We start from the raw sequence: 70,557 nt of genomic DNA on the forward strand, positions 1-70,557 counted from the left end.
CCAGAAAGGGAAGGAAGTCACTGGCTGGCATGAAATCTGCAGGAAGAGCCCTGGTCATGTGCTCAGAGGTCAGCACCCTGGGGCCAACAGTCACATGGTGATGGACACTCAGAGAGGAAGTGGCCTTTCTCTGTCCTCAGACATATTGAGTGTGACAGTCTGGGGTCAGGTGCTCATCACCAGCCCTGCTAAGGTCTGTCTCTGCCATGTCTCCCACAGCACACCCTCCCCTGGGCAACTACAAAGGTAGCCATCCCTCTGCAGTGCTCAATCCATAGAAGGCCTTGTGGACACAAGAGTGAAGCCATCTAAGTCCTTTCCATCTCTTCTTGCTGTCCCTTGACCTTGTGCTCAGGAGCCTGGCTTTCTTCCTGGTCCAGAAGCCTGCTTGGATGCCCACACAGCATTGCCCTGGAATGAGGGATAACCACAGTAAAGCCCCTGCCCTACTGCAGACACTCCATCCTGGGAAGGGGTAGGCATTGACCTTGGATACACCGGTACAGAACCCCACCAAGAGGCTGCCTCCCATTGGATTCCAGGTTGTCCCAAGAACATCCCTGAGGAGAGGCCTGATGTGATGGGGCCACAGGGAACCCCACTATTCTCTTCCTGCAGAAGAAGCTATCTCACAAAGTATACTCCTGGAAACCCCATGCAGAAGAATGGGAGAGAGAGAGAGAGAAAAAGAGAGAGAGAGAGAGAGAGAGAGAGAGAGAGAGAGAGAGAGAGAGAGAGAGAGAGAGAGAGAGAGAGAGAAATACGGTGTCCAGGCTTTGACCACTAACGGACCCTGATTCCAGCACTACCAGCAACCTCTGACCTGCCTAGACTGGACACAGAGTCATACCCTTCTCTGCAGCATCCACAGCTCAATTTTTCTTTGCTGAGGCTTAGAACATAGTGCCTCACATGTTCTGAGTGGCATTTTGGTATGCCTGAGTATCATGGACTCAGGGAGTTTGGGGATCCCCTGTGACACCTTCCTGCCCTCTTGCCTCCCACCCGTGACCTCTCTCTCTTAGAGGCAGGCCATAGAAACCTGGAACCCTGCCCAGGTCCAGACATGAAATCTAACTATAGTTCAAGCTTTACATCCTCTTGTGACAACTAACCACAGAGTTCTTGTCCTGAGAGCTTGGTTCCAGAAGGTTTTGTCCCAGATCCCCCTGCAGGGAAGGTGTTGCTAGCCTAGGAGGCTACCTCCCTAGGTACACATGGATGGCTTTGAATTACTGATCCTACTTGCCTATACTTCCCAAGTACTGGGATTATAGGTGTGCACCACACCTGGCTTATGTGGTATTAGGGATGTGTCCAGGGCTTTGTGCATACTAGGCAAGTACCAATGGAGCTGCACCTCCATCCTTCAGGTTTTTGATTTCCGAAGGCTCCAGGCTAAGTACAGCTGAAGCTCACTGAATGCCTTGTTAGAGCTATAGTGTCCCTATGATATGAGGGAAGGGTTCAGCTACACACCTGCAGCCTCTCCCCTGTGTCCTGCTTGTGTTTCTTGATCTTAGCTGTGTGTGGAACTCACCCACTGGGCTCTAGCCTCTGGGCAACCTTCCCTCCTGGCTCTCAGGTTAGATCAGGATACTCCTGGGAGCCCTCTGGCCCTGTCTCTGGGACCCTACCTGATATTACATTTCTCTCATGCTCTATCTATCCCCTCTAGCCTTGGGAGACAAAGTCCCTCAGCTTTGTGCATGCATCCACACTGGGACAGAGTGGCTAGGTAACCCACCCTGCACTCATCAGAACCACAGAACCAGCAGAGCATGTAGAGATACTGAGGTCTGCAGAGGTGAAGGTTCCACCCACAGCCATGGGGTGATCTATTTTCACTGTTACAAGTGAAGCAGGAACTTGCTAAGGGCAGTCTTGTGTCACTGCCAGAATCGCTCTCCACAGTGAGAAGTGGAAGCTCTCAAATTTACCTCTGAGATGTACTGCCCCATCCTTCCAGCCAGCTTCACTGAGGCCATGGAGACCGGAAGAGCTGGGATGCTGTTCAGGAATGGAGGGGACACATGGCCCACCTACCACTCCCTTTCCTCCTGAGTCATTGCTCCAAGGAAGGGGGTGTTGTAACCCCAGACCCGTTTGTCCAGCTGTCTGGGAGGGGCAAGTGCCACAAGAAGCTGGCATCCCAAAGTCAGAAAGGTACTGACCGCCGCCACCGGCCTACCCTGGGGAACAGGCCTTGTGGCTATGGGTGGAGAGCAGACATTAAGGTCTTTTCCTGGAACCCCTGCAAAACAGGTTCCCTGGGCAGGACTGAAGGATGAACCCCTGCTCTGGCATCTCAGGATCCTGCTCTCTTCTCCCAGGCCCACCATGCATGTCAAGGTCATCCTAAGGTTGATGTGGCCCTGCCTCAGGTATAGGAGCTGGACCACAAACATAAAACAGAGAGGTTGGGCCATCTCCATCCTTTTACTCCGCAGCAGGGACACACTCTGTAGAGCAGAATGGCTTGTGTCCTTTCAGTGTTGGGAATTCAGAATCCGCCAAGGTCTAGCCTAGTGCAGCTGGTAATGGAGGTCAGACTGGCCTCTCTCCTAATGAAACATTGGTGGCCGTATCTGTAGTGATGTTGGTGGTGGCCATATCTGTAGTGATGTTGGTGGTGGCCATATCTGTAGTGATGTTGGTGGTGGCCATATCTGTAGTGATATTGGTGGTGGCCATATCTGTAGTGATGTTGACGGTGGTTATTATTTTCAGTGATATTGTTGGTTACCATATCTGCAGTGATGTTCATGTTGGGGGTTGAGAACTTGGGACAGAAAAGGTCCTTCAGCTGTGAGAAAACAAATAAACAAACCAGCAAACAAACCCACCCCTGAGTTCTGAAAGCGAAGGGATGGCAGCTGTAGAGCTCTCAGGCAATGCTCCAAGATACCTGATACACCCAACAAGGCCCCAAAGTGAACCCAGCCCAGGCCTGCTAAGTCACTGTGGTGATCATTATGATTATCCTAAATGCACAGTCCAGGCCACCAGCCAACCCTCAGAATCTGTCCCTTCTGTTCTTCCTGTTGGCCCATATCACCTAACTCTGACCCAAATGGCCCATGCCACCTAACCTCACCTCTCCTTCCCCATTGACCTCCCCTCATCATCAGGGTTCAGCCCTTCATAATCGTACTCTTCCTCCAGCCTTTGTTTTCAACCAATTATATCCTCATGCAAATTTCTCCAGCCTTTCTCCAACCTCACTTGCTGGTCCTGGGGACTCCAGTGGCAGATTCAACTCCCAGATCCCACATGCTCTCTACTCCAGACAGCCTTCTCCATTTCCACCAATCATAGTATGGTAGATGGAATAACACCCTATTCTGAGATGTCTCTTTCTGGATCCCTGGCAGCTGAGATGGAAGATGGGACCTCACAGTGCAAAAGATGGGTTCTTCCAGAGAAAGCAGAGGGCTGCTGGAGGTGTGAAGGGGGAAGTGGGGAGCAGAGTGAAATCTTTGGAGGTGCAGTGTAGGGTCTTAGCCTAGGATTTTAGGACCAGTAGACGCTGAGGAAGAAAGGGACAGACTCTCCTAGAGCCTTCCCTGAACCAGCCCAGTATGCCCACGAAACATCATGTAGTACAGAGCCGTTAAGTTTGGACTGCTGGACTCTGGAGTTGCAAGAGAATAAGCACGTGTTGTTCTAAGTCCCACGGTTTGTATTCCCTTATGACAGCAGTCACAGGACACAGACACAGGCAGGAAGCAGCGTGACTGCATCTCTGTGTCCCAGCAGCTATTGCTTTTGTCTCACTCTTCCTCCTCCCTGTCCCCCATCCTGCCTCCTTCCTTCTCCACCTCTTACAGTCCTGGGAGTGGAATCCAGGATTTCCTGCACTCCAAGCAAGCCCTCATCTGCTGTTGTGATCAAGCCTCTCCTCCTATCCTGGCTGCCTCAGTCTTAGTTCAAGCCTGTTCTCTTCTACCTCAAGATCAGCCCTCTAGCTTCTGGGCCTCTCAGCTGCTTCTGGCCCCTTGCTACTCCCCTCCCCACCATGGGAACTGTGTGGCAAGACTGCGTGGCTTCCGACTGTCCAGACACCTCCCGGGACTCCTTCCTCAAGCCTGTTTGTCTTCATCACAGTCCTCTAGAAGTCAAACACAGGGGATATGAGGAGGGAGGGAAGCTTATTTTAAACAACTTGCCTCAGTTGAGGAGCAGCTGCACCTCCAAGAAGGGGGCAGGGTTCCTTACTCCTGGGGAAGCATTTTTCTTGAAGGTCCTTCCCTGATTAGACATGGCCTGCCCACATCGTGTGCTTTTCTCATAACCTGCTGAGGATGAATTTAATTCCATTAGAAAATACCTTCACAGGAATATCAAGACAGGTGTCTACTAACAGCTAGGTACACACACACACACACACACACACACACACACACACACACACACACAAATGGCCATCACACCCGGAGCTGACAGGAAGGCATGGAGCATCTGCAAGCCCTCCGTCTACCCCCAGGTGATGGCGATGGAGCTTGTCCAGGCACTAAGTGGAGCAGGGTAAATTTGCCTTCTGCCTCCCCGACCCCAGCTTCATGCTCACACACACCATTCATGGCCGACTAGCTGGCCCTGTCGTCTCTAGGTTCCTCACAAGCCTTCCTCCACCTGCCAGGTTCCTGGAGACTTCTGCCCTCCAGGGTCTGTGTGTGTTGTCCCTCTCGACCACCAACCCCTCTCTTGGGCAGGTTCCTCTTTTTTCCTCTGTTTCTCCTGACCTTGTTTTCCAAAATGGCCAACTTGGAAGATACCAAGTCACCTACCTACCCAGCCATTGTGCAGTGGTCTATAAGGCACACATATCTGTGGGCTCCTGGGGTATCCACATGACTGACAGATGCCAACTCCCCCAGAACAACCAAGATGGAGGAAAACCGCAGCCCAGGGCTTGACCCTTAGGCTTAACCTCTCCAGAGGGCCTGTGGGTCAATGGAACCCTGGATTTCTCTTCATCAATTCCCTTCCTGTGTTCACTCTCAGCCCTACACCCTACATCTGCCAGTAATGAGTCCTAAGCCAGAAGCCCAACTCTGGATTGCCAACATGTCACCTATGGCCACTCACCCCAAAGAAGCAGTAAAATGAAGTTACGGTAAAGTGGCAAGAAGGGGTTTTCATCCCCAAAGCCACGTTGGGAAGATGCACTTCAGGGCACTGGAGAGAGCTTCGAGCTTAAACAGGAGGAACTGGGCAGGGTGGGAGGTGGGCTGGGTGAGTGGTTCTGGTCCAGCTATGGTCTGGCTGGCCAGGATCTCACTTCTGGCTCTGTAGGGAGATTTGAAGGTGATTACACTTGCTTGGGGGTGATGTCCTTGTGGGGTGACCTGTCTTCAGGGTTCTGCTGTTCCTGGAAACCAAGCTGGCCTCATGGTTAGGACAATCACTAGAGACCTTCAGGCACCCGGGGAGTCTTGAGCAGGGAGTCATGAAGGCTGAAGGTGATCCTCAGTTACCTTTGTATTAAGGGGAGCCCCCTGCCTTAACTATGCCAGCTGCCCCAACCCTGCTCTTCCCCCAACCAGCCAAGGTCCCTCCTTTCAGCTGAACTATAGCTCATTCTTTCAGATGGCCTTAGATGCCCCATGAAAAACTTGTAGGGAAACTTGTTGGGTGCCAGGGATCCACACCCCCTTCCTCCTAGGGCCTGAGTAGCTAGGCCTTGAGGGCTCGGATCAGTGATTCAGCCAAGAGGAGGAGGGGCAAGGAGGAGGAATGGGGTGACTCAGCACCTCATCACAAGGTTGGAGGTTGGGGTGAAACCATTTCCCACTTAGCATTGGGGCCACCCACAACCTTCTAGTCCATCTGCTCCTTCCACCCCTTCTCCTGCACAGCCCCTCTGCCCCTGCACTTAGAGAGTCTATGGGCATCTCGGCGCTTTGTGGGGGTCGAGGGGGTCTGGACATGGCTCCTCCTTGTGTTATTTAATGACAGCTAATGACACAGGGGTCTCAGGGGCTACATGCAAGGGTGGCAGGCCTGGAGGCTAACTCCAAGGAAGGCTTACACACACACACACACACACACACACACACACACACACACACACACACTGGAGTTTCTTCCCATGCTGATGTCCCCAGTTTATACCCAGTCCTCTGTAGAGAGTAAAATAGAGGCTGCACAGAAGACAGGGCCTGGGAGCCAGAAAGAGAGAGAGTGGGGAGGCTGGGGCTGGGGACTGTCGGGGTCACCTTACAGAAACAGCATGCAGGAAAGCTGTGTGACCCAAAGCCCAGCCAAAGCTGAGCTCTGCCTGACCATGCATCTTGGTAACGAGGAATAGAGGTTCTCTAGCAGAGCTTAGGCCAGCTGATGTGAGGCAGGAGTAGGAACCTCCAACCAGAACCCCTCACAGACATTTCCCAGCCTCCCAATGGAGCTGGGGAAATGAGAAAATGGGGTCTGGGAACTGGCTCAGAGGGACCACCGACAGGTACTCAGACAGCATGGGAGCCCTGCTCTACTCCTAGTCACCCTTAACTAAGAGCTCAAGGCACACAGGACCAGAGGCAGGCCTGGGCTGCTCCTTCAGCCTCTTGCATGTCACATTTCCACCATTCCTATTAGACAAGAGTGTTGCCGTCATGAAGAAGCCCTTGGATACATCTGTTTGCCTTCCTCTCCCACTCTTCTCCGGATTCACTTCACTGTCTCAATGCTTTTGCCTTTTCAGTTAGCAATGTGCATCTCTGGATCCTCATGTCATGACTCCATAGCTCAAGTCCTTGTCACCCCGAGTCCTATCTTACTTTGTGGACACATACCACACTTTAATCCAACCACTTCCTGAAAGACATCTGGGTTCCATCAGGTTGGGGCCATTGTGCACAAAGTCCCCACTATTCTGCATGTGTAAGGTTTTGTGAGAATGTAAGTTTTGTTTTGTTTTGTTTTCTGTTCTGTTTCTTGATAAAGGGTCTAGTGGCCCAGACTGCTCTCCAATTCTCCTACCCACCTCTTTCTCCTCACAGTCACAAGCCTTCATGCTTCACTTCAATCTTTAACTTCTCTGAGTAAATACCCAAGAGAACAATCACTGGATTGTATGACAAGAGAACATTTGGTTTTGAAAGAGAACACCACACTGTTTTCCAAAGTGGCTACGCCATTCTGCACCCTCACCACAATGAGTGGGACTGCCCACTACCTCCCTGCCCTACCTTAAACCAATGCCGTCACCCTTTTGGATCTGGGCTACCTAGTAGGTGTGCAGTGGTGTCTCATTGTTGTTTCAATCTGTAATTCCCTGGTGATGGCAGGTGCCAGGCATCTGTTCTGAATAATTGCCCTTGAGATTCTATCTTTGGTCATGTGGTTGTTCAGAGCAGTTGGCCATTTTTGTTTATTGTTTTTTTTTTTTTAAAGAAAGTGTCCCGCACAGACTGATCTGGAACTCACACTAATCCCCTTCCCACACTTGCTGATTCCCAAATCTGCTGATTCCCAAGTCACGAAGAAAGCCATCTGTGTGTGTTTGCTTCCCCTAAGTCTCCAGTGCCGCTGGGATTTATTGACTGTTCAGTATGATGTGAGAGAAGGATCATTAACTCTACTTCAACTGCAGTTTATTCAAGATTATCTTTTCTCCAATGCCCTTCCTATCACCTGGACAGATACACCAGTGACATTCTTCCTTCCCACTTCTCTGTCAACACCATCCTGTCTTGATTACTGAACATAATAGTCACCCCCTCTTCACTGAAATGACTGATGTCCAGCTCAGATTGCCAAAACCAGTGTGTCTCATGGTGGCTTCTGTCTTCCACCCCATGCCTCAGCAAAGGTGACTAACCTCGTGGCCACTCCTCCCATAAGACACTTTCTTCAGGGCTCCCAGGCACTCCTCTCTCTTGGCCTCGTCTCCAGATGACCACTGTTTGGTCTCCTTTGTTGTGTCCCCTCGATTTAGCCTCATAATGGTGGGAAGCCCGGGGCTCAATCTCTAAACCTCTTCTGTGCGCAGGCTTTGCAAACCTCGAATTTGGTTTCACCTAGTCTCATTGGGATGAAACCCTGGATGAGGATGATGCACTACTTCCACTTGGGTGGCCCTGTCTCCTGGACTCCCAACTCAGTCACTGCTACTCACCAGTACCTTAGGCATACCCTACAGGCACACAGTGGACTTGAACATGCAAAGCTGAGCTCCTACTCTCCTCCCTAGGATCCTTCATCCCACAGAACACCCTTCTTGTCCCATCAGATACCACTAGTCCAGCTGTTTCAGATAGCCATGTCTGCATTGTCTCTACTGATCTCCAATCTGTGGAGCCAATGAAGAAATCCTACAGAGCATAAGCTGACTTCTTTCCCCTGCCTCATGGTTCAGGCCCTACTGCTTCCTTTCACCTGGACAGCTGCTACATCTCTCAGCTGGCCTCCTCCCTCTCCTGAGCACCCAGTGTCCATGTCCACTCCTCCCCGTCTTTCTCCCCTCCTCCAACAGAACAAGACTTGAGCTGCCTTCTGGCCTCTTAATTTTCCAGTGTCCCTGGCTCTTGTCCATCTCTTAGAGCTGCTCAAATGAGGCCTCTGTGATTGCAAACCCCCTCCCCTACCCCATGACTTCCTGCACCAGCTTTCGAGGTCTTCATGAACTGCCTGGTTCCTGTTCTGTCTGTCCTCACCTGAAGTACAGACTCCAGGAAGGCAGGACTTTCTGTATTGTTCCCTTTTCCTACCACCCAGAGCAGAGCCTGGCGTGCAGTTGGTATTCAGTCGTCATGGGAACCGAAGATGAATGCACCCAGAGGGCCTGGCCCACGAGGCGTAGTGTGGCCCTTGGGGGGCTCTGAAGTGGAAGTCCAGGAGAGCAGCTTCTGTTCACATGAGCCTGGGCTATCTCACCTCAGGGCCAAGGCTGGGTGGGGATGGTCTCTAAGCAAGGATTGTCTCCACGAGGAGGAGGGTGTTAGACAGGTCTGCTTCCCTTCCTGCCCTTCCCTTGTTGCTGGACCCTTTGTGAAACGGACAGGAGAGGCTTGGGATGGGGGAAGATGCTAGGGAGCTCCCCAACCCGAGGGCCCAGCCTTTAGGGAGGACCCAGGGCCACTCCTCTTTCTGGAGGCAGCTCCATGTGCTGTAGCTGCACAGGATGGATATCTAGGCTGGCTTCCCCACCTGCCTCTTCATTCCCGTCAGACTAGGCACCAGATAAGACCTGTGTCCCTACTGAATGCAACTGCTCTGGCCTGGTGCACCCGGAGCCCCAAGAAATCCCTCTGCTCTGTTATAAGTCAAAAGGCCCGTCTAAATCCGCCAGGGTCAACGTATGGTAGAGTAGGCAAGGGTCATGGGCCCTGCTGAGTGCATCTCTGAACCAAAGGTGGATGCCTAAATACGGAACTGCAGGGCCTGATGAACACATTGACCCCCTTCCTTCACTGGCTGGAGAATGCCAGAGGCAAGCCTGGCGCAAAGAGGGTTTCAGTCAGCCTAGCAAGTGCAGAGGGTCTGGGGGCTTGAGACAAGCAGAGAGAAAGGGTATACTCCAGTATGGGGGTGGGTGGGAGGATCTCAGGAGTTCTAGAAGCTGTGGCCCACCCTTGAGCTCTGTAAGTTAAAAGGGGATCAGAAGACACACACCTCCACCTCCACCTCTGAGCCTGCCAGGTTCTAGGAGCTAGCAACTGCAGGGCTGGGCACATCCAGGTACTCACTCACACAGACTGTGGGACTCCTACACGTATCAGGTCCAGGAACACCCAGGGACAGGCAGCTAGTGTTCCTTGCAGAGAACAGACTGCAGAGGGTGTCTGAGGGTCCCTGTCAGCCCTTTACCCTATAGCTGCACAGGCTGGATATCTAGGCTGGCTTCCCCTACCTGCCTCCTCATTCCCCTCAGGCTATGCACCAGCTAAGGCCTGCATCCCTACTGAGTGCAGCTGCTCTGGCCTGGTTCTTGTGTCAGCCTCACACATGAGCACAGCTCACCGCTATGTCCTGTCTCTAGTCATGCTGACACACACTGTCCATTCACTTCAGCAGCCTAAGTCATTTCATAGATGCCTGTATTGGCACCTGAGCACCCTGCAACACTATCTATGGCAGGGCTAAGGGACCCAGCATAGTGTTGCAGAGGACACTTGACCTTGCCCATCCATGGTCCAGCAGTTATCTCTAGATAGCATCCCTAGAAAGCAAGTGACAACTCCAGGCCAGGTCCTGTCTGTTGGGCTACCAGAGGATAGTCTTAGACCCAGAGAAGTAGAGGGCAAGAGCTGGGGTTAGAACATCCAAGGTTAGGCAATGTGTGGAGTGCTGACTGTGGAGGCAGGGTGTGCTCACACACTTGTGGCCATAACGCTGACCCTGAGTGGGGAGCCTTGACAGGGGTCAAGTGCCCAGCTTGGTGCCGGAACAGATGAGAATTGCAGCCCTGGACCTGGGAACCGGAACAGTTCATATGTCCCTCTGCAAAGCACCTCAGTGTTCCTGTCCTTGCTTAGACATTACCTCTCAGAGAGGACATTCTCCTTAAATGCCTCTTCAGGCTGTGAACTCCTTGTGATTGAGAGATGAACCCTGACTCTCTCCAACAGCACCCAATTCAGTTGCTGACACCAAGCAGGCCATTAAGGAGTGAGTTAGTGAAGACCCAAAGGGCAATCACAATCCCGGCCTCTTCTCACGGTGCACTCCCCTCCCCCACCTTCCCGACAAGCTCACATAGATCCTGGACCCTTATGTCATTAGATACACGGTCCCAGGAGGGTGCTGCGTTATGAATATGCATGCTAGGTATTCTAGCCTGAAGAAAAGGGGCATCGCTCTGGGGGAGGCGAGTAGATAGTGGACCCTTAAAGAGAATGGAGTTTGCTGGTTCAAGAGTCCAGAGAGGCTCCAAGGAGGAAAAGGGCTGACAGGGAAGAAGCTTGGGTTTAAGCTGGTGTCCAGGAGAGGGTAAGGGCCCAACCAGACAATGATGACATCTAGGTAATAAGAACCCCAGTTCTGCAAGAAGACAGGTTGGGGAGGGACAGTGCCCAGGGCGGGGCTCGCCCCAGTGGATGCTTCCGGTACTAGGAGAGGCGCGGTCTTCTTTCCCCACGTGACCCTCATCCAGGAATTCTCTGGTCCCGGGAAAGTCAGCGGGCGCGTTCCCGTTCCCGATTCCCGAGCGGCAGTGCGCAAGCCTGGAGCAGCGCACGCCTGCGCCCGGGAGGTGTTGTAGGCGGTCCCCGGGTCGCCCCGCCCCGCGTCCGCGTCCCACGTGACCGGTCGGGGGGCAAACAAGCGATCAGCTGACTCCGCTGGACTGCGGCGTCATCCCGGCTATAAGCGCGCGACCTTTAGCATTCAGCTTCGCTCTCGCCGGGCCGCCGCTACCATGCAGATCCCCAGCGTCTTGCTGCTCGCCCTCGGCCTCCTGGCCGCATCCACCTCTGCGCTCATCAGGTGAGGACCCGGCCTGTATCCGGTGATGCGGGGCCGTCCTCCAGAGTCCGGCGTGCTCCAGCGGGTCCTGGAATGCACCTGTTCGCTCAACGAGGCCTTCCGCAGGGCCCTGCAGACTATGGGGCGAGAGACCCAGCATATAGGGGTCTCCTGGACCCCCCTCCACTCCTGTGGTCGGACGGAGGGGACAGTAGAGTGGAGGGGGGTCCATAAATGAGTTTGGCTCTAACCTCCCCCAGCGTGGGGGGGGGGCTTCCGAGGAGCAGAGCTGCTCCATGGGTGGGATTGTGGTGACTACCAACTCAGCTGTGGAAGTCGGAAGACCCAGTCGGCTCGTGTCCCCAAGAACCTGGGCAGGCCTTTCTTTTTAAGGGACCCTGTTTTAACAGCTGTGCCCTGGTGTTTACTGCACAGAAGTTTACTCAAAGATGTTCCCTCTGGTCTTGGGTGTGTGAATCACTCCCTCCTCCCTGAGTCGCACAAGTCCCAGAGAGAGGAGGTATGGAGTGGCCCAGTTCAAATACCTTGGGCCTGAGGTCTGCCCCACTGGTGACCAGGCTCTTCTCAGGCCTGTGGATTCAGCCTTTGTGCTAGATGGGGCCTTTGTGGTGGACTTTGTTTTCCCACTCTGTAGTGGAGTCCTGTTTGTGGCAGGTGGATGAAGCCATAGGCTGCTGGAGCAGAGCTGGCTCGGCCGGCTGGGCACCAGAGCTGGGTGGGAAGAAGTACAGCCTGTAGGCTGCTAGCTGGGAGTGGGTAGCCTCAGTGGAGCCATTGTAGGGAGTGGCCTAGGCTTGATCCTGCCCTGGCCTTGCCCTCCCTACCCTCAAGCTTCCCTTCTCTGCGAAGAGGTGGCATTGCAGTGGTGAAGGGAACTCCAAGCTCCCGGAGGACTGGGCACCAGAACCAAAGCCACTCTTACCATCCTTGGTACCTTCGGCTGTTGGCATGTTTCCTGACCCCTGCAGGCTGTGTGCCCCTCACCCACTCCCAGGCCAGAAGCCTGGCTCTTCCATCCCACCACTCTTAGGCAAGACTCCTATCTTTCAAGAGTACTCCCTCAGCGTGCCAGAAAAGGCCAGCTGTGACCTTGAATACAAATCCCTGGCCAGGGGAATTTGGTCAAGTGATTACAGACTCAGGCCAGCTCTCCTTGGGAGCAGGAGCAAACTGGGGGTGGAGAGGTGGCCTGGATGACAGGGCAGTGACTCCTTGCTCTGCTGTCTAATGGGAAAATTCCCTATTAGTGGGCTGCGTGGAGCATGTGTGGACCATGAGTCTTGTGTAGTGGTAGGACATGTAGGTGTACCTGGGTTAGAGTGCTGGGTTTTGTGAAGGGTGACAGGGCTGGCTAGCAAGCATCTGCATGGTTACAGGAAGAACCTTCAGGGAGGTCAGGGTGATGCTGTCACTGCAAGCCTGGGGTGGGGGGCACATCTTTGTAGAGTCCACGTGGCAACAGATGCGGCTAAGGGCCCCCAGGTTCGGTGGTTTAGTCCTGGAGTCCTGTGTGCGGTGCCTTCTCCTCCTGCAGGGTTGGGTTCCTCAGGACATAGGGCACAAGTGCCTGGCTACAGCCTAGTGCAACCCACTAGCCACTAACCCGGGCAAGACTAGAGTAGGCTGACAGAGAGGGCTGGGGACCAGTATGTGTTGTTGGTTTCGCCTCTGGAGTGAGGAGCACCTGACGGCGGTGTGGTTGGTGAAGGGAAGGGGTGGGCACACTAGCCTGCACTTGAATGTGAGGAGGGAGGCAGGCTGGAGCCTTCTGTGACTGACTGAACTGAGGAGTCTGGTGGTGATGGGGTGCCCTTAGCTGGTGTGGTGGGCCGCTAGGCCTATGGCTTTGGGGCAGGAGTTTATTACATGTTGTGGCCAGTTTGAGGTATACAGTGTCATCTGAGTGGACCTAGTTTTCAGAAGCACTGGGCACATGCTGGCTGGGAGTCCTTCTGTACTAAGAGGCCTGCCTTAGCCCGGCCTGGAGTATCCTCGGGTGGGAGGTGGGAGGACAGCGGTCAAAGCTGTGCCCTAACATACCTCTGTCCCATCTTGACAGAATCCCTCTGCACAAGTTCTCATCTATCCGCCGGACCATGACGGAGGTGGGCGGCTCTGTGGAGGACCTGATCCTTAAGGGTCCCATAACCAAGTACTCCATGCAGTCACCTGCTGGGACCAAGGAGCCAGTGTCAGAGATACTCAAAAACTACCTGGATGTGAGTGGGGTTGTATTGGGTGGGGGGGCTTGCTTTGAATGGTGAATGTGGGAGGGGCTAGCTCCCTGGGATCAGTAGCCAGTAGTTCTTCATGGGGCAAAAGTCAGTCGGGTGGGCTTCCAGGTTCAGCCACTTTCTTACTTAGCAGCTCCTCATTCCTGCCATCCTACAATCCTTGCTCCTCCTGCCTTGACAGGAGCCTGCTCAGGCTAAAGGATGGAGTAGGGTGGCCTTGCTTGGTACTTGCAGAAGGTTCTTCCTGGGTCTTGAGGATTTTCCTTTGTTTTGTTTGTGGTACTAGGACTGAGCCTGGGACCCCGTGCAGGATGGGCAAGTGCTTGATCACTGAGCACACCGCCAGTCATGCCCTTCCCAACCCCACATTAAGTCTTGGACACTGACTTCACAGTTCAGAGCTGGCTTGCTAGCTCAGAACTGCTGCTGGTGGTCCAGTCTCATTCTCAGGACTATCCCATGGTGTGTAGAGCAGCCTGGAATCAAACCCAGTCTGGCCTGAGCCTGCCCTAGGGCTGAGATGTGGGAGCCTGGGGGAGCAGTTCCTGGACCTATTTAGGTATAACTTGCTGGAGCCTCTGTGTGCGTGGTCCCATGCGAGGCTAGACTGATCCCCTGGGCCCAGTACCATCACTTTGTCCATGCCCCCCCAGGACCAACTGCCTCTTTGCTTTTTTAGGCCCCATCCCCTTTCTGGGGATTGAACTGATTAGGGCCTTGTGCATGGTAGGCAGTTGCCCTACCTCTGTGCTCTGTACCCACTTTCTACTTTTTATTTTGAGATAATTGCCCAAGCTAGCCTTGAACTTGGAATCCTCCTATCTTGACCTTGAGTAGTTGGGATTACAGGTCTAGCTCAGCAGCCCACCACTGTCTTTGAAGGGGAAACAGGCCCAGAGAGAAAACATTCTGGAAGTCACATAGTGAGCTGGTCCCAGCTCTGTGGAAGGTTCTAGGCTAGAGCCTGACATCTCTTGTGCCCCTGCCTCCAAGTCTTATAAGCCCAGGATGGCTGTAGAACCCTGGGCTTTGTGCCCACTGGGCTGAATTGGCAGTGCCCTCTGTCTTGTCTTACTCAAGCTGTGGCAGCGACAGGAAGCATGAGACGCAGGCTCATGACTGGCTGAAGAAGATGGAAGGTCTGCCTGTCTGAGTGCAGCTGGCTACTTCCTACACACACACACACACACACACACACACACACACACACACACACACACACAGAGTACAGTTTGCTGAGTAACGCTCTTTCCCCTCCCTAGTCATTTCTCTTGGATTCTCTGATGTCAGCTGGAGTTAAATGAGATTGGACCCCGGGTCTTGTATCCACCAGTGGCTCAGGCTCCTTCCTGGGTAGACTGAGTATGGGTGACCCATAGCCACTAGTTAACAACTAGGTTTCCCCTCAGAGGGATTTGGGAACCCGTGTGTCTGCCTAGCCCCTGGAGTTGGCCGCCCTGGTGGTCCCTGCTGTCTCTGTGAATAAATGGGAAACCAAGGCCAGCCTTCTCCGCTAGGAAGCAGTGGCCAAGTTGGGGGTAGTACCACTGCCTCCAGGGGTGGGCCATCTCATCACTGATTCCACAGGACAGTCTCCAGACTAAGGCCTGTGGAGCAGATACAGGGCAGGAACGAAGGCCCTCAGAGTCAGGTGTGATACTGTGATACAGGGGCCTTCCGGGCTGGCCTTCTCCATCACTGGGCTCGTGGAGGGCCAGGCCTGCCTGACCACTGGTGTCACCTTCCACTTGTCTAGTTCTTCCCCAGCCCCGTAGTACATTTGCTGAAGGGGCCCAGAGTCCTGGAGTGTTCAGTACTGGGGTCTCAGGCCCACCCTTCTAGAATCTAGTCTTTGGAAACCTCCCTACCCCTTCAGGGTTCAGTAGGTGGAGATAGATGTGCTAGCTGAGGCCTGGACCCCAGGGCGCTCCTTCCCTCAGCCTGGGCCCTTGAGGCTTGGTTTCCTAGACGGCCAGAAGCCCTCTCGGATACCTCCTCTCACCCTGATGAACGTCGTTCTTCTCCTAGGCCCAGTACTATGGTGAGATCGGCATCGGGACCCCCCCACAGTGTTTCACAGTCGTTTTTGACACCGGCTCCTCTAACCTGTGGGTCCCTTCCATTCACTGCAAGCTGCTGGACATAGCCTGCTGTGAGTCTCCCGCTGTCCTCTCTCCCAGCACCTCTGCCAAGGATCTAGAGGAGAGACAAGGGGCGCCACTTAAGGTGCCTGGCTCGGCTGTATTACACTCTCAGCCATGCTCAGTGGCCTTTGGAACAATCAGGGCGACAGAGGCCCTGTTGTGGGGGCCCCTGAACAACTGGTGTTGACGTCCCTCTCTCTGGAGAGCTGGGGCTCCAGCCTCATCTCTTGATCCGAAAGGTTGAAGTCCAACCTTTCTGGGAGGCTGTGGGAGGTGGGTTGGGCTTGAGATTTGTGGATACCCAGATTGAGACCACCTCCTGGACAAGGATTTCCCACATATCCATCCACATCCAACCGGCCCTGCTCTTCTGCTCTGCCCTGAGGTAACTTGTCAGCTGCAGCCTTTGTCATTGAGGCTGGGAATCTTGCTGGTCAAGGATGGAGCAATCTGAGGGCTGGGCCACATGTAAGGCCAAGATCAAGGCTTTGGGAATATGGTTCAAGGGGTCCTCAGTGTGTGGGCATAGGTCATGGCCAAAGGCCAACTTAGAGAAGTAGCCTGGGCTCCTCCCACAGCATCCCAGGGAGGCCCGAGACTATGGTGGTGGCAAGCAGACTAATGGCCCTGCTCTCCTGCAGGGATTCACCATAAGTACAACAGCGGCAAGTCCAGCACCTTTGTGAAGAACGGCACATCCTTTGACATCCACTACGGCTCAGGTAGCCTCTCTGGGTACCTGAGTCAGGACACTGTGTCGGTGAGTCCCTGCGGCCTGTCCTGGAGCTCAGAGGTTCATCTTGTGAGCACCTGCAGCTGAGGAGAGAGGGCAGGGTAGCTCCAGCTATCTGAGAGGGCTGCTGAATGAGATGGCTGTGTTGAGTGATAGAGAACAGAGACAGACCCGCTAGATTAGGATGCCACTTGAACAAGGCCCTGGGGCAGGAGAGCCCAGCATGCTTGATGCTAAGAAAGCAAATGGGAAGGACATGGGAGTGGGCAGCCTTATTGTGTGTGAACTGGAGGGACGGCCAGGATCTCCCAGGGTTGGCAGAGTGAGCGGAGAAGCAAAGCTGGGGTGTGCAGTGTTGACTAGTCGGGACTACCACCCTGAGCAGCTGCTGAAGCCATAGGCGGATCTGCTGCTTGCTGGCTGGTGTTGGGGACACTGGCTGAGGAGGGACTGTGCCGGATGCTTTAGATTTGAAGTGCCAGCTGGATGTCTTTTTGTTTTGGTTTTGTGTTTTGAGACAGGGTTTCTCTGTGTAGCCCGGGCTGTCCTAGAACTTGCTCTGTAGACCAGGCTGGCCTCAGATTCAGAGAGATCCACCTGCCTCTGCCTCCTGAGTTCTGGGATTAAAGGAGAACTTTAATCTACTAACACTGTCCATTCAACCATGCCCCTGCCTCTAGGAAGCCACTTTGCCCAGAGCTGAGCAAGGGACAAAAGTAGACAGGGAAAAGCAAAACTAGCCCAGCTACCACCAGAGTGTCTTAAGACCTTGAGGAATGCCAGGCGGTGGTGGCACACTCGGGAGGCAGAGGCAGGCGGATCTCTGTGAGTTCAAGGCCAGCCTGGTCTCCAAAGTGAGTTCCAGGAAAGGCACAAAGCTACACAGAGAAACCCTGTCTTGAAAAACAAATACAAAAAAAAAAAAAAAAAAAAAACCTTGAGGAAGGTCTGGGCCAAGGGGCCAGGCCTGGGGATAGAAAGGGTCCCTGAAGCTTTTTGAGGCTGAGATGGCATGGAAATCCCTGTCTATGCTGGCATGAATGCTGTAAAGGAACCAGGAGAGAGAGTGTGTTTGGGATGGGCTCTTTGTCTGTCTGTAGGGGGATCTTATAGGCTGAGCCTTCTTCCCCAAGGAGAGGCCATTCACCACCCCTGAGTTAGCATCAGGACAGCAGGGTTGTAGGGGTCAGAGGGCAGGAAGCTGCAAATCTCATCAACTGGGCCCTGTTGGTTGGGGCTGGGAGCAGCCAGCATCCTGTTCATCTGGTCTTTGTCTGGAGAGTGACACCTTGTACCTATGAGATCAGAGCTCTGCCTTTTCCTTGTCTGTGGAGGGCTCCTTGTGATATTTCTCAGGGGCCCCTCGGTACACAGGATGTTTTTAACTACCCACATTACATCCTTCTGACATGTCCTCCGCAGCAGCTCCTTCCACTTCCTGCTCTGGTTCTGTCTGCAGCTTCAGCTTGGTAGGCAGGCAGATGGTGGGCAGAGTGAGTGTGGCTTCAGGGTGGCAGTTGCTGTGGCTTACCCAGCTGCTCAGGCTGCAGGCTCAGTGGCTTGTCCCCATGTCCGAGGGCAAGAACAACACTGTCCTGGTTGATATAGATATGGAGGGGTATAGGTGATGGGAGCTAAAGCTGAAGCATCTCTCTCTGCTCCCTCTTCTCATCTCTGGTTAACACAGGGTCCTCATAAGTCCCTCAGAGAGGGACTTTTTTTTTGACACCATATCCTTGTTTCCAGCTGTGTGGCTATGTTCAGCACTTCTATCCACCCTCTCTGTTTTTTTGGTTGTCTTGAAAGGGAATGTCAGCTGTGACATATGTATTCTGGCCTGCAGGTGCCATGTAACTCCCCACAACCGGGAGGTATCAAGGTGGAGAAACAGATCTTTGGAGAAGCCACCAAGCAGCCTGGAATCACATTCATCGCAGCCAAGTTTGATGGCATCTTGGGCATGGCATACCCTCGTATCTCTGTCAACAATGTGATTCCAGTCTTTGACAACCTGATGCAACAGAAGCTGGTGGACAAGAACGTCTTCTCCTTCTACCTGAACAGGTGCAGCAGGAGAGGCGTGGCTCGCACCTTCCCCCGGGCTCAGCTCCAGGGGGAGGGATATGGCTGGGATGTCTGGCAGGCAGGAGTTACTAGTATCTGCCTGGGAAAGAAAGCCATATGCCAGGGGCTTCAGCTAGGAGGTCTTGGCTCTTGGGGTCTCCCTCCTGTGATCAGGGTGGTTAGGGTTCTGGGACTGGTGAGAGCAGATGTGGTCCCTGCTTGGACTGCTGGTGGCTAGGAGAGACATGGTATGAGTCCTAATCTGTGACATAACTCTGGAGCCTTCCATAGTCAGAAGTCACTGGCAGAGGGGGTGGGAGGTGGAGTGGAATGAGAGCCCTGGTTATACACTGAGAGTGGTAGACCTTCCTGTTCGCAGAGATCCTCCCCACCGTACAAATGACACCCACCTACGCACACACGTACACACATGACCTTGCAAGGAGCCGCCAGCATCAGTTTCTTGCCTCTTGCAGGCCTGTCCAACAGTAGCCTTCAAACAAGATGGACAGCTGAGTATATGGGGCTCCTCTCTTACTGGGTTCAGCTCCTGGGTGTGGGCTGGGTGTAAGTAGCTGGCCTCCTACTCTGAGCTGCTGCTGCTGCTGCTGACCACACCCTCCTTTCTGGGCTCACTTACTTGTATGCCTCAGCAAGGATAGCCTCCAAATGCCCATTCCATGCTGTTTCTAGGCCTGACCTCCCTAGCTCCTGACTGTGGGTCACTGGCCCTGTGCCAGCCCAGAATCTTCTAGTTTTGCTTTTCCCTGTCTACTTTTGTCCCTTGCTCAGCTCTGGGCAAAGTGGCTTCCTAGGGGCAGGGGCATGGTTGAATGGACAGTGTTGTTGACCCATGGGCTCTGCTTTCTAGAGCAGGAGGATGCCCAGAACTTGGCCAGGCTGGGCCTAGTGGCACATACCTTTAATCCCAACATTCAAGAGGCAGGGGCAGGAGGATCTCTGTGAGTTTGAGGACAGCCAGGACTGGACAGCCAGTACTACATAAAGAGACACTGTCTGAAAAAGTTGGCCAGGTTACAGACTGGAGACCTCTGTTTTACTTATCAATAGTAGTCTTTTCCCAGACCCATGGTGCGTTAGGGCCTAGTGGTCTTCAAATACCACCTGCCTGTAAGTCCCAAGGCTTGGTTCTAGGATCTCAAGATAACCTCTCTTGCCGGAATCTGTTTTCTAGGAGGAGTGCCCCTCCCACCCCCACCCCAGGCTCAGCAAGTAGGAAAGGATGTGGTAGCTACAGCTTAGGCCCCAGGACACTTACTCTGCCAGCCAGGTCTCAGGCTGATGACCCACAGGTGTGGCTGCTGAGCAAGCAGGTGTGAAACCAGCAAAGTGAGGGACTGTGGCTGTGTGACCAGGTGTGTGGGTGGGACTTGGGTGAGGAGGGAAGAGGCAGGGCCAGTACCCATCATCTTTCCATCTGGGCTTTCAGAGGTGATGACAAGCCAAAGCCAGGCAGGGTGGAGTCTGGGGTAGGAGAACAGGATGAGTCTCAGGGCTCCTGAATATAACACTGACCAGGAGGAAGGTGCGGAGCCCAGTTAGGAAGGCTTGGCAGGATGGCAGATCCTGAAATGAAAATGTTCTCTCAGGTTTAGGTGGTTGTGCCCCAGGATGATGCCTGGCCAGGCATGACATTCACATTCCCCTGTCCCTCAGGTTAGAGGTGGCAAGCTTAGACTTACTGTTTAAGAACATTCAGCCTTGTAGCTATATACCACACTCCCCTATCTGCTTGAGGATATTGTGGTAGGCATTCCCAGTGAGACTAGAGTTGGGAGAGTTGAGAGAAGGCTTTGGAGGAGAAGCTGAGAGTGGGTACAGAGCATTCCTAGATAGCAAGTGCTACAGCTGTGGATGGAGCCAGCTTAGCCTCTCAGGGCCGTGGCCCCGGCTTCCTCCTAGAAGCCTGCTGTGAGTTTTGCCAGGCAGAGAGCATCCCTGTCCTTCAGCTCCAGCCTGACTCTAGTCTTAGCTTTGGCTGAACCCCCCCCCCCCCCAGCAGCTTATGTGAGACTAGGTTGGAAGCCCCTCCCTGGGGTAAAAGGCTCTGCCTTTCCCTTTTCTCTGGGTCTTCCCATCCCTGTGGGATCAAGGCTGCTCAGCAGGGCAGCAGATCTAGAAATAGGAATTTTGCTTAGGATCTCAGCTTTAGGCTGGCTGTACTCTAGGCTTATCCCTGGCCAGGCAGGGCATCATGAATGTGTCATGTTGGAAATATAGATGGACATGTTTGTGTCCACAGTGTTAGAATTTATTGAATAACTATTAATTCACAAGCTAAATAAGTTTTATTGCAGTTTGCCAAGTAATCCCAATTTTGCTTGATGGCCAGCCACTGGCATCACAGGTTTTTACTTCAATGTTTTCATTGTTGTGTGTCTGTGTGGGAGTATGTGCACATGAGTGGAGGCCAGAAGAGGGTGTTGGGATTCCCAGGAGCTGGAGTTATAGCTGTTTGTGAACTTTCTGACTTGGGTGCTAGGAACTAAAATCAGCCCTTTGCGAGAGCAGCAAGCTCTCTTAACCACGGAGCCATCTCTCCAGCCACTTTGATTCAGATCTTAATTACAGACACTAACAGGCCACACGTTACCCCTCACACAATACTTCTATATGTTCACATTCCAAAATAGCTAAGAAAGTGTTGCAGAGGCTGCAGAGCCCGGGAGAGGCTGTAGATAGAGAGCTGATACAAATACCAGAAAGAATGTAGGGAACCACATAAGAAGTCTTCGGACTCAACATCAGTTGTAGGTTTTGGCGGCAGGCCCTTTTCAGGGTCACTTTGGAAGTACACTGAGTTCTGAGGCAAGAGAATCTGAGCCTACAGCCTGGGGATAGAATCAAGGGTCCTTTGCCATGATAGTATTCCTGGACCAGGCTCATGCTGAGTGACTGGTCAGTATGCCTGCTGCATTTCAGCCTTGGGTTGTCTTTTTGGAGTCCCAGGTAAGGGATTTTCATCTGGTGTGGCTGATAAGCTGGAGTCTGTTTGAGCTGGGATCTGATAGTTGCAGTTGTCATTTATCAGTTTGTTTCTCCTGGTGTGCTGACAGATGGTGGGGATTTGCTGGTGTCAATAAGATGTAGAGTCACTCCTGCTGCTTACACTCAGAGTGGAATAACTTGGGCTAAGGATGTTGCTTTATATGTGGATTAACTCAAGTCTAGGCGAAGTTGCCATTCTGGACAATATAGTGACCCAGAGCAGGTCCAGCTGTATTCAGCAGCTCCCCAGGTCCGTCCCCCAGGAAGGCCTCCCTGGTTGCCCCACGTAACTCCTTCCTTCTGATCTCTGGCCCTCTGATGACCCTCCTATGCTAGTGGGTGGAGTCTGACTACTTCCTCTCTTCCTAGGGACCCCAACAAGCAACCTGGAGGGGAGCTGATGCTTGGCGGCATTGACTCCAAGTACTACGAGGGGGAGCTGTCCTACCTGAATGTCACCCGCATGGCCTACTGGCAGGTGCACATGGACCAGTGAGTCATGGGTGTGGCTGGGGGTGGGGTGGGAGTGTTATGGAGGTGTGGCATGTGGGAAGCCTGGGGCCCTACCAGCCGTTTGTGACTACTTTGCCATTTGAGTCTTTTCATTTTGCAACCCTGGACCGTTCAGGGTTCTGTATGAGTTGATTGGTCCTGATGAAAAAGAGGTATGTGTCTCCAGGACCATATCTAGACAAGCTATGCCCCAGACTCACCTGTGACAGGGTGAGGTAATGGAGACACTCTTGCCCCATAGGTTGGATGTGGCCAATGGCCTGACCCTGTGCAAGGGAGGCTGTGAGGCTATTGTGGACACAGGGACGTCTCTTCTGGTGGGGCCTGTGGAAGAAGTGAAGGAGCTGCAGAAAGCCATTGGAGCGGTACCTCTTATCCAGGGCGAGGTAAGCCACAGGCCTGTGTGGGCTGGCCAGCAGGCAGAGGGGGTTCCGGAGGCCATACCCTCAATGCCATGTTCTCTTTGTGTCTCTCAGTACATGATCCCTTGTGAGAAGGTGTCCAGCCTGCCCTCTGTCACCCTGAAGCTAGGAGGCAAGAACTATGAACTATCCCCAGAAAAGTATATACTCAAGGTGAGTGGGTGCGGGCAGTGGCAGTGTGAATCTGGGACACCTTGGGTGAGATGGGAACCTTGTGATCATGTGACCATGTGATCATGTGACCGTTCTGGCCTTGCAGGTGTCGCAGGGTGGAAAGACAATCTGCCTGAGTGGCTTCATGGGGATGGACATACCCCCTCCCAGTGGGCCGCTCTGGATCCTGGGCGATGTCTTCATCGGCACCTACTACACTGTGTTTGACAGAGACAACAATAGGGTCGGCTTCGCCAAGGCTGCCACACTCTAGTTTGCCCCTTGCCCACCAGCAGGGAAATGGATCAGAGTCCAGTAGAGGAAGCCAGCCAGCCCCACCCCTCCACCTGCCCCACTCAACACACATTCACACTCGCCTGGCATTGCTGGGCCCTTGGGAGGCCTGGCTGGAGCTGGTCCAGCTGTTCTGTTCTGTGGTTCTGTCCCTGGGTTCAGATTGCTGCCCTCTGCCTGTCTGAAGGAGGCCAAGGACCACCCAGTACAAGGGCTGCCTTGAAAGGCCCCTACTGGTTTGGTAGCTTTCCTTGTCCTGCTGCCCTTTGCTGCGGGGGCAGCATTCCAAAGCAGGCCAATAGTTCTTGGGATCCCTCCTAGAAACCTTACCTAGGTCCCTCACCCAGCCTGGGGATGGCACCAGGCTCCACTGCCCCACTGTTTGTATCCTGGCCTGATAGAGGCCTGAAGATGAACCGGAAGGAAAGCCATGAACCTGGGGTGTCACCTGGGGCCTGACCTCACCCACCCGGGAAAGCAGGCCTTAGCCTGAGGCAGAGGCAGGATGGCTGACTGGTTTTGGCTGGCCTCTGCCGCCTTCGTCCTGGGCCATGTGGCTGGGAGCCAAAGCTGGTATACAATACAGTTGTTTTGGACCTCTTTCTCTGTGTCCGTGTGCTCCGTACTGCTTCCGAATTGGGGTCTGGGGATGTGCTTCTGAGGGCTCATTCGATTACTCAGGGTCAAGCTGGCTGGGGTGGGGTGGGGCTGGAGGCCAGGTTTGGCTTTCAGGGTCAGGCAAGCCCACAGAGAGGACTCTCAAGGCTCTGGCTTGCTGTCTGGCCTTGTGGGCAAGATGAGTCTGGGCTGGAACTGGCAGTTTCTGGGACCTCAGGCAGTAGTCAGCAGCCGGATGTGGCCTTGGCCGGAGACCGGTGCAGGCCTAGAATTCTGGGGTTGGGCCTGTGTTGAATCATTTTCAGAGGTGGCCAGGCCAACACCTGCTATACTTTGCCAGGAAACCACCCTGTCACCAGAGGAAATGGAATGAGCCCCATTGGGTATCCAGGCCTCCATACATTCCCTTCTCAACAGTCAGTCCTTCAGCTGTTGCTGGGCCTCTGCTTTTCGAGTCAAGCTAGTGCTGGAGTTTGCATGCCTGGGGTCTTAGGGTTCGTAGACCAGAACTCCTTGGTCATGAGCCACAGTCACTGTACAAGCATTGGTGTGAGGGGTGGGTCTCAGAGGAGAAAAGGGGTGAGCACAGGTTGAAATACGGCAGTGGAGGCAGCCAGCAGAGTTTCAGGTAGAGAGTAGGAATTCCCGAGTCCTTTCTGGTAGGGCGGGGATTCCTTTTGGAACCAGTAAGTCTGGCCTTGGAGCCCCTTCCCCACACCAGCAGGTGCAGGATACAGGTGATGTTGTCCCCCTTTGGGGTTTTCCTGGCACCCTACACCTGCTGGTCAGTGGCTGTCAATGTCTCAGGAGGAGGAGTTTGGGGGACTATGTCTCGGAGCTGAGCAGTTTACCAAAGGTTGCCAGAAGGCCAGTAAACATGTGCCCAGTGTTCTCTGAAATCCGAGCAGGAGTCCTGCAGGGCTTGGCAGGGCTTCTGGAGACTAATGTTATCAAAGGCTTGTGCACCAAAGCTGAAGACTGCTCCTCCCTCCCCTGCGGGCCTAAGGCTGAGCTGCCCTGCCAGGCCTGTGTGCTGCCGCCGCTGCTGCTGCTGCTGCTGCTGCTGTGGCCGCCACCACCGCCCAGGGATGCCCTGGAATCTAGTTCAAATCCAGTCTCTTCTAGCTGAATGACACCCTCACATCAGCCTCCAGTCCCTGGGAAGAAGCAGGACACTTGCTGCAGGCAGGGCTAGGGAGGCTGCCTGTAAAACCTTGAACCCTCTCTCTCACGGTGTTTCCCTCAAACCCCTGATCTGGGGGACAGTGAGACTTGACCATACCCAAGGCTAGCCCTTTCCTCACCAACTGAGAGTTGGAACACTGACTCCTGAGCCCTGGAGCTGACTTCTGGGAAGAAGGCCCCAATTTAGCCCTCACCTTGCCAGTGACCTTGAGCAGACCCTGCCCTGAGAGCCAAAGGACCCTACTGCTTCCTGAATTCTGAGTCTCACAGGCCAGATATGCCAAGGGCAGCACCTGACCCAGGTAGTATGGCAAGGAGAGAGTCAAGGGCAAAAATGAATGGAAATTAGTGGCATGGTACACAGCCACATCCAGGCTGGGAAGAACCTTCCTCAATTCAGACCTCAACAAGTCTGGTTGCCAGGCCCTTGGGATCCAAAGGAGTGGTGGAGTTGGGTGAGGGAGAGTTGGCTTTCTGCCACAGCCTGTTTGCCCCCAGGCTCATTGGACCAACAAGGCTAGGCTCCATTAGGGAGTGTCCAGAAGAAAGCCAAGAATACAAGGGAGGGGTCCCTGCTTGCTTGGAAATTCCACCCACTCAAAGACTTTTTTTTGTTTGTTTGTTTGGTAGGTTGGTTGGTGCTTTTTTTTTTTTTTTTTTAATCTACACTTAAGATCCTTCAAACTGAAAATTCCTGGCATGCAGAACTGAGCAGTGCCAGGGGTCAGCAGGGGTCGGAGGTGGGGTTTGGGCTGGGAAGGGAGGATCTTGGCATGGGGCAGGGCTTATCCAGGAGACAGGGCTTTGGAGAAGGACTCAGGGTTCAGACAGCCCAGGTTCCAGGAGACCAGACAGACTCAGGGCTCAGGCAGCCCTGGGTCACTCTGGAAAGGGTCCCAGAGAAGGAGCTAGGAAGAAGGGGGTTGGGAGTAATCCAGAGAAGAGGGCAGAAAACAGGGCTCTTGTGCAGAGTAGGGTGAAGTGGACCTACTGAGAACCCCCCCTCATGGTGAGGTAGGGGTTCTGAGGGAGAGAGGACTGTTGGGGGGGGTCTTCCAAGGTGAAGGGAGCCCATTGGGACTTATCTGGAGCTGGGATTTAGTTGGGGACAAGTGTCCAAGAGGGATTGAGCTGGGATTTAGTTGGGGACAAGTGTCCAAGAGGGATTGAGGATGAGGGAAGAGAGATGGAATAGAATCATAGAAGACAATATTGCTTAGGGCAAGTAATGTTTAGGGACATAATGTCAGGGCACTGGGGCCCAGAATGTGGGTTGGAGGGGCTATGAGCAGGTATATAGACTGAGCTCCAAGGAGATCAGTGTAGGGGTCTCTAAGAGGGACCAGGGTTTGGGGCTTTGGAGTAGCACACCTGACCCTGAGGGCAGAGAGGAGCTTGCTGTGTAGGGACAGGCCAGGATTAGCATGAATGAACCAGGCTTTGGTGGGGTCAGACTTGGGAGACAGGACCTCCAATTCAACAGGACTGGATTTGAGTCGGGAGGTATGGGGGGGGGCATTCTGAAGATTCTTGATGAAGGCCCTGGACTTGGTGGGCTCAGAAGGAAAAACTCTAGACATTGACCTTGGGGGACTTGAGAGACAGGATTGAACAAAGATGAGTATTCCACTGGGGTTTGGTGTGTTGCATCCCATTTGGGTAGGAACTGTGATGTGCAGTCAGGAGGCTTCAAGGGATCCAGAGACTCCAAAAGGAAGCCGGATTAGGGATGGGGACTGGACCCGCTCAGACAGGGGTTTAGCTATTAGTAAGGATGGAGTCCAGCTGTGCAGGCTCAAGGAAGAGGTGGGTAGGAGCTTGGGAAGCCGATATCAGGACAGGGCCTCATGGGGATAGTGCAAGGACTACCACGGAGACGAGGGTGGCAGGTGGGACTCAACAGGGCAAGGAGAAGAGGTTCGAGGTAAAGTGGTTCTGAAGGCACAGGTCTTGGAGCTAGTAAGGCTCAGTGGGAGAAATACAGGGAGAGAGAATCAGCCTTGGAAACAAGGTGGAGTACTCAGCAGACAGACTTGCCCGGGACCTGAGGACCCGCGAGAGAATATGAGGACAGGTGGGCTAGGGCAGCAGCTCCGTGGTCGGTGGATATGGGAGCCACGCAACTCTTGGTTTGCATGGGTCCCAGCTTCGTCCAGCTCTCCACTTCCCGGGGTCCTGGCTTCCGTGCTCGAGGGCATTCTCCCTCCCTAGGGAGGAGGCGGAGGTGTCTGCGACGCTGTGAGTCAGGCTCTGGCTGCTGCCGCGGCCGGCCTGGCGCTGCGGAGCGCGCGCGGGCAGCGGGGGAGGCAGCGGCGCCAGCCCCGCTCGCTCCCCGCCCCCAAGCTTGGGCCGCTGGTACACGATCAGCGGACAGACAGCGGCCCGGGACGGCGGAAGGACGAGAGCTCCTAGGCGCAGGGGTCTGGCCCAGTCGCTGCCGCGTCGCCAGTAGGTGAGCGGTCCTGGTGGCTGCTGCAACCCGGGGTCAGACCAGCGGCCACCCAGCTCGGCCGTTGCCCCCTGCTATTTCCTCACGGTTGCCAGGTGCGCCCTGTGGCGCAGGGCTCCGGCGCCAAGCTGTCCCTTGGAAGTGTCCATTTCGCTGAGTGTCATTGTGGGTCTGTTGGTGGCACGGGTGCAGGGGGGAGGTGAGTGGCTCCGTGTGACGGTGTGCGCTCTTAGGGTACCCGGTGCCGCTTTCTGCCTGGTTTGGGGAGGGGGGGGGGCGGCGATGTGCGCGAGTTTGGAGCCCTGCACCTGCACCTGCGTGTATCTTCGGGAGATATGTCTGAGCCTGTGGGGCGATGTGTGTAGTGCTGCGCTTCTTGGTGGGCAGTTGTTTACCTGGCGCGTCTGGACGCGCGGGTGTGCTGGGACTGGAGAGCTCGGCGGGTGATGATGTTTGTGGTGCGTCTCGGTGTGTATGTGCTTCAGCGAGAGCTGTTCACTCTGCCAGTCGGTGACTAGAGCAGTGTCACTGTAGGTCTGAATGCCCTGAGTGTGTGGGGATGCAGGGGAGGTCTGCTTATTCGCAACAGGGTGTCAGTCAGGGTGCTGAGGGGGTGCTGTTGTGTGTGTCAGTGGATGCAGATGGCAACGCGATGAAAAGCCCCGATGTGCTTGCCAAGGCTACTGCGAATGGCTTTGGTATTGGCCGTGGCCGGCTGGGTGGGGGAGGCAGGTGGCAGGCAGGCTGGCAGCTGGCAAGCTCGCGGGGATTTCCATCTCCCGAAGGCCATTTATAGGGCTGCAGGGGAGATGCTGTAAGGCTCCAAGGTGGGTGCTACTGGGCACTCAGGACCCAGCTCCTCCTCACTCTGTCCCTCCCTCCAGGCCCAGGGCCCCAGCCAGTCCCCAGCCCTGCTGGGAGCCCCGGCCAGCACCACGGACGGCACCCAGGAAGCCCGAGTCCCCCTGGACGGGGCCTTCTGGATTCCCAGGCCACCAGCAGGTTCACCCAAGGGCTGCTTCACCTGTGTGTCCAAGCCTCCCGCCCTGCAGGCTGCAGCGGCCCCAGCCCCTGAGCCCTCGGCCTCGCCCCCCATGGCGCCCACTCTGTTCCCCATGGAATCTAAAAGCAGCAAGACTGACAGCGTTCGGGCATCAGGTGTCCCCCCGGCCTGCAAGCACTTAGCTGAGAAGAAGACCATGACGAACCCCACAACGGTCATCGAGGTCTACCCCGACACCACGGAGGTGAACGACTACTATCTGTGGTCCATCTTCAACTTCGTCTACCTCAACTTCTGCTGCCTGGGCTTCATTGCTCTGGCCTACTCCCTCAAAGTGAGCCTGGGCAGGGGAGCAGGGCAGGGTTAACGGGGCTAGCAGGATGGAATGCCACTTAGTGGAGCCCAGGGCAGAGCATGCAAGCCCAGCCAGGAAATCTGTTATGGATTCAGAGAGGTAAGGTTGTTGGCCAGGTCTGGACTTGCAGCAAACGGCCACTTCCCTTTCCTAAACTGAGAAGGCTTGATTCAGCTTGGGGAGTGAGGTAGGGTTGTCTTCTCTGTCCAACTAACTTAGTTAAGTCGTTGGGAGCAGGCATTCAGAGCTCAAGGTCCTCTCCTCTATCGGGGACATGGGAGTCAACACAGCCAGTAGCCATACCTAGGGAAATGGGATGGAGACTGCATGGAGCCAAGGGACTTGAAATTCTGTGGCTGTGGAAAGTAGAGGGGTGGTCTCAGGGCCCTTGCAGAACCTCTTAAGTCAGCCCCTCCCTGGGGGATCTGTTGCCAGGCACGTATGCCTACCCAGCCAGGTGTGTGGTGGAAGGCCAGAGGCTGGCCCAGGGGAAAAGTTGGAAAACTCATCGTACCCCCCACCTATTCTGCACCCACAGTGGCTACAACTCCCCTTTGCCCCGGGGGTGGCTGGGAACAAACAGTGTAGCAAGGCTGTGGGGCCCCCTCAAACACTCCTACCCCTACCCCTACCCCTACCCCTTCCCACGGCAAAGTGAGAGAAATGAACGCAGCTGTGGGGCTGAGGGGAGCTGTGATAGGTAACTTCAGAGCGGCTCGGCCCTTGTGTCCCAGGTGAGGACTGAGCAACCTTGGTCTGTTGGAGCCCCACCAGCAGGGTGCGGGGATAGTGCCTGGCTGCCCTCCTCCCATCCTGCATCTCAGGAAGGAAGGGCTTGGCTCACAATTACGCAGCTCATCACTTCCTGAGCCCAGGCTTGAATGGGCCAAGCCAAATGCGGTCCAGAGATTGCAGCTGCCCAACAAGGAGGGGTGCCAGGGGCTGGGAGAGCAGCAGGGTGCTGCAGGGATTAAAAAGTGAGGACAAGACTGACCTAAGAGGGAGGCTGCCCAGGCAGCTCAGCCCACCATTCATCTGCAGACATGAGCCCCACCTTGCCCTATATCACATGCCTGGCCACCAGGCTCTCCCTTCCTCTTCCTGACTTATGTTCAGCATATCACACCATCTTCATGCCTTCATCTCCAGGTCTGGGTTCCTCACCTTGAGCTTTACCACATGAGAGTTGTGTACATGAGTGGGCATGTCTGTGAGAGCATGAGATTGCATGTGTGTACGTACACATGTGCTTACATATGTGTAATTTACCAAATGTGTGGAGAGTATGAGTGGGTGCATTTGAGTTTGTTGCATGGGTAGGTATATTTATATGGGTGTGGTGTGGACACTTGAGTATACGTCTGAGCGTTATTGTATGCATATAATCATGTGCATGCACATATGCATGTGTGTGAGCAAATGCAATTGTCTGTGAGTGTGCATGAACATAGGTAGAAATGTATGTCCCATTGCATGCGAGGGGTGCCAACATAATCACCTTTAGGTATATCGTGAGTGGACACATTTGAGTATAATATGTGTGCATGCAAATATTTGTGAGTCAAATATGTGTGTTTGCATACATGTGCACCACAGGTTTTTTTTTTTTGTGTGTGTGTGTGTGTGCATGCTTGTGCTGAGAGACAACACGAGAAGGGAACCTAGGGACTTGGGATGTCCTAAGATCATATCAGCTCTGTTCTCTGGGGCAGTGCCGGGCAGAGGGCACCATTGCCAGGTTGTTAGTGGAACATAGCCTCCCCTGGTGCCCTCTTTCCCTGCACTGTCTACAGCCTGAGGATTTGGGCACGACTGCCTGGGCTCTGGTCCGGGAGCTGTTCCCTCCTCCCCTGGCTCAGGCTGTGTCCGGCTGGCTGGACAGGGTAGCCCATCTGGTGTGGGTTGTAGGTAGGTCAGGCATTTCTGGATGGTTATGGGTTTGTACTGGGATGTGGGGTTGATACTTTGGGGAGGAGAGAGGGCTTAATCTCTCTCCCTTGTTTTGCTCCCTAAGATCTTCTCAGGGGACAGTGGTCAGGCCTCGGGGCTTCTTGGAGGGATGTGCAGAGTCAGCATAGACCAGGCTAACTCTGACCTGATGCCTGGAAATCAGTCCACCTGTGTATCTAGCTGCAGCCTCCTGACCAGCTGCACCTGCCACTCATGCAGCCCAACGCAAGCATGTCCAAGGACAGCAGGTGGACCAGGGGTCAGGAGGATTTGGCTGCTTTTCCAGCCATCTTTCCTTGCTGATCCCATCCCCTCATCTGCTCACAATAGAAACAACACTGTTCAAGCCATCATATGATCAGGTGGGGCTGGCAGGCTGGTGTGAGATGATGGCATTCTTGCCTGCCCTCTCTGTCCATATCCCATCAGGCCACCATCAACTCCTCCAACCACATGGGTCAGGTCAGCTCCATGCAGGCTGCTCTGTGTCTAGGGAAGAGCAAGATCCAGTAGATCAAGTCTCCATGCAGACTCCATACACTGCCTCATAACCACACAGCCTCACTGCTAGCTGCACAGTACCCAGGATCCAATTTTGGTATTCAAGTCCATTCACTGTTCGTCATTACCCTTTTTCTGGGGGAAATACTGAGCTATGTGCACACACTGGCTCACAGGTATTCTCTCTTGTGTATGAAGCCTGTGTCTCTCCTGCAGAACTTCTAGGACCTTCCTTCCCTGGTCATATTTGCTTGCCTCACCCTCAGGACCACCCTTCAGTACCCAAGGCATGGTGACCATCATGGGGGGGGGTCCTAAGGATATTATTATTTGGCTGGACAGAGGGTGTCATCAGATGGGATAGATAGTCTAGTGTCTTAGAAAGGGAAAACATCATACTGAGCTTGGAGCAAAGTAGGGATCAGGGTAAGGGCTTCTGGGAAGAGGCAGTATTTTCCATGGGCCTTGAAGGATGGGCGAGGAGAAAGTTATACCTAGAGAAAGGAGTCGACATCCTCTGTGAGTAGCAGAGGTGTGAAGGACAGGAAAGGGAGTGCAGTGCAGCCAGCATGTGGCAGATGCTTGATCTAAGCTCAGGAGGCCTGAGGACTTCCTGTGACAAGAAAGCCTTAAAGAATAGATTAGGAGGGTAGATTCTGGTTGGGTTTCTATGTATCTGTCCATCTCACCCTTTCTGAATATCAGTGTTATCATTCCATCTATTCACTTACCCATCCATCCACCCATCCACCTACCCATCTACCCATCCATACCATACCCGTTCACTCATCTACTTATCCATCCATCTATTCATGTACCTGTCCATCCACTAGTCCAGCTGTCCATCCTTCCACTTATTCATCCAATATATCTAGCCATCCATCTATCCACACCACACCCATCCATTTATGAGTTCATCTACCCACGTACCATTCATCTATCTACATCACACTCATTCACATCTAGCTATTCACTTACCTGTTTACCCAACCATCTGCCCATCCACTCACCTACCCGTTCACCCACTCATCCATCTACCCACCCACCCAGTCAGCATTTACCTGTCCATTCACCAATTTAACCCATCCACTCACCCTATCATTTATCCACCCCCTTCTATCCATCCACACACTCATCCATCCACCCACCTGTCGACCCATCCACTGACCCACCCATCCACTCATCTACCATCCATCTATCCACACTACACCCATCTTCCTACACACTCATCTGCACATCTCTCTATCCATCTACCCACTCTACTATTCATCCACTCACTCCTCTACACATTCACAACCCATCCCCCACCTTTCCATCTATTTACCCATCCACTCATCCATGTGTGTAGTCACCTAGCCATCCACCTACTGTTAGATAGTAGAGTGACATTTCAGGCAACAACAGGTCACATACACAAGACTTCATCACCTACTAGTGTCATAGTTGATTTGTGTATATACTCTGTGATGTTAACATATGATGAGGCCATCTGGAGTTTCTTAGATATCCCTCATTAAGTGATGCATGTCTATGTCAATTCATTCTCCACTCTCTTTACCACATCCAGACAGCATCAGCCTTCCACTCACCTGTCGACACACAGTCATTTGTACTTCTGACTCTCTCCTCTGCTGCCCCATTCCATCCTTACCAACCTTAACACCGATCCAGTAAAGTATTTTCTAAAGTCATTTTCTCAGGACAACCCCACTTCCCTCACCAGCACTGCCTTCCATCTGTTCATGCTTTGCCACAACCTCCTTTCCAGCACACCAAGTAGCCATGCATGCATTTTTTGGTCACTGGCCTTCCTCATTCACATTCTTCCCCTTTCAGTCCATCCATCCTTCTATCCTTTTTTCTTCTATTTTCTACCCATGCACCCATTTATCCACACTAATTTTCTCTCCTCTTTTGTAGTCTCCCCTTCAACTTCCCAGGCTGAACTCATCCATCCATCCATCCGTCCATCCATCCATCCATCCATCCATCCTCTCCTCATTCCAACCTTCCTACCCTCTGCTCCCCCTCCCGGGGTAGAATTTTACTCTTGCATCCCTCTATCAACATTCAGATCTATCAGCCTCAAATCTCTGTCCTTCCTCCAATTTTACGTGCACCCAAATATCTCCTCTCCTGTTTCTTCTTTACTCCTACCCCCCAACATCTCTGTCTGTCTCATCCAGTAATTTATCGGTCCCTGTGTGACTGTGAGCGTGCTTGCACACTCTCACTGCCTGACTGCACACTCATTTCAGCCGTGTGCTCATTTGCCCTCCCTTTGCTCCCTTATGTTCTGTCCTCTCTTGTTCTTAGACACCGACACACCCTAGATGGATCAGATATGGCGCTGCATACATAAAATCCTAACATTCGGGAGTCAGAGGCAGGAGGATTTAGAATTCAAGGCCAGCCTCAGTTACATAGTCTTTACAAAAGAGAAAAAAATGAAAAGAAAGGAAGAAAAGGGGAAAGAAAAAAGAAAAAACCCACAAGCATCAACACAAATCCTGCTAAAGGTTCACCCAGTAATCTACCGGCTTATCTTCCCACTTTCCCTTTCCACATTCTGTCTTTGATCCATGTCCTGCCCCAGTTGTTCTTCTGTCCTTCCTGCTCCCATGGTCACCCTGCCACTGCACACAGACCAGCTGCCTCTTCTACCCTTTGGTCACCCACACACCTACCATGTTCTTTCCTCCTCCTGTCTCCTCCTCACCCTCTTCTGTCCATGAACTTGCCCTGTGTCCACATGTTTATCCATCTCCCCTCACTTCTGTGTCTGTGTCGGGTGTGTGTGTGTGTGTGTGTGTGTGTGTGTGTGTGTGTATTCACGTTCATGTATGGGATGTGTGTGTGTGTGCAATGCACAAGCAAGCAAAAAAAATTACACAATTTTGTGTGTGCATGAATATACACTTGTGTGTATTGTGTGGAGTTTATTCTCTCCTTCCGCCAAGGGGATCCCAGGGATTGAACTCACGTTGTTCAGCTTGATAGTAGGTACCTTTATCCAACCAGCCATCTCCTCAGACCCCCACTTTGTCTTCTGGGACAAGGTCTCTCCCTGGGACCGGGGCTGCACCGGTTAAGTTAGACTGGCTAGCCATCAAACTCCAGAGATCTGCCTGTCTTGGCTTTCCCAGTGCTGAGTTATAGGCATGTGCTCCTGTGCCTGAAGTTTGAAAAATATGTTTTTAGATTTATTGATTTTATGTGCATGTGCATCTTGCCTGCATGTATGTATGTGCACCATGTGCATGCCTGGTGCCCAAGGAGGTCATAAGAGGCTGTCAGATGCCCTGGAACTGGAGTTACAGATGGTTGTGAACCACCCTTTAGGTGCTGGGAGCTGAACCTGGGTCCTCTGGAAGAGCAGCAAGTGTTGAGTCATTTCTCCAGCCCCTCCCTGGCTTTTTGTTCTTGATGTTAAACACAGGTTCCTCAGATCAAAGGCAGGTCTTCTTGCTTGCTTGGCAAACAGTTAACATGAATTGAGCCATCTCCCCAGCCCCCCATCTTTCATCACCTTGAAGCTTATGTCTACTCTCCCCTTTCTCTTCTTCTCTTTTGCCCACTCCTTTGATGTCACCATCATAGCCACTCATTAAACTGTCTAGCCCACCATGTAGTCACAGGTTCATGGGAATGCCCCAGCACTCTCCCACTGCCCTACTTCCCATGCAGCAGATAACTGCCCAGTGGATGAGGGGTGACTAGCCATGGCGCCCTTGACCATTGGAGCCTTCCCTTTAGCAGGAAACTCAGACCATCATAAAACTCACTGTGAAGAGGAAACTCACTGCCATCTGTGAAGACTGAGGAGAGAGGCTGGGATTGCTCATACATACAAGGTGGGCTCAGACAGAAGTCCATGTTGGTGTACTGAGTAAGCCCAAGGTGGTCCAGGCCATAGACATGTGTGTCTAAGAAAGTGTGTCACAGGATGAGGACTAGGCCTTGCAGAGAAGCCCAGGGACAAAGTTCCATAGCCTGTGTGGTTGAAACAGGAGAGGGGACCAGACATGCCTGAGGCACAGCCTTGTTTTCCACAGTGAGGGTTTTGTCATCTACTGTGAGTGGATTCATGTGATGAAATTTCCATGTGGGGACAGACTAGGGATGCAGAGAGAGAGGGGGCTGGGAGCCCAAATGGGAGGAGCTTCCCAGTGATACTGGGTTGCCCAGGGAGGTGGGTGTGGAAGGCTGCTGCCTAGCCTTTCCTTTAGTATTTAGTATTTATTCACACAGGGGATTGATTCCATAGACACCCAAGTTCATGGATGCCCAAGTCTTTATTTAAAACAGCCTGGTATTTGTTTGGATCCCACACACGTACTCAGCTGATCTCAACATCACCTCTAGGTGATATACAACCTTACTAAAAGGAAGAGCAATTGCTGTTCTTATTGTATCACTTAGGAAAAACAGCAAGGAAAAAACTCTACACATTCAGCACAGATTCCACTTTGTTTTGAATATTTTTTGATCTGTAGCTCAGTTTGAATCTACAGACAGGGAGCTTCCAAGTCTGGACCCCATAGTCAACAGACTGTCCTGATGGAGGTTCAGAGTGAGAGATCCAGAGGAGACTGGAGATGCTTGCAAGGACTGTTCTCACCCAAGCGGTCTAAAGCATACAGGTGCTAGCCACAGAGGTGAGAGGCATCATGGGAGGAGCAGCCTCCATCCCACAATGAATCTGCCAGTTCCCGCCCTTGCTTCCACCGTTCATGTCCCAATGAAGTCACCTGCCCAGCTGCTCCTTTCCTCCTGGCTCCCCTCAAAAGTATCAGCCCCACCTCGGTCTACTCACTCACATATTTAATTCCCAGTTCTGGTCACAGGGCACGTATGGTCCTTTCTTTTCGCTTCCTCTGCTCACTGTTCACCTGCTAGTCCACCCACTGCGCCCTTCTGTTCCCACTCCCACTGTCTACCTCATCTTCCTCTCTCCTCTGAGTCACCCTCTCACCTTCAGCAAAACCAGAACCATAAAATATCAAGCGATGATGGAACTCTGAGCATATTCCAGGCATGGAATATTTTAATTAATGATAGCAAAATCTTATGAAGTAAGTTCCAAAAAACTGGGAAGCTAGATGCAGGCACACCCTGGAGATCACCACCAGGGTGTCATGGGCTCTTGTTTTAGGTTTGACTTTGGGCTTCCTCTGTCCCTCTGTCTGTCCGTCCTTTGCCTTCCTTTCCTGGACGTTCTATCTTCTCTTCTGTTCTCGTTTCTTCTTTCCTCTCCTCCCCCTCCTCTTCTTCCTCCTTTCTCCCTCCCTCTCTCACTTTCTCTTAGCCCAGGCTGGCCTCTAACTCACTATGTATCCAAGGATGACCTTGAACTCCTGGTCCTCCTGCCTCTACCTCCTAAGTGCTGGGATTACAGGTGTGTATCAGCACATTCACCCGTTCGTTTGTGGTGCTGGGATCACACCCAGGGCTATATGCACGCTAAAGCACCCTCCCAGCTGAGCTACATCCCCAGCCCCTCTCTGTCTACTTTCCCGTACTTCCTTCCCATCTCAACTGTTCCATTCTATCCAAGTGAGGCCTACTCCATTTTGCCCTGTCTATTCTAAAAGCTCACCCCACCACCCTACCCATATGTTCCATCATACGCTCTAAAATCCCTATCCACGTGCCCTCCAGCCTCTCTCCTCCCTCCTCTCACTCACGTATCCTCTGGCCACCTACCATGTCACCTCCCTTTCCCATCCTTCATGTGTCTGTACCTGCCACTCATGCACCCCCAATCTGAGTCACCTGCCTTGGTCTGCATGTATGAAGAGTTTCCACACTGTGTGATTTCTCCCACAGTTCTGCTGACTGGAACTTCACAAGGCCTCAGCACGGTCAGGCTCCGGTCAGGTCTGCACTTTTCTGGGCTGTAGGCTATTCACATCTCTCACATGGTGGAAGGGTTAAAGGCCTCTTGGGGCCCCTTCTATGTGAGAGCCTCACCCTCAAAAGCCTCACCTCCTACCATCGCTGGGGGCCAGAACCTTCACTGTGTAAGTTGGTGGAGTGCATACCCAGAGCTCAGCACTTCCTGACCATTTGGTCCCCCATCAGCTTCCCTTTCCTATTCTTTTGTTTGTTTGTTTGTTTGCTTGTTTATTATGTATACAGTGTTCTGTCTGCACATATCCCTGCAAGCCAGAAGAGGGCACCAGATCTCATTACAGATGGCTGTGAGCCACCATGAGGTTGCTGGGAATTGAACTCAGGACTTTTGGAAGAACAAGCAGTGTTCTTAACCTCTGAGCCATCTCTCCAGCCCCCTCCTATTCTTTCATCACCAAGGGATGAGCTAGCACCCACTGGTCTGCCAACCCAGGGCCTGTCCTTCCTCCCTTCGCTTCACGGATTCATCTATCAGACCATGAACATTCACCAAAAGGCCGCCCATTCATCGCCCCGCTCATCTGCCCATCTCGTCTAATGTACTTATCTTCTTCCCCTACTTACTTGGATCGACTTACCCAACTTCCCACCAGTCTCTCTAAGACCTGCCCTCCATTCTTCTTTTCCACAACAGATCTTCTCTGTCACCTCTTGGGCCCACTGAGCACTGTGTGTCTTCTCTGCTCTGGTTGCTTCTCCAGTGTTCTGCTCCTGCCCCACCCAGCTCCCTTGTTCTCTTAGCTTTCCCATTGTTTCTCTGTGCACTCTCCCAAGTCTTCTTACTGCTCACATCGATTTCCTGGTCTTTGAATTTGGATTTCTCATCTTTGCGGAGCCAGCTCCTCCAGTACCGGACGTGGTCTCGTCACACCTGCAGTGATGCCTTTCACATGTTCATCTCTGCCCTCCACCTCATCCTTGAACTCCAGACTCAGCAGCATTGCTGTTCCCGGTGTCCAGCCACAAGTCTAAAAAGCAGCTCTCATTGGTGCGGGGACCTGCACTGCCAAGTTCCCTGGCGTCCAGCTTTTCCTTCTGCAACTCACTTTTAGTTTATCCTCATCTCAAGCCCCATCTCCTCATCATCCGCCACATGGAACTCAGCATTGTCAGAGCTGCCTTATCACAGATCCAGAACCCATCTGCCAGCTCACTTTCACACTCCACAGCTCTTGTTCACGTTACTAGACCCATGTCCCTCGGTTGATGAATGAGCCTCCGATCTCCAGGCCAGACTCTGCCTCCTCCTTGTCTGACCTGAATCCTTAGCCAAAGGCTCTGTTAGAGTCTGTCCAGCCTTCCCTTCCTCCTGGCTCTGTGTCACTCTGAAAAGCCTTCGCAAAGCCACCATCTTCCCCACAGCTTCCCTTGTTCCCTACTTGTCTGTGCTCTGACCTCCAACAGCAGCCCCAGGCTGGCCTCAGCCACCCTCATGGGGCTCTGCTCCCCATACCTGATGTGCTCCCCCCGCCCCCCACCAAGGGACCAAACCCATTACTGATCTGGTAACAGACATCCACTCAATGAAGTCTTTCCAGGGTATCTGCTGAGACTGGATCTCCTAGGACACCATCAACCTCTGGCGTCTTCAGATGTCTCTCTAGCTTCCTATCTTGTGAATACCTGCCTTGCTTGCCCTGTGCCTTGTGACTCTTCTCCTGGTCTGTGAACCATGAGGATGGAGCCTTTTCTTTTTCCTTGCTACACACCAGGGCACAGCTGGGCTATGCATGGCAGCTGTTACACACCCAGGATGCCAGAGCAGGCACTAAGTAAAGATTGACTGACTGATTGATCAATGAATTTCAAAATCTGTGCCTATCTCTCATTCAGTAGTCAATGATATATTCTTTTAACCTCCCCCCTCTTTCCCCTCACCCATCCCACATGTAATCCTAAATCTGTTTATCTACCCATTCCACTCGTCCAGCATGCATATCAAGAATCCTTCTCAAAGATACAACATGCGCTACTATACCCCACGTACCAGTCCAACCATCTGACACACCTCCATAAACCTATCTGCCCACCTGCCCCACCCATCCAGCACACCTCTATCTAGGTATCCATCCTAACTACATAAAATACATTACTGTTTCCCGTGTACCTGTCCAATCATCCAACACACCCTACACAACCAACATATTTTCTCTCTTCCACACCACCTGCTCTACTCATCTAGAACACACTCACATATTCATACACCCACCTGTCTACCTGCCCCCACAACAAGCATCCACTCATATCTTTGTCCATCCTGTTATTTCCATCTGACATATGTCCCTCTGTGTACCTATCCCACTCATGCAGCATATGACACAATTCACCTACTGCCTCTCCGGTCCATCTAACACACATCAAATCACCAGTGGCCCCGCTTGCCTAAGCTACTTGGCGTGTGTGTGTGTGTGTGTGTGTGTGTGTGTGTGTGTGTGTGTGTGAGAGAGAGAGAGAGAGAGAGAGAGAGAGAGAGAGAGAGAGAGAGAGAGTTACTTGCCCATCCACATTGTTCACTTGATATTCACTTCTATATTTATAGCTACCTTCTAGCTTTCAGAACTGTAAAAGAATAAATACTTATTTTCTTAAAAAAAATGAAAAAGAACAAGGGTGAGCCAAGGCTCTTCTGCATACCCTCTGCTAGTCAGCATTGTTCTAGAATCATCTTTGTCTTCCTCATAGGAGTATATGGGCAAGAAGCTGTGCCAGGAACGTGAGCCTAACCACGGCCTTTCCCAACCCTGTTAGGTGGACACCACTGTCTTCATGCCACAGGCAGGCACTAGGAGAGGCAACAGGGCCCGTTAACTCTGTGAGGTTACCAGTGGGCACCTGTGGAGGGAAACCCAGGCCCAGAGTTTCCCTAACACTGCTGCAGCCTGGAGGAGGGGCTTGCAAGAGGAAGTAGAACAGCTGGTTTATCTAAGAGAACACCTGGCTAATGATCGTGGTGGGATAGTTGAACTGGATATAGAATCTTCCTTGCTAGAGATCCAGTGTCTACAGCAAGCAGCTGTGGGGAAGGGCTTTACATTATAGTTGGAAAACAAGTAGGCTAATACCAAACCCAAGGGAAGACAGGATTTAATTTTCTGGAGAAAATGATAAAACTTCGTCAAATAATTCCTCAAACTGTGGAAGCTAAGTGAACGGGACACACCTCAATCTTGGTGACGGAGATGTTGGCTCCCTCCCAGATCACCAGAGCTCTGGCAGAGCCTCGCTCCCACCTCTGCCCTCCTGACACCTCAGCCCCTCTTGCCATACTTTCTCCATCCAGTTCACACATAGCACAACCCACCTTCCAAGTCACCCCCTGCCCTTTGCTGGGTCCCTTCCCTTCCTCTTCCTCTGCCCCAGCCCTGTCCTGCCTCCCCTCCCCCCCCCTGCCCACTGCTGGGTACCCATCACACACCTCCTCCTCTCCCTGGCTCCTGCCTTACCACTCCTCCCTCTGCTTCAATCCCTCCTCCCAGCAGGCTTCAGCTGTCCTCTGCCTGTCCATACCCGAACCCCATTCCCATTCATTCACCCTTCCTCCCACCACACTTCCTCCTCAGGTAACCCCTTCCCTGACTCTGCCATCAGCCAGTCCAAGTGTCTCTGTGCCCTCTTTCCTATTTCAACCAAACCCAGTCCATGAATACGGTAATCCCCATCTCCTCCTGTGCTCATCTTCTTCTAGGCTCTGCTTCCAGCTGGCATCATATTCAGCTGGCACTCACTGGATTATGGAGCATGAGGGGGCTGTCCTAAGACGTGTCTGCCCTGACCAAGTAGCCTCTTAGAAATGGCCAGCTCTGTCCCCATCTCCCTAGGATGTCTTGTCCACTCAGCATCCTAGTTAATGTCTAGCTAGGCAGAACTGATCAATTACAACACACTGGACACACATGTCATCACATCCCACACCCCCTGTCTCTGGTGTCACAATCTTATTCACCATGCATCCGCTGTCTCCGGGGTCACCTTCCTCTTTTATGTTAGATCACTTCAAACTCATTGAACAGTTACACAAAATAAAACAGAAAGTCCTGGGCATCCTTCACAGGGTACCTGTGTCCTTCGTTCCCCATTTCCTTCTCTGGCTAGACACTATTTACTTTACAAACTGTGAAAGATGAGTTTCTCATTGACTATGTTCCCCAAACCTACCCGACTCTCACATCCCTGCTCCCCAACACACCAACCTGCCTCCTCTACTGACCTCTTTCTACCTCCACTGATGACCTCTTACCCTTCTTCTGTCTCCATATCCCCTCCTTCTCTTATCTCCAGACTCTTCTTTACCGGCTTCCTGTGTTGTCCTCTATCCCCATTCCTCTGCTGACCTCTGCCCTGTCCCTTCTCCTGACTTCTGCCTCTCTTCCTCCTCCTCCTCCTCCGCTGACGTCTGTCCTGCCTCCTCTCCTGACTTCTGCCTCTCTTCCTCCTCCTCCTCTGCTGACCTCTGCCCTGCCTCCTCTCCTGACTTCTGCCTCTCTTCCTCCTTCTCTGATGACCATTGTCACCTCTCCTCTCCTGGCCTCCTCCTCCTGCTTCCTCTGACAGCTCCCATTTTCCTTCCTCCTCCTGCACTGACCTCTGTCTTTCTTTCTCTGCTGACCTCCACCCACCACATCCTCTGACCTCTGCCTCTCTTCCTCCTCCTTCTGCCTCCAGGTTCGGGACAAGAAGCTCCTGAATGACCTGAATGGAGCTGTGGAAGATGCCAAGACAGCACGGCTGTTTAACATCACCAGCTCTGCACTGGCAGCCTCCTGCATCATCCTCATCTTCATTTTCCTGCGGTACCCCCTCACCGACTACTGAGCCCAGCAGGCAGTGGCCTTGGAGACACAGCACTGAGACTGATGGTCACAGAGATTCAGGATGCTGACAGTATGGGGCAGAATGGGCTCCTACCAAGGCCCAGAGCCATGCATGGCAGCAAGGCCACCTGAAGCTGAGTGCCCAATGGAGCGGCGCACTCCTCCCAGCCACCCTATCTGCCTCCTGCCCCCGTCCTGCTGTCACTGGGTCTCTGGGCTCCCTCTCACGATGCTGCCTGGCTGCCAGTGGCTGCCCTCCCTGACCTGTGCACCCCACCCAGGTTCCTGCACCCCTCAGACCTGACACCCAGCAAGAAGGGCTTATGTGGGAGCCCCCGGGATAGGGGCTGCCAGCACCTGGGGCTCCCTCACTCCTGACCCCAACTTCCTCCAAGCTGTGACCCCTGCTCCAAGCTCTTGTATCTGTGAACTTTCATTAAAACATGTGCCCAGCTCGGCTTCATCTTCTGTCCATGTTCCAAGCAGGGTCTAGGAGTCACCTGGAGGTTTGGGGACATTTATCAGATGTTCATTGCAGACCATGACCCCAGGGCCTGCACACAGCTAATTCTGTACAAGGCTTGCTCAGAAACCAAGTGGTCTTGGGATGGCCAGCTGTGTAGGATGGTGAAATGAGGAGTTTTAGGTGGAGGGACTCCACATAGGAGTCACAGAGTCGGGCAGCCTGTATGGAGTAGGAGGGATGATGTGCAGTGTCCAGGAGAAATGTCCTACAGTGATGGTGAAGCCCTGCCAGCCTCTAGGTACCCTACAGGGTGTTGATAAGGTTCTCACCTACTCAGGCCCTGAAATGGGGAAAGAGACTCCCTGTCAACTGAAGGTCACTGTCCAAAGGTCAAGATCAGAAACAGCATGCTGGTCCCGGAAGTAGTGCTGCCACAGAAGGGTGCTGCCCCGTGAGCTAAAGTGCAGGTAAGCTGAAAAATGGATGATGGTCCGAGTGAACAGGGACCCCACCCTGTGAGGTCCTGATGGATCTTGAAAAAAGAGATACTGTAGGGCTCAGGTGACATGCTCAGTGGTGGGGAGGCCCGGCCCCCTTTGTGATTTCTGATCATACCCTCCGCGGTGTCAGGAGTGTCGGGACAGGACAAGGCAAGAATAGAAGCTGTCACCAACAGTGGGCACAGAGTGTAGATGGAGGTCAGTGGAGGGCCGAGCACATGCAGAAGCGTGAGCTGATCCTAACCAGATAGCTGGAAGGTTAGACAAGACCGTGGACAAGAATGAGAGATGAGGACGCTCAGGGTTATTGGGGGTTCAACACATCCTGAGTTACATGGCAAAAAAACAAAAACAACAAACCAAGGCTGGGGGCTGGGGTGGTATAAGAGGGAAGGAGACCTGGAGCTGAGTAGCCCCATCCAGTGCTCTCTACCAGGTACACTGAGATGTGAACTAGCAGTCCACATCCCTCCACCGCCACAGCCATGCCCTCCCCACCCTGAAACCATGAGCCAAATACACTTGTGTGCTCCATTGTTTCTCCTCCGGCATCTGAACATAGAGACAAGAGAACCACTGCACATTTGCAGAACAACAAAGACAAGAAGCAAAGGGATTTTTAAGTGTGTGTGGCGGGGGCGGTTATTTTAAAAACTGCAGGGGAGAGATTCATTAAAAAATGATAGGATATTTAGCACTGCAGGAAATAATGTATTTCTTGGGGCTCATCCTTAAGTAGGCTGCTGGGCCATGGGGTTCATGGAGACACCAGTTTTAAAGCGCTTATACCTCTGTTTTTGTCAGAGGCTACGCCCTCTGGCTCCATGCCCTGCCTGCTGCCTGCTGTCTGTCTCCACCAAGCTCATGGTGGTGTTCAATGGCAGCTTCAGCTTGTACCTCCCTGGATATTTGGCCCCTTTGGTAGAACAGTGTAGAGTCCCGACCACTTCTTATGGGGTTGTCATTTCTTTTTTTTAAATAAATATTTTTATTTTATAATTAATTTAATTTTACATATCAGCCACGGATTCCCCTGTCCTCCCTCCTCCCACCCTCCAGCCTTCTCCCCCAATGCACCCTCCATTCCCACCTCCTCCAAGGCAGGGTCTCCCCTGGGGAGCCAGCCCAGCCTGGTACATTCAGTTGAGGCAGGTCCAGTCCCCTCCTCCCTGCACCAAGACTGAGCAAAGTGTCTCAGCATAGGCCCCAGGTTCCAAAAAGCCAGCTCATGCACCAAGGACAGGTCCCGGTCCCACTGCCTGAGGGCCTCCCAGTTTAAGCTAATCAATTGTCTCACTTATCTAGAGGGCCTGGTCCAGTTCCATGGGGGCTCCTCAAATATTGGTTCACAGTTCATGTGTTTCCACTGGTTTGGCTACTTGTCCCTGTGCTTTTTCCAATCATAGTCTCGATATCTCTTGCTCATATAATCCCTCCTCAGATGTAAAGCAAAGGATAACCAGACTGCAACTCACAACTCCAGGGAGGCTACCTAGTAAAGAGGACCCTAAGAAAGACACAGGGGCTGTCATTTCTGAACCTCTTCCTCGTCAGTCAGTGCTTGGAGGGTGTGGCAGGAAGCTCCCCACATCTCTGACAGCACTCACATGGCTACCGCTTCTCTGTAACCTATCAATAGAAGACATTTGGAGACTGGAGAGACAGTTCGCCCTTAGGAATGTGCACTGCTCTTCCAGAGGACTCAGGTCTGGTTCTCTCACACACATGTCATCTCAGAAACATCTGTCATTCCAGTTCCAGGGGATCTGGTGCTCCTGCATGCACATGCTGCATGTTCATTCACATAAGAAAAGGCACATGGTATTAAAATAAAACAAGAAATAAATAGTTAAAAAATATTTCTTTTTCTGAATTGAAGACATTGGGATGAAAAGACCACTTACATGACCATCGAAGTACCCATGAGTGACTCGTGAGGTGCTGGTGGGGGTCACATGAGCATTTATTTTCCAGTTTTGTTTTGCTTTGGTTTGTTTTTGAGACAGGGTTTCCTGTGTAGCCTTGGCAGTCTTGGAACTAGCTCTGTAGACCAGGCTGGCCTTGAACTCACAGAGATCTGCCTGCCTCTGCCTCCTGAGTGCTGGGATTAAAGGCATGAGCTGCCACCGCCCAACTATTTTCCAAAATTTTTTTTCTTTTTTCTTTTTTTTTTGGTTTTTCATGACAGGGTTTCTCTGTAAAGGTTTACACCTTTCCTGGAACTCACTCTGTAGCCCAGGTTGGCCTTGAATTCACAGAGATCTGCCTGCCTCTGCCTCCCAAGTGCTGAGATTAAAGGCATGAGCCACCACCGCACAGCTATTTTCCAAATTTTTAAATCACAGGTTTTACTCTATGCAGCTTCTGTCCAATGTGCGTATGTTTATACATGTTTATAGCATGTTGTTCATAAGTGCCACAAATAGGAGACTATCAAATCGCCCATTAATGTATGTTTTCATACATATAAGAAAATAAAATATGTCCGTGGGCACATCTTGGTTTGAGTTTCCAGTAACTTCCCTGAGGGCAGTCATCCTGAAGTCATTCATACACCTACAAAGAGTGGGGGAGAATCCATGGGGCAGGGCACATAAAAGCACAGGCAGGTAGAGAGGTTTCCAGGGACCCAGATATGAGGGCTGGTGATGGAGGCTGGCCATGAAGGGAAGGCCGTATTAGTAAATGTGTTAAAGTTTATGGCACTCAGGGTTGTCACTGTTAGAGGGGATGGACACAAAAGCCTGAAGGGCTGGGGATCTAGTGGAGACACCGTCCACTATTTCCTCTGCTGATGTCTTCTCCATCGGCTGTCATGGTGGACACTGGACCAGCCCTGGGACTCTTGCCCTGCCCCAGAAAGACCAGAAAGGGAGAGGTGGAGGACAGGTTTCCACTGTTTTAGGTGCTCTGCCATCTGTCTTTCCTGGTGGCTCTAGTGTTTATGTCACCTACTGTGACATCCCTTTGTGCGAGGCAGTCCCTTCCCGTGGTGACTTTTTTTTTTTAAATCACGGACAGTCTTTATTTGCCTGCACTTGCCTTCTGGGATCTTTTTCTCACGTAGGTACACAGTCTGGCCGAGTGGGAGCACACCTGCCTGCTTTTCTGGTCAGCCACTTTCTCTGTCCCTCCGACCTGAGTCTCTGAAGGGTCTTCCCTGGGTGGGATCCAGGCCTGCTCCAGCCACAGTCTCTCAGGGCAATTCTTCTTCAGAACCCCCCAACTACTCCACGTCTGCTTCTCATTTGCTTTTTAGGATCCATCTGGCAAATATCAAACAAAAACAAAAGCAAAAGCCTGGTGAGGATTTGGTTACATTCGTAGACACATCGGAGCAGAACTTACATTTGTAGAACAGCGCTGAATTTTCCAAATCCGCGAGTGTGCAGTAGGCTGCCTTTACTTAGGCCTCTCTTAATTTCAGAATGCTTTCTAGTTTCCTGTACAGTCTTAAAGAGTTTGTCAGGTTGATTTCTAGACATAGGACTTTTATGTGGTTGTAAATGTCACAGCCTGAACTATTTTCTTCTCTGGGTGTGTATTTCTGTTGTCACAAAATGTAACTGAGTGCACAGTCAGCATCATTCTCAACCTATCTTTTGATTTGATTTTTTTTTTTTTGTAGCTCTGGGGCTTTATCTGTGTATGCTCCCAGAATATCTAATCTCATCCGCATACACTGGTTTTCTCGACTGGCTGCCTTTCCTCAGGCCTCATTTACTGTCAAGTACAGCAGTTAGCAAAGCAGGTTTTATCTGTATAACCCTCAGGGGAAAGGCAAGTCCTTCAAGGCCGTGGGACTGCCTATGATATTTATTCTAGCTGTTTGTAGTTCTCTTGAATTTGCATAAGGAAGCTCACTACTATTCATAACATGCCACCGAGGGCTTTCTTGCTAGACTGCAAAGATGCTAGGATAGATTTTTGCATTCCATAAAAACGTACATTAAAAAGTAATAAGCTTAGGGCTGGGGAGGTACTCAGTGGGTAAGGTGCCTGTCCTGTAAGCATGCGGACCTGAAGTTGAGTCCCCAGAAGCCATAGAAAAGCCAGGTGCTGGCACACATCTGTAACCTAAGCACTGGGGAGGGAAACAAAGGCAGATCCCAGGGCCTCACTGGCCAGCCAGCCAAGAAGAATTGGTGAGCTCCGGTTTCACTGAAAACCTGTCTCTGAAGATAAAATGGAGAGCAATTGAGGGAAACCCCCGACATCAACATCTGGCTTCCACATGCACACTTACACTTACATATGAGTACACACATTTGTACACGTATCCAAAAATATACCTGTACACAAATAAGATGAAAGAAAATAAAATGACAATGCTTCTCCTGGGCACACATCACAGAGACATCTGCATATCAGTGCTCACTGCAATACTGTTCACAGTTGGTAAGTTACAGAACCAGCCTAGGTGTCCGTCCACTGGGAAATGGATAAAGAAAATGTCATGCAGATCCACAGTGGTATTCTTTTCAGCCAGGGTGGAGTCTGAAGTCAGCAGAGGGCAAGCAACAGCAATGATATGTGATGGCCAATCTTGGTTGTCAACTTGACTGCATCTGGGATCAACTAAAACCCATGCTGCTGAGCATTCCTGCTATGGATTTTCTTGATCAGGTTCCCTGAAGCCGGAAGTCCCACCCTAAATCTGGGATACAGTCTGATGGCAGCCTATATAAAAGGACATGGAAGAAGGAAGCTTTTGTTTCTTTGTCTCCTTGCCCTCGCTGTGGCTGAGTATCTTGTTTGCATATATGTCTATGCACTGTGTGCATGTGGTGCCCATGGAGGGCGTCAGCTCCCTTAGTTATAGACGGTTGCGAGCCATCATGTGGGTGCTGGCAAACAAACTCGGGTCCTTTGCAAGAGTAACAAGTGCACTTAACCATGAGTCAGCTTTCCAGCAATTTAAAAAAAATTTTTTTAATTATTCTGTGTATAGTGTGAGCATGGCCACATGTGCGTCATAGAACACATGTGAAGGTCAGAGTCTTTGGAATCCATTTTCTCTTTCTCTCCAAGGACCAGAGATTGTGCTTAGGTCATCGGGCTTGGGCAACAAGCACCTTCACCCACCTCGCCAGCCAAATTACCTTAAATTTCTATGAAGGGCTCTGTAACAGTGTTTCTGCATCTTTTAATTTGATTACATAATTTTTTCTTCCTTATTAAGTTAAAGTAGATGTTGAAGAGATAGCTCAGTGGTTAAGAGTATTGGCTGCTTTTGGAAAAGTTCCCAGGAGCCACATTAGACAGCTTACAATACCTGTAACTCCAGCTCCTGGGGTTCTGATGTTCTCTTCCAGCATTCACAGGCACGCACCGCACCACACCAAACATAATTACAAATAAATCTGGAGCTGGCAAGAAGTCTCCATGGTTAAGAGCACCAGCTGCTTTTGCAGAGGACCCAGGTTTGGTTCATAGCACCTACATTGGGCAGCTCACAATTCCCTGTAACTCCGTTTCCCGGGGATCTAATGCCCTCTTCTTGCCTCTACAAGCACTATAAGCACTCAAACATACATACACATCACACACACATACACACACACACACACACACACAAACACAAACACACATCACACACACATGTGAACACACACACCGCACACACATACACACGCACACACATGCACACACACCACACACACACATGCACACACACCCACACACACAACACATACACAAATAAATCTGAAAAAAAAGACTGCAAATTATACTATTTGTTGTTTTTTAGCATTGAAACAACCTTGTGTGTCTGGGCCAAATTTAAAGTATTTTCTTTGTATTAGTATTCTTAAAACACTGCTTTATTTGCAGTTCTTCAGACACAGAGGCATGTGATAGACTTGGTGTTCTTCCCGCTCCCTTAGGGACGTGTCACTGGGAGTGGGGTGTCTTTGTGCTGTGTTGGAGCAGCAGATGATGGGACCACGTGCCCTGGAGTTTCTAAGTGGGAAGGAGTCATGCTTTGAATTTGAAATGTGCTCCCCAGGCTTAAATGTATGAACATTGGGTCTCCAGAGGCTGGTGCTGTCCTGGGAGTCCTGGAGTCTTTAGGACATGGGGTCAGTCTAGACAGAGCCATAGTGGGTCTGCAGAGGCAAGGCTTGAGGGCCCACAGGCTGATTCCCCTTCCAGAATGACCCCTCTGCCTCCTGATCCACGGAGATGTAACAAGTCACGCTGTAAGCCTCAGCTGCCTGGCCTTCCCCACATTGCACCATCAGGCAAAGGAAATCCTCCCTCCTCTTAAGGGACTTCTTCTGGGGTATTTGGTCACAGCAATGAGAAAGGTAACGAATACAGAAGGTTTTAATTTAAGAGTTACTGTTCTTTGCTGTCCTGTTTGCTGTTCCTGTCTCCAGTATCTCACATTGAATGTTTAGCTCATTAATCCCCCTTCCTCTCTCATCCCATCTCATGACCTTGAACTCCCTGTGTAATTAGCTTTGCCTTTGATTTTCTTCTATTGCCTTTTTTTTTTTTTTTTTTTTTGAGACAGGGTTTCACTGTGTAGCTCAGGCTGGCCTAGAATTTATGATCCTCCTGCCTCAGTCTTCCAAGTACTGAGATTACAGGTGTGGGGCACCATGCCAGCCATCTTTTCCTATTTCGGACACAGAGAGTGTCCTGCCCTTTATGATTCTTCATTGCAAAAGTGGTTGAAAATGTGCTCTGCCTCCAGTGGGAGTAAATTCATAGAAATAGGTTAATTTAAGTTGGAAGAGCCAGCTAGAAACAAGCCTAAGCTGTCAGCTAAGCTTTCATAATTAGTAATGTCTCTGTGTCATGACTGGGGAGCTGATGGTCCCGACAAAAAAGTCTGACTACAGGAGACAGCTCAGTCTACAGTGCTTGCCATACAAGCATGAGGACCCCAGTTCAAATCCCCATGTAAAAAAGTAGGTGTGGTGGCAGGCATCTGTAGTCCCGGTGCTGGGGAGGTTGAAACAGGAGGATCCCCAGAGCTGATTAGTCAGCCAGGCTAGTTGAGTGAGCAAACGCCAGGTTCACTGAGAGACACTGTCTTAAAGAAGAAGGTGGAGAGTGATTGAGGAAGGACATCCAGTGTTGACTTCTGGTCTTCACATAGGAGCACAAGCACACACCACATACACACACATGCACTCATACACACACATACACACACACACACACACACACACACACACACATACACACACACACACACACACACACACACACACACACACACACACACACGTACACTCACAGACATGCATGCACACATGAACACCAAGGAAGTAAGTTTGGCATCATGGGCTTTAGACAAAAACATTGATTTTTTGCTTTTCGTTTTTGTTTGTTTTTGTTTTTTATGCAACACAGAATTTTTCACTAGAGAGAGGATATTACACAGTTTGGGTTATGCACCTCTTTTTGGTGACCCCAGGACACTGTTCCGAGCTTGCACACACTAAAGGGGAAGGCTGGGGTTCAGGCCACTTCGCTGTAGACTATGAGTGGGGGTGGCCCTGCTCTCGGCTTTAGCTCCTGTTTTCCCTGTGGGTGTCTTCTGTGCTGTCATTTTTTTTTTTCAAGACAGGGTTTCTCTGTGTAACCTTAGCTGTCCTGGAACTCACTCTGTAGCCCAGGCTGACCTCGAACTCACAGAGATCCGCCTGCCTCTGCCTCCTGAGTGCTGTCATTCTATTGACTGAGTACCAAGCAACAGAGACAGTGACAAAGTGGTTGGTGGAAATTCAGTGACGAGAACGGTGACATTTTCCAGTGATCACAACTCACCCCTGACTCTCCATCTCCTGCTGCAGCATCGACACATGACCCATGGTTTCACCTGTTAAAATCACTTTGATGCCTTGGTTGAGGCAGAGCCCATTATAATCTACTCATCAAACCAATGGACCTGTTTTGCCTCCTGGTGTTCCACTCTCCGACTTCTCAAGAACGATAAAGTCGTGGTGGGGTCAGAATACTTGTCTTTAAGCCACATGCTTTTCTTCAATTCTTCTTTGGTTATGTCACAGTTTTGACATGTAGAGTTTTCATCCTATCTGATTGAAAAGCTTTTGGTTGGTTGCTTTCATAAGTAAAAAAAAAAAAAAAAAAAGAACAAAAACCAAAAAAGCCTGTGGTGGTTTGAAAGAAAATGATCCCCAAAGGGAGGGGCACCATTAGGAGGCATGGCCTTGTTGGAGCAGGTGTGGCTTTGTTGGAGGAAGTGTGTCACTGTGGAGGCGGGCTTTGAGGTCTCATATATGCTCAAACCACATCCAGTAATACAGTTCACGTCCTGTTGCCTGCAAGATGTAGAACTCTCAGCTCCTTCTCCAGCACCAGGTCTGCCTGCACACCACTATGTCTGACCACAATGACAATGGACTAAATCTCTGAAAGTGTAAGCCACCCCCATTAAATGTTTTCCTTTATAAGAGTTGCTGTGGTCATGGTGTCTCTTCACAGCAATAGAAGCCCTAAAACAAAGTCCCCAAACCCCCAAAACAACAATGAGAACAATAAACAAATGTGCTCCGGAGGTGCCTCAGTGGCTAAAGAACCTGCCATGCAAATGGCAGGCACTGATTTTGAACCCCAGAACCTATGTAAAAAGAAAAAGCTGGGAATGGTGGTGTGCTTGTAATCTCAAGACTGGGGGACTGAAATAGGCATGTCCTTGGGACTCTGACTACTTGGTGAGTTCCAGGCCAGTGAGAGAAATAAAATAAGTAAATAAATAAATGATGGCCAGTGCCTGTGGAATGATACTCAGGTTTGATCTTTGGACACATGCATACACATGCATGTGCAACTGTGCATAAAGGAATACACACATACACAAATACATATATAACCACAATACATACATTCATGTATGCCCTCTCATGTATGCCCACACATGAACACACACACAAACACATGTGCCCACACACCTAAACACACACACACACACATACACACACACACACACACACACACACGCACATCATGCATGTGCCCACTCATACATGAACATACATACACACATGAGCACATATATGGGTACCTGCAACACAGGAACACATCCACGAAATAGCTACATATTAATAATTTCATGTATTGAGTCTAAGATTTCAGATAAAAACACTTGCTAGCAGCTGTGTCAACTGCACAAGATCAAGCCAGTTAAAATTCCAGTATTTAAGAGGGTGCTTGAACTAGCCTTCCCCTGCACTCAGGTTGGGGACTACCCTAATTGCCACCCTAGAACCTACATCCAGTGACTGATGGAAGCAGATGCAGAGACCCACAGCCGAGCACTTGGCCAAGCTCCTGGAATTCAGTTGAAGAGTGGGAGGAGGAATTATAGGAGCAAGGAGGGGTCAGGATCATGATGGGAAAAACCACAGCAATAGCTGATCCAAGCTAGGGGGAGCTCACACATTCCGGACTGACAGCTGGGGAGCTGCATGGGACTGTACTAGGCTCTCTGAACGTGGTGACAGTGGTGTGGCTTGATGTGTTTGTGGGTCCCCTGGCAATGCAACCAGGACTTACCCAGGTATACGAACTGGCTTTTTAGAGCCCATTCCCTATGGTGCGATGCCTTACTCAGCCTTGATGCAGGGAGAAGGGGCTTGGTCCTGCCCCAACGTGGTATGCCAGCCTGTGCTGACTACCCAAGGGAGGACTTACCCGCTATGAGGAGGGGATGGGGATGGGGATGGGGTGGGGGTAGGTAAGGGAGCAGTGGGAGAAAGGAAGGGAGGCAGAACAGGGGCTGGTATATAAAAGGAAAGAAGAAAAAATTTTTAATAAAAAAATAAAATAAAAAGAAAGTGAATCAAAGAATACTTTCATATTCTGCCATGTTTTCCCTGTAGCATCTGTGATGTTTTCTAATACCGAACCAACATGAATTTTCTAGTTATTTTTTTCTCACAGTTGTAGCATAATTGCATTGTAGGTGGGAAATACCCACTGTTTAAATTGAAATCTTTTTACATGTTACAATGCATGTTTTATTGCCAGTCCTTACTTCAAGTGTCAAATGTTTTCGGGCGGGGGAGTCCCCATGTTGGTGCTGGATTCTTTGTATGTCTGGTAGACAAAATTTGTTCATGGAGATGCAAGGCCCGTGGGCACAGTTCCTTCGTGGCTTGTGGTGCCAGCCCCTGGGGAAGGCCCCAGCAGCTGAGCTGTGAGAGCCGAGGCAAGCACACAGTCCCCAGACTCCCGGAGCCATCTTCCTCCACAGTCCAGCCCACACGCCTTCCTGCGGTTGGGCATATCTGTCTTCTCACTTCAATTTTCCTTGACAATCTAGGCGTTTACCAGCTGTTACCGACCTTGAAGGGCAGTCTTTGGGCTTCGTTGCTCTTGCCCGTTTTCCTGGTTTCCATTTGGCAGTTCACTCTGATCTTTCAAATTTACTTCCTTCTAAATGTTTTTTCAATGTAATTTCCTGCTCTTTGTGAAGCAGTGTCAGTGTCATAAGGTGGAAACTGAGTCAAGATCACCCCCAACATGATCTTCTCTGATGTGGGCACTGCCTGCTCTCCGTGGAGAAACCCCAGATACAGACATGATATTTTCCATTCTCTGACATTGTGAGACAACTTCTAATTTCACGTCTTTCCTTTCCTTTCTTTCTTTGCGTGCACACCTGCACAGACGTGTGTGTATGTGCAGTGGATCTGTGGTTGATTTGCTAACCCTGGAAGGCGTGAGGCTGTTAGATTACCCCGGGGGGTGGGTATTCCATTGGTCCATTTGCTGAAATAGACTCTTGCTCCTTCTAAGCTCTGTGTCCCCCAGACTTCCATGCTGTAATGTGATCTCTGCTGAGGTGTTTGTAAGTGGTGGTGTAGTGTCCTTGGGCAGTGACTATATCAGGAGGATTCCGCGCTCATCTGTGGACCTGCATCCTATAAAGAGGCTTCGGGTGTAGATGGACAATGGCTCAGGCCCACTTCTCTTTCCCTCCATGTGAGGATCCAGAAATGACGCCTCCAGCAGTACCTTCTCCTTGGATTTCCCAATCTCCATAACTGTAAGGGCTAAGCTTCGTTCCTTGTAAAGCATCCAGACTCAGGTATCCTGTTATAGTAGCAGAAACAGACTAAAGTTCTCCAGCATAGTATGTATGTGCCTTTCTCAGAAGCCACGAGGCTGTGCTGTGTGGTGGGAGTGATGATGGATTCACTTCTTCCCCTGATCTGGACATCCACCCCTCCATCACCACTTCACAGTCTAGAACACTGACACTTCACAAAAGAGTCTTACAATCAGTCAATTTCTTTTTTTAAAAAAAAACTGATTTCTTGTTTCAGAATTTCTTTGGATGTTCTTTTCCCCCTTTCCACATACACTCCACTAATAGTGTGTCTTTCTCTGAATAGCACCCTGTGTTGTTATTAAACTCCAGTGAGTCTGAAACTGGGTTTGAGAGACCTGACATCATCACTTCCCTGAGTCTCCAAATAAACCCACAGGCCATGCTCTCTTGGTTCACATATTCATTGATTTCTCCAGTCAGTATCTTGTAACTTGTAACAAACAAATTCTGAACATGTGCAGTGAGATTGTAACTAAGTCTTCGATTGATTTCGTAAAAATAGACCTCATTTTTTTTTTTTTTTTTTTTTTTTTTTTTAGTTTCTTTGGGCTTACAACAGCTGGAACAGAGCTCAGACCCAACGTGCACCTGACTCCACACGCCTTTGTCCCCCACTCACCTGTCCTCCTTTGCACACGCGTTCTCCCCACTTGACCCACCACTGCCTGCCCCGTACTTGTCCTTCCACTACCTGTCACTCACATGCACCATCATCCCCAAGCCCCATACACGGCTTTACCCATTATCACTCTTCCACCCCAGAGAGGGACACTTGTCACACTCTGCAAGTCACGTTGACACTCCTTTGTCAGCAGAGTCCCTAGTTCACACTGCATTTCTGTCTTGGTGGGAGAAGTGTGTGGCTGCTGACGAGTGTGTGGTGCTGGGGACTGGCTACACTGTAACAGGTAGAATATCATTTTCCATGCTAACCATCCTGGTTGTTCCCCTTCTATCCTCCCTCCCCAGAACACCCTAACTGCCTCACAGTCTTCACTATTTATTTCTCTTTCTCCAGAATGTCATATGGTTGGGTCACATAACATATAGCCTTTCCACACTGGCCCATTTCCACTCCCAATACACACTCAAGATGCCTTTCTCTCTGTTCATGGTTCTATAGCTATTTTTCAGTTGAGTATGAGTGTGTGTCACACACACACACACACACACACACACACACACACACACACACACATTAACTAGAAACCATGAGGCAGGGTCTCTCACTGAACCTGGACCTTGTTGATTCAGCAAGAACAGCTAGCGAGCCAGCTCTGGGGATCCTCCTGTCTCTGCCTCCTTAATGACATGCATTATTAAGCGTGGCTCTTCATATGGGGGCTGAGGATCCAAATTTAGATCCTCATGTCTGCAAGCCAAGCATTTCACCTACTAAACCATCTCCCCAGCTCCTTTCTAGCTAGTTTATGTTGTGGCAAAATTCACATGATATTTGGCATCTTTCTTGTTTTTATTATTGACTTATTTAATGCTTTTATTCAATCTTTGACAGTTTCATACATATGTGAAGTGTCTTGATCATATCCACCTCCACAACACCTCCCTACATCCTTCCATTTTCAAAAGAGCAGTTCGAGCAGGCAGCCTCATTATCTGCCATAGAACTTTCTCCTCTTCTCCTACTGAAGATCTGCTGGTATACTGGTATAAAACAGTGGCTCCCGCCCCCAGCCACTGGTACTCATCCTGCCTGTGGATACCATGACTCTGGGGGTCTCACCAGGGTGGGGTCTCACAGGGAGTGTGTGTCCCCTTGTGACAGGCCTGTCTCAGTCAGCACAATGGCTTCAATGTTCATCTCCATTTGAGCAGATGTTAGGAGCCCTTCCTTCTTATAGCTGAATTCTGCCGTGTGCATGGTTGCACTGCTGCCCTGTCATTTATTGATGGACACTGCAGCCACTTTTGAGCAACACTGTGAACATTGCTGCATATGCAGCTTGCCACTGACTCCTTGCTTTCAGTTCCTCTGGGTATAAACCTTGAAATGGGATTCCTGGATTACATTGTGTATTAGTTTCTTTTCTTGTAACTGTGACCAAAATCCTGACTAGCAGCAACTTGAGGGAGGAAGGATTTATTCTGGTTCACAGTTCATGCAGGTAGAGCTGGCACATCATGGTGGGGAAGGCAAGTACATGGTGATGGTCCCAAGGTCCTGGTAACAACACTCTGAAGTCAGGAAGCAGAGAGTGGACAGGAAAGGGATCTTGAAGGTCCACCCCCAGGGACAGACTTCCTCCAATGAGGCCCTGCCTCCTGAAGGATGCACAACTTTCTAAAACAGCGCCACTAGCTGGGCATCAAGTGTCCAAACATAGGAGCCCATGGGGGACATTCCACACTCAAATCACAGAGCGGTAGTTCTGTCTAAGGTTTGGGAAACTGTATAGATCATTTCTTCATTGTGCTGCTGGAGATGGAGGCCAGAGCATTGAGCATGCTGGGCAAGGGTTCTACCACTGAGCTACATCCCAGTCCTAGTTCACTCCTCTCTGTGACTGCATCATAATCCACGGTCTGGATAGACCTGTTTGTCTATCCATCCACACACTGAAGGGCAAAATCTGGCTTGTCTCCAAGTTTCAGCAATTATGGCTGCCACAAACACCCACACACAAGGCTGTGTGTGGATGTGTTTACAAGTCACTGGGCGAACACAGCTGTGTGAGATGCTGTCAGACCATCTGCCAAGTGGCCCGACCAGTTTGCGTTCCCACCAGCTGAGGATGAGAGCTCCTGATGCTCACGTCCGCACCCGCCGGGTCCTCACGCTGCATGCCCCACGTTGTGCAGCGTACTGTACTGCCGTTGTAAGAGCAACTCCCTGAAAATGAATGACATCATGAATATTTCAGAGGCCCATTTGTGTAGAAGCCATTTTGAATGATATTTCTAATAAGTCTGGCCTCTCACTGTTCCTCACTATCATACTGAGTCATAAAAATGACTGGGTTTTTTGGGGGAGCGGGGGTTGTCTCACGCCCTGTGACCTTGATTTCACTTACTAGTTCTAGCAGTTTGGGTGGAATGATGTGAATTTTTAAATCACATTCATTATGACATCTGAGGGCTAGCAAGATGGCTCAGCAGTTAAGAGCCCCCATTGCTTTTGCAAAACTCCCCAGAACCCACATAAGGGCTCCCAACTATCTGCAACTCCACTTCCAGAAGATCTGATGCCCCTCTTCTGGCCTTCGGGGGCATTCTGTGAATGTGGTGCACTTGAACTCACAAAGGCTTACACAATACACCTCAGATATTTAAATGAATACATAACAACAATGCCCATGGGTCAGCATGTTTTCATTTTCCCGTCTATACCTGTGTAAGAGGGTCTTGTCCTGAACCTGGAGATCGCCAATTGACTAGACCATCTGGCTAGTGAGCCCAGCGATCCTCCTGACCCTACCCGTTCACCAGCACTGGAATTACAGGCGTGTGCCTCCCTGCCTAGCCTTTACAAGGGTACTGAAAATGGAACTGGGGTCCCCACGCTTGCACAGCAGGCTCCTTACTCGCTGAGCTGCCTCTCGGGGCTCCCTTTGACGTCTCCGGGTGCTCCCGGGTGCCTTGCAGTTGAGCAGGCTGTGTAACCTGAGGGGCGAGTGGACTTTCCTGCCGTGTTCCTGGTCACAGGGTAAGTGCGCCTCCCCTTTAACCAGCAAGCACACTCCTGCTGTGGGCTGTGGGCATCTCAGGCCTCTGTTGAAGGAACCCTACTCTTTGCCTTCCTGTGAATGGAGCTGAGGCCTGTCCGGTGGGCTAGCCAGCCTCTTGAGTCTCTTTTTAAGGCCACTTATGCTCATGTCCAACCTCTTCCCAGCTTTGCGTTCCCTGAACAATCACGCTTGGCTGTGGTGTGGGCTGACATGGATGCGGCAGTCGTGGTGGACGCTCCTCAGGAGTCCGTCTCCGTGTCCATGTGTCCACGTGTCTAAACCTGCTTGGTCTGAATTTGGTCCTGATCATGCCCTTCACTTTGAAGAAGAAGAAGAAGAATTTCAAAGTGGCTCTTCCTCTTCTATTTTAGGAGAAAAATGATGTGAAATTTGTGTTATTACTTCCTCAATAACTTAATATACTTCACTAGTGAAAACATCCAGACTTATACCAGGGCTTTCTTCTGCATTTGCTTTTCCTTTTCTTAAACTTAAAAAGGCAAAAGATGGTTCCGCTCATCTATTTTATCTTGAGGGAAGTTGGTGGCTCATGTCACTATAGGACTTGGTTCATTTCATCTTCGTTGGGAAAATCTGTCAGTGTACGGTACACGGCGTCACAGTTACAAAGCTCATGGCTTCTGCTGTGAATGAGGAGGAGAAGGACTTCTCCTGAGCCTGGCTCACCTCACCCAACAGTGCCCTCCAGCTCCTTCCACTTTGCTGCCAACAGCAGGGGTTCATTCTTCTTCATGACTGAGTAATACTCTGGTGTGCATACATACCCTTTCTTCATCCATCTGTCTATTGGTGGGCTCCTGGGCCATCCCACAGCTTAGGTTTTACAGACAAGACTGAAGGCAGCACAGACCTGCAGGTGTCTTTCTGTACGTGGGTTTCATTTCCTTTGGCTATAAACCCAGAAGTAGACTAGCTGGGTCATGAAGTAGGTCCTTTTTTAATTTTGTGGGAAGTCTCCATGCTGCTCTCCTTAATGGCTGGGCTAGTTTAAATTCCCATTGCCAATATACGGACATCCTCTTCTTCTATGCTATCACCAGATGTTTTTTCTTTCTCTTTTGATGTAGGTTCTTACACTGCAGCCCAGCTGGGTCTTAAACTCAAGGCAATCCTCCTGTCTCGGTCTACTAAATCATAGTATTATCAGGTGTGTGAGCCATGTTGACCACATGCCTGGCTTCATTATCTTTACCAGCCATTCTAATGGAATGAACGGTAGGTTGGTTTGTTTTCCAGCAGTGCTAGGGATGGATCCCAGGGCTCCAATTTGGGTAGGTGAACTCTACCACTGCGCTACACCTGGTCTCTACATTGTGTTTGACTGCTGTGTTCTGTATTTGTGGCCACATGTACTCTTTTTTTTTTTTTTGTTTCGTTTTGTTTTGTTTTTTGTTTTTCGAGACAGGGTTTCTCTGTGTAGTTTTGGTGCCTTTCCTGGAACTCCCTCTGTAGACCAGGCTGGCCTCGAACTCACAGAGATCCGCCTGCCTCTGCCTCCTGAGTGCTGGGATTAAAGGTGTGCCGCACCACTGCCCAGCCCCACATGAACTCTTTCGTGTGAGAAAGTGTCCCATTTTGGGTTGGGTTAGTTGAATTGGGGTTGTTTTTTGCATGTCTTGTATGTTCTGGATGTTAGCCCTCTGTGGCTGGTGAATTCTTCCTCCCACCATGCAGGATGTCTCTCTGCTCTCTTGATTGATTCTTGAGCAGGCAGAAGCTTTATTTATTTATTTTAAATTGTGCGTGTGCGTGCACTCGCATGTGCAACCATGTGTGTATAGTGCCCGCAGAGGCCACAAGAGAGTGATACAGACCTTTATAAGCTGCCCCACCCAACATGAATGCTAGAAACCAAACTGGGGTCCTTTGAAGTAGCAGCCTGTTTCTAACCTCTAAGCCGTTTGTTTCTCTACCCTCAGATAGACATTTCAAAGCTTGAGTTAATGTGCTTCTCTGTCCATGGAGTCTGAAGCGATTCCCTTTTCATTTCTAATCTTGGTCATTTGTGTCTCCTTTTTCTTACCTGGTATATAAGTGTTGCTGAGATTTCATTAAATACCTTGATCTTAAATAAAGAATCACCTTCCTTGCGCATGTTTTTCTGGGATCACAGGATATGTAGTCCCCTTTCACTGGCTAATTAGAATCAGCATATTCCTGCCTTCGGTGAACAAGGAAACCTCACAGGGCATAGTCCTTCCTTGGCTCTCTTTTGTCCTTGTCTCTTGGCTATGTGCACACATAGAGTCCCCAGAACAGCCTACCCGTCACAGTGATAGGCACATTTCAACGAGAACGGCCGGTTCCTGGGACTGGGCATGTGACTCAGTTAATAGAGTGCCTGCTTAGAATGAGTGGGGCTCTGGGTTTGATCCTTAGCACATAAGAAGTAAACACGTAATGACGGCACACACTTGTCATCCCAGAACTTGGGAGGTGGAGGCTGGAGAATCAGGTGTTCAATGTCACCTCAGCTGCATAGAAGTTTGAGGTCAGCCTGGGCTACATGATTCTACTTACCACAACTGGAAGCCATCTTTCACTCTGACCAAGGTCCCATGCAGCCAAAGAACCCACTGTCAGAGTGGAGAGGTGGCTCAGTGGTTAAGAGCACTTGCTATTCTTGAGAGGACCTGGATTCAGTTCCCAGCACCCACATGGCCGCTCACAACCACCTGTAACTCTAGTTCGAGGGGATCTGATGTCCTCTTTTGGCCTCTCCAGACACCCACATACACACGGGATACACTCATACTCTCTCTCTCACACACACACATGTACAAATAAAAAGAAAATAAATATGAACAAAAATGTTTTAAGTTACCTAACTGACATTTGTGTTATTGCCCTAGTGTGGTCAGTCGAGGTCCCTGTCCCTCTGCCACTTCTTTCTTCAGGGTCCAGGTGCGTGTGTCTGGAGCTCAGACCCTTGCCTCTCTGTGGTCCTGCCTAGAATCTCCCTGTGCCTCCTTTAGGCAGCTCTGGGCACAGGTGGGGCTTTTAGATGCCAAAATAAATGCATGGTTGAGCCTCACACTGTGAGCAGGTGGCCCCGGCCTTCCAGCTCAGAACAGCGACCCTCCCTGCTGTCGTCTCTGGCCGTGGCCGCTGGTCTGGACCTACCCTTCCCCTGCTGCAGCGTCCTCTCCCATGCAGGAGTCCCAGCTCTGTCTACTCAGACTCCAGGCCTCTTCACCTGCCCACAGAGCTCTCTGTTCCCACAGTCCACTGCTAGGTAGGCCACAAAAGTGGCAAAGGAGCCGAACCCCTGGGGACAGCGTGGCTGGCTCCTGCTGAGCTAGGGAGCTGCCCCAAAGGCAGGCAAAGTAGTACTTGCAGAGAGCAGTAACAGCAAAGTCCACACTTTCAACCTTTGTTTTTGAGACAGCTTCTTCTGTAGCCCAGGTTAGCCTTGAACCGACTGTGTAGGCAGGATGACCTGATCCTCCTGCCTCTACTTCCCAAGTGCTGGGATGGCGGAGGGTGCACCACGGTATCTTGTTTCTGTGGTGTGGTGCTCGGGATTAAACCCAGGACTTCCTGCATACTCGGTAAAAACCTTCTTCAGCCCCAGCCCCGCAAAACCAGTACTTGATGAGAGAGTTCAGGGTCCCACCTGTGTGGAGGTGGTGAGCACAGAGGTGTTCTGGGGGAGCTGGAATGTCCTCGATCTTGGTCTGGGAGGCTGCTCAGCTTGTGGAAACTCAATTCAGTCCATGTGAAGATGTTGTTGCTTTGCAGTGTTAGGCCAAAGCAATGTGGCCACCGTGCAGCAAGGACAGTCAGTGCCTTGGGGGCCCTGGACGGCAGTATTGGGCTCAGTCCTATAAGCCCCAGCTTCCAGTTAGTTTTGTGAGCTCTGCTCACTCTGGAAAGGGACACATCCATTTTACCCCACAACTGCAGCAGGCAAAGGGTCTAAAGCCAGTCGTGTGGGTCAGCAGGAGCCCATCTTAGAGGCCTTGGAGGCCTCCCCCTGTCCCCTCCCCCGCCCCGCCCCGCCCGCCCCGAGGGTGAGACAGAGAACACCACTTGGGACACAGGAGAGGGATTGACCAGAAGAAGCATGGTTCCTGGCTTCTGTCATCAGTTCTCCCGGCCATTTGATTCCAAGGCAAAAGTGAAGGTAGGTGGCTTTGCTCTCTGGTATTACTAGTGTAGTGGCCACAGAGGCACCCAGGAAATTGCATCTGCCAGAAATCACAGTGTGAGTCCCAGAATGCACCTGGCCAGTTTACATTGAACATCTGCCGTAGGCCCCACAGCTGGAGCCTCGGCCTCCAGAACAGCCACAGCCACAGCAAGTCATGGTTCTGGTAGTCAGTTGATGATGGAGTAGGTCAGAGGAGCAAGGAGGGAGAGGGGTGTGCAGACATGGAACCCCCTTTATCTCCCTGCCTAGGACCGGGTTGGAGGCTGGCACACAGTCACTTCCTGGTTCCTGGTTGTGCCATTTCCCCAGAGAAATTCTCTTTGTTTTGTGTTGAGATCACGACGCTCGTATCATAATTTCTTCCGATTAGCTTAGGATTTTCCTCACATGCTCTTGAAGCAGTAGCAAAGTCCCTGCCATTTCTTGGTGGTGTGGGACACAGTTCTGTTGCTTTCACACATTTCCTAGGCTGTTGCAGCAAATGACCAGTTGGTGACTTTAAATGACCGTAAAGATCAGGGCCCTGGTGCTGGGGAGACAGTAAAGTGACTGCCGAGCAAGCATAAGACCCTCATCACTCAGGTCAACTCTAAATGTGGCAGTATACACCTGTGGTTCCAACATAGGTGTGCCAGAGATGGGAGGGTCTTGGGCGCTCACTGGCCAGCCAGACTGGTGGAACTGGAGAGCTCCAGATCCAATGAGAGACTCTGTCTCAGAAAAACAAGGTGGGTGGGACTGAGAAAAACACGAGCATTGACCTCTGGACTCCACACATGTGCAGGCACACACATGTGCGTGCACACAAGCATAAACACACACAGACGACCAGGTATCTGCTACTACTGTAATACAACTCTGGAGGATAGAAGGCCAGGATCAAGAGTGACAAGGGCATGTTTCTCTAAAAGAGGATCCTGCCTGCCTAATGCAGCTTCTGCTGATTGCTAGGTATACTGTTATGTTCATGTGTTCCCAGTCTCTGTGACCTTCCGCATGTGGTCCTCTGTGTTTATGTCTCTGATGTCTCCCACAGGGCGGGGGACTCAGGATCAGCTCAGGTCTCAGAAATAGGGTAAGACTCAGAATCAGGGCACGAGTGAGGGTCGTAACAGGACTCAAGATCAGGATAAGCATTAGGATCAGGGCACCAGTGGGGGTCAGAACAGGACTCAGGGTCAGGGCACCAGTGGGGGTCAGAACAGGACTCAGGGTCAGGGCACCAGTGGGGGTCAGAACAGGACTCAGGGTCAGGGCACCAGTGGGGGTCAGAACAGGACTCAGGGTCAGGGTAAGAATTAGTATCAGAAAGGACTCAGGATCAGGGCTACAGAAGGACTCAGGGTCAGTGCATCACTGGGGATCAGAGCAGGGATCAGGACCAGGGCAGGAATCAGAATTTCTCAGATCCTGTGGGATCCTGGATGGATGGTGGAGGACACCTACAGCTTAAGAACTTGGGTCCGGCGGAATCAAGGCTCCAGGACTGGCTGACTCAGGCTTATTTAAGATACCAAGATGGTATGTCATTTGGCACCTTGTGGTCACTGATGGCACTGGCTGGTTGGCTGGTAGAGATGGAGACAGATGGAAGCAGGCACAACACACATCAGCTAGCAGGGAGCCACTGTGGCCAGTCTGCCTGGTGGGCAAGCACAGTGGCCAGAGCTCTGAGACCCACAGTTGTGGAAGGTCTGTCCCCATCCCATACACAGGACAGGGGCCCTGGAAAAGAACCCAGGTGAACACTGGAAAGGGCCAAAGTACATGGGCGCCTACACATGTAGAGTCCCATCAGAAGCCAGGGTCAAGGGAACCCTGTCAGTATGTCCTTATGGTCCTGGAGTAGCCAGAGCACAGGCATGGACAGATAAACACTAAACCGAGTGGTATTATTGATGTGGGCTCAGGACCACCCCTGAGTCTGCAGGCCCTGGTACAAAATGAAAGCACATAGTCTAGAAGAGACTCAGATACTCAGAGGAGAAAGCTGGGTGCTCCACCCAGGGTGTCTGGGCACCCTTGACAAGCAGCATTCTACCCAAAGGAGCATCTCAGTCCCCCAGACAGAAGACACATTGTTCTGCATCCTTGGACAAGGCTGCAGAGACCATCCCACGCACCTCCTTAAAAAAATGGAATCTGCCGGGCGGTGGTGGTGCACGCCTTTAATCCCAGCACTCGGGAGGCAGAGCCAGGTGGATCTCTGTGAGTTCGAGGCCAGCCTGGACTACCAAGTGAGTTCCAGGAAAGGCGCAAAGCTACACAGAGAAACCCTGTCTCGAAAAACCAAAAAAAAAAAAAAAAAAAAAAAAAAAAATGGAATCTAGAGACTGAGAGGCTGGGCCAGAGTCTAGTCTCTCATAGCCCTCTTCCCCCAGCTACATGGCATCAAACAATGAGAGAAAGTCTCCAGCCCTCCATCTCGTCTCTCTTAAAAAGTCAGTTTGGTGGGGAGGGCTTTGGAAACCAGAGGTCATGAAGAGCAAACTGCCAGCTCTCTGTGAGAGGCTGGTTTGTCCTCTGAACCCAGGCATTCATCATCTGCCGCTTCCTCTTTCCTAGGCACAGTCTGTCTCTCCTGTGAGCCGGCAGAAGCCAGTTCTGGAAGAGCCCACCAAACCAGGCAAGGAACCTATTTAGACAAGTCCTCAGCTGAGTAGTGCGTGGGTGCCCCCTGGTGGCTGCGCACTCTGAGACAAACAGGACCCGACTTTGTAGGCACTGAGGCAGAGACCTCTCAGGGTTCCAGGGAAGGAGAGCTCAGAACCCTGCAGTGGGTGCCTGAAGGGTGGAGCTTAGGCTGGTGTATGGAGGCTCCCACTGGCCCATTTGTGGGCCAGGTTGTTAAGTGCTGTGATCTCCCACTCTTCACCCCCAGACCCACCTCCTAAAGAGTCCCTGAGGTGATTCAGGCCCTACAGGAAGAGGCTGACAAGGAAACAGGACAGAGATTGTGGTAAGAGCATGGACCTCTGACCTCTGGGAAGACAGCAGTTTCTTCTTGCACTGTGCCCAACAGTTGGGGCCCTGCTGGACCCTGTCCTGCCCCTGTACATCCCACTCAAACTCATAGAGAAGTGACTCTGCCCATCCTGTCCTTTCTGCAGCATCTTGCAGCCTCTCCTTTCTGCCACTGACAGGTCCTGTGTCCAGGTCAGACACCAAGCACTATCACATCTTGGATCCGGCTTTCTGTGCCCTCTGCTTCTTCTCCACTTTGCCCAGCTGGGACAGGTATTAGTGTCATGCCCATGGCAGAGAGGGAGCTTCGGGCCTGCAAATGGGACGATGCACTGGAGCTGAGAGGGTCGCTAGAAGGGACAGCCTTCAGGAGGAAAGGCCTTTCTCTGCTCCCAGTCCTGTTCTGGAGGGTGAGGGTGAAGAGGAGGGACATAGTTGGCCCTCTTTGGTTGGGGTCTACATAGAAGGACATGAATGCAATTGAGGGCTGAGGATTCATCTTTGAGAGCGATTGAGACAGGAGTCCTCAAGGAAGCCTCCCTAGTGGAATGGAGGGCCTGAGCTGCTGAGGGAGCAGGAGGAAAGAAGGGGTATCCTCCAGTGGGAGGGAGGCTAAGGCCATTGGGACATTACAGGCCACAGAGTTGCCCAGAATGGGAAGCTTGGAGTGTGTCTAGGCCTCAGCCTCTGTGGACGGGAGCTAGTCAGCCTCCAAGCAAGTCACAGACCCTGTGCCCATGCTGCTCAACCTCTGCTTCCAGAACATTCCAGAGAGCTCAGGCTCCCACTGTGTCCACTGGTCTTGGTGAGGATTTAGTGTCCTTCCCTGGGGCCTATGCCCATAGTGCCCCTGTGTCCTGGATTTTCCACATCTCCACAGTCCACTGAGATCCACACTGCCCACTCTGAGGCCTTGTCTGGAACTTTGAGTCCCCATGAGGGCCATATGGGGTTGGCAGACTCGAAGGATGCTGCTGGCCCTCCCGAGGGGGCTCAGGGAGACCTGCAAAACGTCACAGAGAAATGAAAGGCAAGGAGACAGGGAGACAGCTGCGGCCTCCTGTAAACAGTCTGATTTCCCAATGCGAACCAGATTGTGGCCCAGGACCTCAGGTAAACATGTGCGTCAGCGGCCCCCAGCCCCCCGCCGCCCAGGAGGCCCAGGGTCTGCATGGCCCAACTCTGGGATGCATCACCGTCACCGCCCAGACGGTTCCTAATTAGGCAAAATTAGGCCTTGCATTCCTCCAAAATCCCCAAGATCTCTGCAATTTCGGGTCTCCCCCAAAGGAAAACATCGGGCAATTAAACAGCATGAGCAAGAATGGTATAGAATGTTCTCTGGCTGAGGAAGCAGCTCTGGTTTCCCACCCACCTTGGCTGGACAGAGGATCTGCTGGGAAGTGGATTAACCATGGCCTTGTTCTCAGGGCCTGGGTGGCCATGGGCCTGGGGGAAGGGGGCAGCCAGACCTGGTCTTGGATCCCTGCTGGTGGGGTATGAGGCTCTTAGGCACCCATGACCTGTGTCATGCCTGTAGGGAACACCAAGAACAGTGTCTTCGATGGTATACAGAAGGGTTAAGTGGGCCTGTGCCACTGGCAGAAATGCCCACTCAGTCCTTCTGTTCTTCATGACCCCCAGGAAGCTGCCCATGCAGGGTGAGATCCTGCCCAGGTGCCCTCACAAGCCTTGGGTCTTCGATGTACTCAAAAAATGTTCAGTCCCTTTACATTTTTTCCCTATCCTTTTAAATTGTGTCTCTTCCCTTTTGAAGACTAAATGTTAGAAGGGTTCCTGAGGGGGTGTCTTTTTTCTTCCATAATTTTATTTCACTTTATTTTATTTTTGAGACAAGGTCTTAGTACATAGCTCTGGATGCCTGGAATTCACAGCAATTGCCTCTGCCTCCTGAGCGCTGAGATTATGGGGGTGCACCACCGTGCCTGGCCCTTCTTCCCTGATTGTACAAGCATCCTAAAAATGCATCTTAATCTGTCTTATCTTTTCTACAGTGTCCGCGAAACTAACCAGATGCATGCTGTATGCATGCTCTTTCTCTCTCCCTTTCCCTCTTATCCATAAGGCAGAGCCGCCCGCCTGCCGGGCGTTCGGGCGTTCGCCCCTGGTGGTCACTCCTGCTGTGCTTCCCGCTCTTGTTTTTGCTGTTCTGCACATTGAGCCCAGGCCTTTGTGCACAGGAGCCAAGCATTTTGCCGCCGAGGGACACTCTTAGGCCATTAAAAAAATACTGTTATTATTTCTTATTTAGAGGCCTTACTATGTAGCTTAGGCTGGCCTCAAATTCAGAGTCCTCTTGCTTTAGTCTCCTGGGCACCAACATTACAGCCCCAGCTCATGATGTTTTATGTATGTGTGTGCATGTACATACATGTCTGCGTAGACACATGGTGTGTGTGTGTGTGTGTGTGTGTGTGTGTGTGTGTGTGTGTGTGTAAGGCAGAGGTCCACATCAGATGTCCCTCCCAATGCTCTCCATCTTGTCTTTGGAGAAAGTCTCTTGCTGAAACTAGAGTTCTCTGATGAAGTTAGGCAGGCTGGCCATGGGGTCCCAGGGATCCTCCTGCCTCTGCCTCCCAAGTGCATGCTGGGAATACAGGCATGCACTGCCGTACTTTTATCTGAGGGGCTGAAGAGCAAACTCAGGTCCTTTACTGAAGGAGCCATCTGCTCAGATGAATTTTTTTTTAAATCATTACAGGGTCACAGGACCTAGCACAGCTTCGAGTCCCCACATGCTGCCACAGTGTCCTTCAGTGTCTCCTTCTTACTTTCCTGTGATGGGGTACCCATGGCAGGATGGGTGTCCCATAGCTGGGCATCTGGCTCTATGTCAGCTCCCAGCAAGAAGAGCCCTGCTGCTGCCCTAGAGACACAGATACCCTTCTTCCATGCACACCTCACTCCCATCTCCTCCCATGAAGTACCCAAGCCCTCTTGTCCCTTTCCAGGGGTCTCTGCCTTGTCACTTTGAACATGATATAGGAAGGGACTGCATGGGGCTAGTTTTCTTTGGCTTGTCTTTTCTTCTGCATGATGCCCTGAGACCCTGGTTGTCACTGAGTGGACAGTTGTATTCGCCATCACAGACCCACAAGCTTACTCCCCCCACCCTCCCACTGAGGCCACTTTAATTATTTCCAGTTAAGGTTATACATCAAAGAGTGTAGGTGCAATTGTGTGCGGACTGCGTGCGGACACACATGTTCTTGCCTCTGGGCTGGGCGCCCAGAACTGGGACTGTTGGGCCTTATGGTCAGTGTATGTTTAGCTTTTTGAGAAACTGTCAAACAATATTCCAGAGATGATGTGCTATTTTACCTTCCCACGGCCAGACTGGGGGACACCTCGTTCTTCTGGCTCCTTCCAAGACGCCATGTGGAATGGCCATCAGTCTTGCTGCTGAGGCCCTAATGGACTTGCGTTCCCTGCAAGGCAGTGTGCTCTGCACGCTCTGCTAGGAGTTCATTTGCCTTCGCAGCATCTCATTAACACCCTGGCTTTGCAAGGCCTCATATCTGCTTTAGCTGGTTCCTCTGCCTCTTGCACAATGTAGGGTTTTGTGTGTGTGTGTGTGTGTGTGTGTGTGTGTGTGTGTGTGTGTGTGTGTGTATGTGTGTGTTTAGTTTGGTTTTTCTGAGCTAGTACCTCACTTTGTAGTCCAGGCTGGCCTCAGATCCACAATCATCATCCTGCCTCAGCCTACCAAGTTCTAGGATTACATGTGTCTACCACCGTACCTGGTTTAAACTATGCAGTTTTGAGAGTCCCTTTCATTTTACACTGAAAGCCTTTATCAGACGTGTGTTTGCAAATCTTTCCCCTGTTTCCAGCTTCCTTCTTTGTATTGCTTTAACTGGTCTCTCACAGAGTGAAAACTTTTCATTTCAGTGAGGTCTAATTAGTTTAATATGTTAGTGTGTGCATGTGTATATGCACGTTCGTGTACATGTGAGGACATGTGTAAAGGGAGCGCATGCATGCACATGGAGGCCAGAGGTTTGTGTTAGGTGTCTTCTCCACTCACCCTCTACATTCTTTCCTGGGGTAAGGCCTCTCCTTGAACCTGGAGCTCACTAGTTCAGCTAATCTAGGCAACTGGCTTGCTCTGGGCAGCCCTGGGATCACAGGTGGGTCCTCTTGCCTGTAAGGAAAGAGCTTTACCCACTGAGCCATCTCTCTGCCCCCCTATTCGGGACACTGGGGCGCAGTCCAGGGCCTGCACATTTGCTCCTGTGTGTTTCTTGAAGTTCTGTCGACTTTTATCCAATGTGGCTTCATACCTATGAGAATTATGCAGCTTAGGTCAAGGGCAGCTTTTACTTATTTTATTCATGTATTGTGTGTGAACAGGCAGGTGGAGGCAGAAGTCAACCTCAGGTGTACACCTTGACTTTTCAGACAGGGTCTCTCTCACTAGGGGGTGGGACTAGGCTAACCTGCCAGCTTCCAATCTACCTCTCAGGTGCTGGAATTGCCAGAGTGTTTTGTCAAACCCAGCTTTTACATGGTGCTGGAGATTCGACTCCGGTCCAAGTCATCTCTCCACCTCCATGGACCTTTTGAAACCTGTGGATGGCCTGCTGCCCAGATACACGCCTAATGCTCTCTTCCTCTGCTGAGCTGCTTTGCAGCTTCCTGAAAAGAAGGGAAATATGGAGGGAGCGGCTTCCCTCTGCCTGTGGCCTGCTTGCCTGCCTCCTCTCAGGGTGTCCCTTCCATGGGTCACTAGCTTTGAAGCAAGTCTCAGAACCAAGTAGTGGGGTGCCTCTATTTTACTAAACAAAAATGAGGTTAGCCATTCTAGTTTTGATAAGAATTGTTATGTCTATATGGATTGACAAAGGAAAAATGGAAAATCAACCACCATGACTGATGATATTAGTGTACTTAGTGAGAAAATGCCAAGAATCTCTGCATAGCCCAAGTCCCATAGGAATCACCTGTTCTTTCCTGTCCAGTCTCTGTTGCCTGCTGATTGGTGTAATTAATTTTGGTCTTAAGAGTAGAAAGTCGCCAGGTGTTGATGGCGCACACCTTTAATCCCAGCACTCAGGAGGCAGAGGCAGGGAGCTCTCTGTGAGTTCAAGGCCAGCCTGGTCTACAGAGTGAGTTCCAGGACAGGCTCCAAAGCTACACAGAGAAACCCTGTCTTGAAAAACCAAAACAAAGAAGGCTGAGCAGCTAAGAGCACTAACTGCTCTTCCAGAGGACCCAGGTTTTGATTTCCAGCACCCATGTGGTGACTCATAACCATCTGTAATTCCAAATCCAGGGGATCCAACATCCTCTTCTGGCCTCACAGTGCTCTGCACATCATGGTGCACAACATTCATACACATAAAAATAAACAATCTAGCCGGGCGGTGGTGGCGCACGCCTTTAATCCCAGCACTCGGGAGGCAGAGCCAGGCGGATCTCTGTGAGTTCGAGGCCAGCCTGGACTACTAAGTGAGTCCCAGGAAAGGCGCAAAGCTACACAGAGAAACCCTGTCTCGAAAAACCAAAAAAAAAAAAAAAAAAAAAAAAAAAACAATCTTCTAAGAAGGATAGGAATTCATAGTTTATTGTTATAATTGCTGGAAACACTTTCTCTTCTCCTGAAAAATGTATTTTTATTTATGTTTTGTTTTGGACGGGGTCTCATGTAGCTCAGGTTAATCTTGAAATCGCTATATAACTGAGTATGGCTTTGAACTCCTGATCCTTTTGCCTCTGCTTTCCTAATGCTGGGATTCCAAGTGTGCATGCCACCATGCCTGGCAACCACATACCTTCTTCACTATGACTGTCAGTGGAGACGTGACTAATTTTTGATAGTCAATTCTCTTGCATGTTCACTGGCTATTCTATGGCACCCTCCCCTACCCCAC

General features: G+C 51.3%; 2 protein-coding genes across 4 annotated transcripts; both read left to right on the forward strand.

The window, feature by feature from the left end:
- Positions 1–11,254: 11,254 nt before the first annotated feature.
- Positions 11,255–23,595, forward strand: Ctsd (cathepsin D). The gene is made up of 9 exons (XM_052712200.1): positions 11,255–11,427; positions 13,487–13,646; positions 15,690–15,813; positions 16,447–16,565; positions 18,382–18,602; positions 21,981–22,103; positions 22,366–22,510; positions 22,601–22,699; positions 22,806–23,595. The coding sequence occupies exons 1-9, from the start codon at positions 11,360–11,362 to the stop codon at positions 22,971–22,973; spliced, it is 1,227 nt and encodes a 408-aa protein (XP_052568160.1). The 5' UTR covers positions 11,255–11,359; the 3' UTR covers positions 22,974–23,595.
- A 3,998-nt stretch (positions 23,596–27,593) lies between these two features.
- On the forward strand, positions 27,594–42,244 carry Ifitm10 (interferon induced transmembrane protein 10). 3 transcript variants are annotated; one of them, XM_052712595.1, is made up of 4 exons: positions 27,594–27,703; positions 28,130–28,582; positions 34,811–34,908; positions 41,633–41,743. In XM_052712595.1, the coding sequence occupies exons 1-3, from the start codon at positions 27,692–27,694 to the stop codon at positions 34,874–34,876; spliced, it is 531 nt and encodes a 176-aa protein (XP_052568555.1). In that variant the 5' UTR covers positions 27,594–27,691; the 3' UTR covers positions 34,877–34,908; positions 41,633–41,743. The 3 variants fall into 3 exon arrangements, with proteins under 3 accessions (XP_052568555.1, XP_052568556.1, XP_052568554.1); XM_052712596.1 differs by having other exon boundaries at positions 34,814–34,908; XM_052712594.1 differs by lacking the exon at positions 34,811–34,908 and having other exon boundaries at positions 27,677–27,703; positions 41,633–42,244.
- The last annotated feature ends 28,313 nt before the right edge of the window (positions 42,245–70,557 follow it).

The sequence above is a fragment of the Peromyscus californicus genome, unplaced genomic scaffold (genome assembly GCF_007827085.1).
Source record: "Peromyscus californicus insignis strain IS unplaced genomic scaffold, ASM782708v3 Scaffold_4__1_contigs__length_199733344, whole genome shotgun sequence".
NCBI lineage: Eukaryota > Metazoa > Chordata > Mammalia > Rodentia > Cricetidae > Peromyscus > Peromyscus californicus.

Excerpts from the sequence above, each read along its gene's own strand:
- Ctsd (XM_052712200.1), top strand. The coding sequence starts at position 11,360 with ATGCAGATCCCCAGCGTCTTGCTGCTCGCCCTCGGCCTCCTGGCCGCA. Across the intron at positions 13,647-15,689 it reads TACTCAAAAACTACCTGGAT|GCCCAGTACTATGGTGAGAT; the intron begins GTGAGTGGGGTT and ends TTCTTCTCCTAG. Across the intron at positions 18,603-21,980 it reads TTCTCCTTCTACCTGAACAG|GGACCCCAACAAGCAACCTG; the intron begins GTGCAGCAGGAG and ends CTCTCTTCCTAG.
- Ifitm10 (XM_052712594.1), top strand. Across the intron at positions 28,583-41,632 it reads CTCTGGCCTACTCCCTCAAA|GTTCGGGACAAGAAGCTCCT; the intron begins GTGAGCCTGGGC and ends TTCTGCCTCCAG.